This window comes from Dermacentor andersoni, chromosome 2 (genome assembly GCF_023375885.2).
Source record: "Dermacentor andersoni chromosome 2, qqDerAnde1_hic_scaffold, whole genome shotgun sequence".
NCBI classification, from domain to species: domain Eukaryota; kingdom Metazoa; phylum Arthropoda; class Arachnida; order Ixodida; family Ixodidae; genus Dermacentor; species Dermacentor andersoni.
Window position 1 is genome coordinate 245427886 of NC_092815.1, and position 72089 is coordinate 245499974.

A 72089-nucleotide genomic window follows, 5' to 3' on the forward strand; every position below is an offset into this window, starting at 1 on the left:
CTGCCATTACGCAATGTTCGTTCATCTATCTCCTAATTCAGTTGAAACCTTGCTTCAATTTTTAATATAATCTGGGAGACGGGAAAAATGCCGAAAGAGTGGAATAAAGTCATCATTATCCCTTTCTTGAAATATGGAAAACCTGCCACAACAGCAACCAGCTACAGGTCTATAGCACTCACAAGTTGTCGTGCAAAGTCTTATGAAGCCATTATAACCATAAGATTGACATACGTCCTTGAAACCGAGAACCTGCTGTTTAACCACCAGTGTAGGTACAAGAAAGGTTGCTCTACAACAGATCTCGTAATCCGGCTAGAACGCGAGATACGTGCAGCCTTTCTGCGTAAGCAATACTGTCTCACTGTTTTCTTCGATCTAGAAAAGGCGTACGAGAAAACATGGAGGTTTGGTATTCTAAGGGATTTAGCGAATTTACGGATCCCCCGTTGAATGCTCAAATGTGTAGCCGATTTCATGTCCGACCGAACATTTCAAGTGCGCTTAGGAAAGGTGCTTTCACGCGTATTCATACACGAAAATGGTGTGCCACAGGGATGTGTATAAGTACAACACTGTTTGTGGTGAAACCAAACTCAGTCAATAATGTGATTTCATCCTCTACATTGTACTCATTCATGTGGATGATTTGCAAATTGCGTGTCGTGCATCGAACTTGCCAACCTGCGGACGGCAAATTCAAATTACAGTAAACAAACTCACGCAGTGTGCATCTGGAAACGGTATCCGCTTCTCAACTGAAAAAAAAACTAATAGTGTTCCCAAAATAAAGAGGCCTAAAACCAGATCCCGTCGTTAAGCTGCAGGAAGTCACACTACCGGTAAACCAAGAACGCACGTTTCTTAGTGTTAGATAAAAAGTTGAATTTTCTTACCCACATAAATAGCCTTAAAATGAAAGCGAAGAATGCACTTAAAATCCACAAGGGCCTGTCCCAGAAGCGCAGGGGCTCTGACCGTAAATGCCTTTTACGCATCGACCGCACTTTGGTACGTAGCATACTAGACTATGGAAGTCTAATAGATGTTCGAGCCAAACAGTCTTACGTCCGACGACTTGACCCAGTTTATAAACTTGGTCTTCGACTTTCAAGTGCTGCTAACGGAACATCATTTGTCCAGAACTTATACGTTGAATGAAATGAAACTACTTCACAGCATCTTAGAGTGCTACTAACGTTTTCCTACATACTCAGGATCGAGTCCTGACCACAACACATGTGCTACAACATCGTGACAAAGTGCAACTCATGCTTAGACTACACAAATAAACCGAACATGATTAGACCTCTTGTTCTGCGATATGAGGAATACTATCGTGATTATGACATTCCTGATGAGCTCCTTCAGGTTGCTAAAAGGCCACAACGACTACTCCCGTGGTTCGAATTCATACAGTTATGTGACTGGGCATTGATACCTCTAAGGAAAAATGACACCCCGCACGAACACATCATACAAGAGTTCCGCGCTCTTCAGGACAAATATCAAAATTGCGTGAAATTTTAGACTGATGCTTCTAAAATAAAAGAATACGGGGGCGTGGGGGCCGTGACAGAAAGAGAGAAAGAAGTATATAAAACACTGGAACAGAGTAATATACACTGATTCATTTAGTACATTGAAGGCTCTTCACATGAAAATCGAATCAGAACCCTTGTTAGGGGATATATTAAACATCGTAACGTTAAATAAATACGGCAGATGGATTAGGTTTTGCTGGGTACCAATCCGTGTAGGTATATCGGGTAATGAAGCAGCGGATAGATGCGCATCAATGGCAGCGTAAAAAGACATAAGAAGCACAATGCTTCCATATAAAGGTAGTATCACTGCAATTAGGAAAGTCCCGTTGTCAAAATGGCAACAAGAATGGGTCCACTGTATAAGCAACAAGCTACATGTTACTGAAGCTGTAACTGGCGAGTGGAAGTCGTGCAGTCACGAGCAAAGGTTTTATGAGGTGATCCTGTCTCGACTTCGGATTGGGCACACACATCTAACATCAATTTTGTCCTCCGAAAAGAAAACCCGCCGATTTGCGAAAACTGCGCTGAACCTCCTACAGTGATACATATCCTTATGACATGTCCACACTTTGAAACACAGAGGCGGAAGCTTTTACACAACCTATGTAATTTACATATACTTGTACAGCCTGCCCTATTACTGGCAGATGACCCGCTAGTGCCATATACTAACTTGTTCGACTTTCTGCAGACTACTGGTTATTTGCACCAGCTATAGTGTAAGGAAGGTTTAACCGCTTCAAGTGTGCCTTTTTCTACTGTCTTTTGACTGGCACCGCATGGCCTGAGTAGCCTTTACGCAATTGATCCCCAACTTGCAAACTTACTACAGGAATAAATCAACAAAAAGCCATCTGCACCTTACGGCATGTGTTAACAGGCCGCATTTCTGAACGAACCGTTTCAATTTCCTTTCTTTTCAAACTTCGTCATTGTTTCGAACGCGCTTCACAGCTCGGACGATGCCGCGTCACTGTCATTACTGGCATTACAGCCCATTGCTGCACATGATAAAAAGAAGAATGCAAAATCAAATTCTACATTACAAATGGGCAGCAGCTGTTGATTGCTTCAAGGCCACCATGCTCCCTCCGTCACTGGTTCATGCTAGCAGTGACAGAACGAGATACGATGATAATAAATATTTCACAACATGCAACATAACTTCTCGCGGCGTTACCAGGAATTTGTGATGAAGTATCAGTGTCGGCAAAGGTAGAAGAACCGAACAACAGATTCTCGGGTGTACTTCGCAGAGTAACGACATGGCGAGCCCAGCCACGGTGTCTGACTGGGATACGCACGTGCTGAGTCACCCCCCCCCCCCCCCCCCTGTCAAGCTGCTAGCCATGGCCGCAGCCACCTCACCGGGAAACACGTAGGGCCACCTTTCGGAATCGGCGAATCTCCATAGCTCGACGACGAAACAGCTCGACTTACCGCTCTTGTCGTTCACTATGTTACACTATGGTACAACGATGAATCCACTATCAGAGGAGCTCATTGCGACTCACTGAGGACAACAACAGCCTCTGAGTTCTCTGTATGCAACTTCACTACAGATGTGTTACGAGCCTGCCCAAGAGCCAACATCCAACTGGTAAAGGTCGTCTGCTTCCGGAGCTACATACCTTCGACCTGGCCGAAGCTCGTTTCAAGCAAGCGCAAAAACGATGTTTCGTTAGACCCTTCAAAACTCTGTTATTGCCTAAGAGAATACTAGCAAAGGAGATATACTACTCGTCATTCGGTGCTGGAAAGCCGAGCGTGGCAATCTAGTACACTGTGGCACAGCAATGATATGGGGCACCGCAGACTCAACCGTAAATTGAGGGATAGTCTCTGAGATTGGCGCCAGGAAGGCGTCAAAGTCGGAAGCAGTGGTGTTTTCGTGAACATGCAAGGTCAATTTTTAACTGCGCGCCACGATAAAGTTTAACAGGCGCAACCTTCTGGGCACGCCCTGCTCCGCCGTAGCCTTCGCGGTGCAAGGAATTGAAGAATAAGCTGGATTAACTCTAAGGGGATCATAGGCGACCTTTCATTTTCAATAACTACGTTCTTGCGGAAAGCACTGTAGTACTTTTTGTGGCAACGTATTTCTGAAATCGACTATTTTAACCTCAAATGGGTTTTTCGACTTCCATAAAAAGTTGTTCAAGACCCATTTACCTTCAAAGGGATCAGTGAACTAGGCCTAGGAAATGCAGAAGTCAGCAGCCCAACATGCAAAATTGATATCTATGCAAGCATGACAGACATGGGGAAACACCATGCTTCACTTGCAACACGTGTACGCATTTCTTCATGTGGTGTACAATGTGTACTGAACAGCTAGGATACTCTTACGGGGGAAAATAAGTAAGAAATATATTTACGGAATATTTACAACTGTAGCAGCTGTCAAGGGGGTAGACAGCGAGCTATGTTAAGAGCGTCGTCTTCTTCGGATCCATCTAAAAACGTCTTCTTCGTCAGCCTGTCGCATGACCCCCGGCGGCTGAAGCATAGAGCTGGTGCTGGTTAGTAGGCGGCCTAATAATTCGACTGAAGACGCTTGACGTGGACCACGCCAGAACGATGCTGAGGGACGGTTGGGAAAAGAGGGGTGATTTCGCATGTGGCCTGAGTTACTTCACGCAAGACACGGTAAGAGCCAGAGCAGCGTGAAAGTAAATTCTCCGAGAGGCCAACGCATTGCGACGGTGACCAAATGAGAACCAGGACGTGCAGCGTATAATGGACGTCACAATGGCGGGCATCATATAAGCGCCGCTGATTTTCCTGCGACTCCATAAGTCGACGTAGGGTAATACGGCGCGCTCCTTGTGCTTTGAGTACGACTTCACGGGCTTACTCAGATGTGAACTTCAGAACTTCAGATTTCAACGGCGTCGAAAGGTAGTCTAGGGTCGCGGCCGAACAAGACGAACAATGGAGAGAAGCGTGCGGTATCATGGTTAGAAGAATTATAGGCGAAAGCAAGGAACGCCAATGCAATGTGCCAGACGCGATGGTCAGAGGGGACATATATGGACAGCATATCAATAAGGGTTCAGTTAAGACGCTTGGTTAGACCTTTTTTTGTGGATGGTAAGCAGTAGCAAGATCGTGTTTAGTCGCGCGCGATTATAGAATGTCATTAACAACTTGTGGCCTCGGTAGGCGAGGAGCTGTCGAGGGGCATCTTGGCGAAGGATGAGGTTCTCTAGTAGGAGGGATCGGCAACTTCGGTTGCGCAGCTTGTCGGAAGAGCCCGTCTGATGGCGCATCGGAATGTGCAGGCTTTTGCTATAGCAATCCACTCTATTCCCGAAGCAGACGTAGGGAAAGGGCCTAAAAGGTCAACACCTACGCAGAAGAATGGTTTCTATGGTACGTCAAGAGGTTGAACGCGGCCAGCAGGCAGTGTGGTCGGCTTCGTCGATGAAAAAGGTCACACGCAGCGATATAACTGCAGACGTCACGGCAAAGGCCAGGCCAAAAGAAGCGCCGACGAACGCGGTCATAAGTTCGTGACATGCCTTGGTGATTGGCCTTCTGTACATCATGAAGCTGGGCGAGAACAGTCTGACGCAGATGCGTTGGCACAACCAAGAGTCGGTCAGGGCCCTCCGAGTGCATGTTATCACGGTGCAATATGGAAGGTTAATGTTGAAACATGCGAAGGTAAGAAACGGGCGTCGTTGAAGTCAGCCGTTGAATAAGGCCTTGTAAGGAGGCGTCCCGACGTTGTTCCGCTGCAATATCTCGAAAAGCAGCCATAGAGAGAATGGGGACAGGTAATCTGGTCCCAGAAACGCCAGCTGGATTGAGAGGATGGCGCGACAAGCAGTCGACATCTTGATGTAGACTGCCGGTTTTGTATACAACTGAATAGTATTCTTGAAGGCGCAGAGCTCAGCAGTCAAGGTGCCCTTAAGGATCTTTTAGAGACGAAAGCCAACACAGAGCGCCGTGATCAGAGCTGACTGTGGATTTCCAGCCATACAAATAGGGGCGGAAGTTACCCACTGCCTAAACGAGAGTCAAACACTCACGTTCAGTACTAGAATACTTGCGCTCAGCAGGGGAAAGAAGGCGACTGGTGTATGAAATAGCGCATGCTCGCGCTTGTTGTTTCTGGGTCAAGATAGCTACAATGCCGTGATCACTGGCATCGGCACAGACTTCTGTAGGAGCTGGCGCATCAAAGTGAGTGGAGTTAAGCAGCCCTATGAGGTCGGTGAAAGCACCAGCTTGCCAGGACCTCAAATAAAGGCCACGTCTTCCTTGAGGAGCTGAGTAAGAGGGTGCGCAACGACGGCAACATTTCAGACAAACCTACGGAAATAGGAGCACAGACCCAAGAAGCTGCGAATGTCCTGCGCACTTCCATAACAAATGTTACGGCGGTAAAGGAAGTAAGAAATCAATTTACAGGATATTTACAATAACTGTAGCAGCTGACAAGATGGTAAACAGTGCGGGATGCTAAGAGCATCGTCTTCTTCGGACTAATCATAAGACGTCGCCCTCGTCAGCCTATCACAATATGTTCAATGTTAGCGAGTATTATTTCAATTTGTTTAGCACTCGTTGATTTCAACATGCCACAGGGGCATACTAGACAAGCCACATGAAGAACTAATAAAGCTGTAGTGCCGGTATTCAACTACGAATTTCAAATCTCACCAAATAAAGTAATCGTACAGAATGACTGCGCAACAAAAATGCGAAAAGACCAGATATATGCGTAGCATTGCATAATAAATGGTGTCGTTCAAAATGCATGGGCAGCTTGCTTAGTTTGTGCATCGCAGAATACCTCAGAAGGGCCACTGAAGCGATGCAAAACAGCTCAAAATGTGTAAAGATTTTATTCAATAACAGCACAGCGTATTTTAGCGAGAGCATACATAGTGACTTCGGAGGGCACATCACTAGGTGTCACCAAAGAATTATCACAATATTCAGTCTCTTGGGTAGCGTCACGAAATTGAATGCTAAACAGCAAATGTATCTAGACAAGTGTACGTTTGGCTAGATATCTGCAGTATCCCTAAGCGAAATAATCCACTACGAAGGAACACACTAAAGCAATCTTATTGTGTTGCAAAAGAAAGACCTACATGAGTACAGTAATGTGGGCCCCGAGTACGTATGGTCAGGCATATTTCTCTGCCTCCAACAAGTGATACGAAATTTCAAGTATACAAGGTACACAAAATCATCAAAAAACAATAAAAATTGTGTCCTAGCATAAACAAGTAGATGATTGCTTTTTTAAGCAATGTAAATATCAACGCTTTAACCTCACACAGAAATGCTGTCTGCAACAAAATCCTCTCGGACAAGCAATCCAAAGATAATTCCTTCCAAAATTCAAGGAAAATTATTTTGCGTTAGGCATGCCACTTTCCCACCATGCCCTGTGTCAGTGTAAGATAATTTTCTAAGGAAATAAATATATTTCTTCAGTAGCTGTCTAGATGAGTGCATTTAATGTTGTACTGAGTCTCAGGATTCCTGCAATTCAGAACAATCTTAAAGACTCTAGTTCAGTGTGCAGCGGCTCTGAAATTAGGTAAACAACTATCAAACCGACGTCAGCGCTTTATTTTCAATACTTATCACTGAAACAGCAAAGGCGACAAAATAACTAGCCATAAAGGCTGCAGAATGTCACTTTCATAACATGAGAGTTCACATTCTGAATATTAGGAAATTTTATAGCCTTAATATGGTGGCTTTTACATGGCATAACCAACTTGGGACAACGCTCGTCTAATACTCAGTGCCACCACAACGGTATAAATAGCCTGCCCAAGCAGGGGGGTGCTGTCTTTATGTTATGTGACTTTACAGACAAGGCGTCGCCAATAAATCTGCTCCGCGCCTGTCGTCTCCTCTCTAATAATGGTGACGAGGAAAACAGCAACGTGCCGGCCCTGACTCGAGCATCAAACCGCAGCTGCCATCATGAACCACGCCCAAAAATCAGCACCGTCCCCTGGCCACCAACCGTTCATCGGACGCCTGTCGGAATTCTCCACCATGATAGGAAATGTGGCTGTCTATCTTGAGCTGTTAGAGGCCATAGTGAGAGTGAATAAGCGAGACGAACAAAGCAAGACGGACGCGCTTATCGCCATACTGAATGACACCGCATATACTACGCTTCGGTACTTCATATTTCCAGAGGCCTTTGCAAAGAAGACGTATGAAGAGATAAATCAGGCGCTTCTTAATCGTTACGCGCCGAAGCGGTCGGTAGCAACAGTAGATCACGGCCATTTCTGTCAATGCGCGTATTTCCCCCCTATGCCTCTTTCATGAGGTTTTCCATCATTCATCGCTACGGACCGAACTTATCACGCCACCCACCTATCACTCAGCACGGATTGACCATAAACACAAAGCAAAAGGCTTTTTTTTGTAAAGCAAACACATTCTATTTTCCCTTCATATCGCACACATCAAACGATTAGAACCGCCTACCTGAAGATATTGTTTTCATTTATGATCATTCCCTTTTTTCCGATTCTTTAGCTGCACACCTGCTTTGTGATAGTCCTGCTTAATCAACTCGTTAATCTCTCCTCCCAACTCCTTTCCTTTTTTTACATGTGTCGACATGCCTGCAATTTCTTCAGCTTTTTCACGTTTTCTTTTCTTTCTCCTACTGTCTTTTGTCTCCCTTTCCCAAATTTCTCTTACGCTCATATTTGCCACTATCATTGCATAATGCTGTGTCTATGTCTGTTCAGTAGGGTTGTATTTATTTTAGTACCATTCTGTTATATTTTCTTTCACTTCTACAATTTGTCGCTAATACTGTATAACCCTGCACGTTTCATTCTGTTCCTTTCTTTGTTCGTACGTTGTCACTCACTGCCCACTGAAATGTCTCGTCGATTGAGGGCATCGAAAATCATTTAATAAATAAATAACGTCAAGTAAAGCAGGCAGGCGTTTTGAAAGCAACTGGAAGGACTGCTCGAAATGTCTAACTGCATTCACACCACCTTCAACAGCCAAGAACATCCTACATGGCCTGCACGGGTAGTGTAGCATAGCGTTGTAGCTTTGGGAAGAATGTTCAGAGCAAAGAATGATGTGAAATATTTGGTGGAGCCTAGTTGCTCTTTAGATGGAGGCTTATGCTGGCATGTTCGATACAGCGTGGCCCTCTTCCTCCCCCTCCCTACTTATTGCTGCAGGATCTAGGGCGCGCCGGGTGCAGAAAAATGACACGATAAAATAAAGGACGCTAGATTAGGTTCTTCTTACTATCAGCTTCTGTATATGATAAGTCGTGTGAGGGAAACGGGTTGCGTTTATTGGTTCCCGTACGTGGCGGAGGGGCGCATTATTCACTGGAACTCATCACATGTGAAGAGGAGGAGAGCAGGAGAAATTATTTTAATTTTTTAATATCTGGTCATGCAAAGGTTGTCACTTAGGCCGAGGGAACGTCTGTAAATGTCACTCTAATGGCACGACAGTACACATGCTTAAAGATCGCTCAAAATAATCTTTGGCGCTGCTCAGAAAAAAGCTTGAACTTTTCTCAAGAATATATTTGACATATACTCATTGAGGTCGCTCTAATACTTGTAATTCAGTGGACACTACCTTTATGCGGCACCAAAATATCATGTGGTTCTTCTGAATGTCAGATTAACAGGTTTAAAACGAATCCTGCAGTCTTGACGCCAGCTAAAGAAGATACGGCGAATGAACGATGACGATTGCTGTACTACCAGTGGTACTACTGATCCAGGGTAAGTGAACACGGGGATTTTTACAAGTACTTTATTACATCAAGAGTATAGCAAACGATTGGTCACAAAAGCCACCAACATATGTTGTGATATGCGAAGTAGTAGGAATTTACTACTGTGGAATGTTATCATGAACTACATTTCAGCTTCTTGCAGAGGTTTTGGGATATACGATTTATTCTCTACTACAAACAAACCTATTCCTTTGATAACCATCCTGTCACTTTTGTGACAAAAGAGGGTACAGTTTAAATGATGACGTGACTGCATCCACACTTGCCAAACAGTGAATTGATAAAATCCTACTTTTTATTATTACGTACATCATCCTTCTAACAAGGTAATTGTTAGTATTATGTTGGTATTTTATATCCGCATATTTCTGATACTTACTGACAACTTCATGCTACCTTTGCGGAAACATACTCCTTACCAAGTGTATCGTCGCCATTGCTCATCACCGCTCTGTTTGGTTGCCTTCGTTAAGACTGGTACCACACTGTTCATTATTGATAGTATGATCTGTCCAGCATATTGAGCTAGAAATTATGTAAAAGTTAGGAGGATAACCTGGAGTAACTTTAATGTTAACGGTTGATATTTATATGTATTTGCTTCACGAGTTCTATATACAATAGTATTCCTTGTTTGTGTTTGTGTGTAAATTAATGAACATTGTGTTGTTACAAACACTGTATGTCCAAATGTTCAATCTGCCGAGTGGGGCGACATGTCAACTTACGCGTGAATGATCCAAACTTGCATTTTTTTATCAATAATTTGCGTCCTTGTCACTCACTCCAACCTGTCCCCCCGCCTGGTCGCGCTCCGTGATAATACTCTCTACCGTCCTAATACCAACTCCGATACTCCCAAGCCTCTGCTCGTACTACCAAAGCCACTCTGCACCATCCTTCTCCACCAGCTCCAGGAAGCCCCGACAACCAGCCACCTCGAAGTATCTCGCATATATGTTTGCGTGCTCTGCCATTTCTTCCGGCTAGGCCTCTACGGCTATGTGCGCCTATATATTGCTACTTGAGAGTCCTTCCAGAACGTCAAGCGTTCCTTCTTGCTCCCTCCCGGCCCACTTCTGCCAATAGACATTCTAACTACCTCCTTCTATCCCGGCACCCTCGATCCCGTTCAAGCGTTTCCGACGTATTTTTTGAACAAATAGATCGCCGTAACTCCTGCATACGCGAGAAAATATATGCTGCCGACCATATGTCCCTTTGACGTGAAGCACTTCCTGCTTCGCGACGACATACTGCACCATAAAGCTTCATGGCATCAGTTTCTCTTTTAAAATTCGTCGATTATATTCAACAATGGTGTTTATCATGTCACTAGCTAACCAAGCTACAGACAAGTGGATGTACGAAACACCTTAACCGTACGCTCACTGGCTACTATGTACGTGCCTACATCGTATCCCTACATCAGTGGAACGTAGCTTAAACCCACTTCTTTTGTAAGGATATTACTCTAATAGACCCGACGGCCAGTGACTCCACCCGTTTCTTTTGCGAAATTTTGTTTGTTTAATAAATCGCCCCCACTACCAGCCTATTGTATGTCCATTACAGGAAGAACGATCTCTCCAACGGTTACTAGCTGGCCCTCTCCAGTCTACGCCGGCTTCACGTCCGATCCTTCAATGGATTGCATGAGCTGCGCAACGCTACTTTCTCTAACCGCAAAGTGCACTATCAGTTATTACCCACTTTCTCAATAATCCAAACAAACGTTTCTGCTTCTGTTACTAATAGACCTACATTTCGGTGCCAGGATTCAATGAATTGGCCTTAGCTTCTCATGAAACCGATTCTTTTCTTATATATGCCAAGAATTATCGCTACAGCTTAGTAGATGTCCAATTTACTTATTCTATTCTACACAAGAATATTGGTAAGCTACGAGTAAATACTGAAAAGCCACTGCCATATGCTCACCAAAGTATTTTATTCATCAATAATTATCCTATTCTTCTTTGACTACTCCACTAGGCAAATGGACTCTTTATTAGCTTTATTTGATGGCCTACGTGTCGCAAACAATTTTTACCTACTTGGGGATAAGACATTACATTTGTTGTTTGTGTAAATTGTTTAAACGCTCCTTTAGCCATTGCTCATTGTCGTCTTCAGTTATTTATAGTAAGTCACTTTCATGAGCAGTACAATGTCATCTAGATAAACGCTGCTGACCTTCACACCTAACACTTTGTAACTTGGCGTCCTATAACGCGAAACTATTGCAATCTGCCTTTATTCAAATCTCCTGACCTGAAATTTACGTAACCGCCGACGCAAGCATCGGGTGGTTAACCGAGGCGTTGTTTGAACCGCCCAACCAAACGCTTTTCTTCTTGACAGGAGGTGAATATTATTTTTTTACAAAGCAAACACCAATTCCTATTTTGACAGTATTTCTCATCTAAATGGCTGACAAAACTCGAGGATCATAAAAAGTGGCGAGCGTTTCGTTGGGACCAAGTTAACGTCGTGAAAGTAGATAACCGGATGAGCAAGGCGGTGCCGGCGCCTGCGATTGGCCCGCTTCCACTTACTTAACATGCAGCGGCTGGTCGAACATCGCGGCGGCGTGCAACAGGCGCTTAACAATGTCACTGAAACGGACCCTGAGTGAGGAATAGTTGGCACAGCAATGCCGCATGCGTGTCGAAAAATATCGACAATGTTATAGTGCCATCGAAATGGTTTTATTATGCGCATTAAACTTGGTCGCTTCTGCAGCTCCGCGTAGACAGTGCAAGAGCAAACGGCGGGCAGACATCTATTCCTTCCGGAACAAGGTATTCTGGCTAGCCTGAAAAAAAATTTGTGGGCCGTAGGAATGCATGCTTAATGTGTAAAAGTCCCTCTAAAATTGCGAGATTCCGCGCTTTTATAACGTCGCGGGAAAAAAGAAGTGCAGAGAGGCCAAAATCTTTCGGCTAATAGCGTTGCGCTGATGTAGAAAAACGATTGGAATCGAAAATAATTCTTTTCTTATTTTTTTTTTCTAATTATGCATAATCTGTTCGTAGAGGTGATATGATTTTCGCGACGTCCCGAGACAGACAGGCGTAGTGGGGTAGCCCGAAATATTTTTTGACGAATCGTGAAAGGCAGGTTTGAGAAATGGGATAAAAACAGATTAGAATTGATTTATATTACAGCGCCCCTGATAGCTTGTCTATTTCCAAAAATTAAGTCAATAGCATGGTAGATTGGACATGCTCTTAGTGGACATGCTACTTAGTCAGTTTCTGCCGTTTTCTATAAATAGAAGGCGCTAGATCTCTGTCAACCTTTGGTGAAAAAGCAAGCTTCATTGCTCTCTGTTTACTTGATATATGATTAGGCAGGTCCTCTAAAAATTTTGAATACATAATTTTATACGTAACGTAGATTTCCTTGAAAATATAATTTATTCCTGCCACCAAGGTTTCCGACGCGGTATCTCAACTGTATCCAAATGAGTGGAACTGGTCATGATATATGTCGGTCTACCGACACAACCAAATTTACAATATTTTCCTGCATCTTGAAAATGCCATTCGACCATGCGTCACAGCGTATGTCTACTAAAATTTAAAAAAACAATTGTAATGAGAGAGTTCATTACTGGTTCGAATTGTAGCATTTCTATTGTGTTCTTAATGATGCCGCTCCATCTAGCTCTCTTGCGCTGTCCGGTATCATGTAAGGACGTGTGTGTTGCATTATTTTTCTACGTTCTCTGTATCAAGGGCATCGTCCGCGATATATAACCATAAATATACAGCTCTTCGCCTTATGCTGCTTTTGTACTAAACAATTGTTACTGGTAATGACCAGATGCTACTAAGACTTGGCGCGCTATAACATAAAGCTATTCCAAACTTTTCTATTCCAATTCTGCAATCATCCCTCCACGATTGATCAAAAACTTCTTGAACCACACCACTTCGCCTGTCTATCACGCGACTTCACAATAGCCGCGCCAGGTCCCTATCTGATATAACGCGTACACACTGATTATGCATCATTGGACCAAACAAAAAAAATAGTTATTTCTGATTTTATGCCTTTTAGCCATTAGCCCTCGGTTATTGGTCAAAAGTTTTCGGGCTGCACCCACTTCACCTGCCCGTAACGCGACGTCACAAAACCACGAGAACTCACCTCGTCAAAGTGACGTGTAGGCGTTAAAGGCACATTAATGTGCTGAACAAACTTTTTCTGAATAGCCGCAGACTACCCTGTTCCGAAAGGAATTAAAGTTGGCAGCCGCCGATCGCTCAGGCACTGGCTACTCGCACCTGCGGAGAGCGTGGGTCTATTTGCGTACAATAAACCTTTTTGCATGGCCGTGTTACGTTTTCAAGCACTCGGCACGTTTATGACCTCGTTCTGCCAACTATTCTTTGCTTACGGTCCGTTTTAGCGAGATTCTTAAATTGCCGTTGCATGCCGCCGCGATTTTCGACCAGCCATCTCAAGCCAACTAAAGTAAAGCGGACCAATCGCAGCCACCTGGACCACCCTTTTTATCCAGTTATCGATTTTCAGTGCACTGACTCGGCATCATCAAATCCCTCTCCACTTAACCGTGCTCCTCACCTCTTGTCAGCCAATTAGATAAGACAAGCCGCTTAATGTAGGCCATGCTATTCATTTTTAAAGCTAACAAAAGTGACCTCCTCTAAAGTAAGGAGAGCGTTTGATTAGTCTTTTCAGACAACCGTGCGGGTCATTGCCCCATGCTTGCGTCAGCGTTTACGCAAATTTGACGTTAGGAGATTGCAATAAAAACCTCTCGGAATAGTTTTACCTTATAGGGCCCTTGTTGAGCTCAAACTGACGCACCGAACGAGAAGGAGCTCCAAGGAGCCCTGTTTTCGTTAGTCACAAACATATGAAGCCAACAAATAACAAAGCCAATAGAAAGGGAATTGAGAGACAGGATTCCACATGCGAAGTGACCGTTAAATGTAATGAAACTGCTGCCATAACTCGCACCTTAAAAAATTGCTCAGTATTGTTTCCATAATTCGTGAAAGGCAACCTGTATGCGTAATAAGCAGCTGTAATTCCCTCCGACCTTAGGAGTAACTGTAAGATTTATTGCACTGCAAAGTAGGCACTGGTAGAAGTAGGGTATCTAAGCCTAACTGAAATCAACATGCCAAATCAAACTGCTTTCTTATCATAACTGTTCACATCATTTTTGGTATATGCTGCTCTCTTATAGGACCCTTCTTCAGAAAAGGCTGCATTTCTTTGCCTAAAATGTGCAGAAAACGTTAGTTAGGCTTGCACGCAACTGTTGACAAATATTATGCACATCTTTACGAAAAGCAGTGATTCGAGAAGGATAGAAGTCTATAAAACAAAAAACAAGAATGTACCGCGTTGAAGCAAAACGATCGAACTATCCGAAAAAAGACCGTTGAATTTCCGTCTTCCACTAACCGCTTCAGCAGCTCTTTTTCTCACGACCTATATTCGGAATCATTGGGCGCTGACATACTTGAATGTCCAGAACTGTCTTCACTTATGAACCCCCTTGATGTCACAAAATATGAAGTTACTGAGTCTACCTTGTATTTTGAGTTTTCAGTATTGCGTTATTAACTTTATCTTGGATTTCTACCATCTCTTGTAGAGAGATCACTGTATTTGTTACAGAAGATTGTTTATTTTGTTGAGTTCCTTTTTTTTTCAACACGCTTTACTGAAGTGCTTTGATTTGATATGACTTTGATTAGAGTGGCTGTCATGCCGCGCAGTTGTGGCAATATGCAGCGTCGTTTCAGTCGTGATTTGCGTCTTAAGCTGGCGTACGTCTGTTTTAATTTATTTTCTCGAACATAAACTTGACTTCTGGTCACGCGTGAAAGCCTTCTGTTATTAAGCTTACCCATAGTAGATTAGCGAAGCGGAAATCATTTTGCTCCTGGATGATGGTGAGGGTATGGCAATTGAAACGAAATATTCCTCTGTCCGCTCCACCAGGAAGCCAAGAGATGTTCATTCAGAGAAGTGTGCATGTTGCTGAGCGTTATTTTCCCAAGAACGTAGTTGCAAAGCAGAGTGTAATCGTGAGTGTACAGCGCGGAGGTTAAATTTGGACGAGTCAATTGAGAATGATAATTAAAGGAATGTCAATGAAGGCTGTGTTTCCAATCATGGCGTGTTTGTAGTCCCACTTAATTTTTCTTTCATGTGTTGTTTTCTGCCACTCTCTTATTCAATATTTGCTTTGAAATAAATATTGTGGCGTCATATGACCCAAAAATTTAACAAAAGTCTAAATAATTGCTATGGTTTACTTTCTACAAATAGCCTTAAAAGGGTGTGAAGTGAAGAAACTGAGGGATTCTTGTGAATAGTTTCCGTGGATTTAAATATAGCCAGCTTGTGTCTTAAACGCAAATTAATGAGCAACCGTCGGGTGTGGGCACATATTCATGCTAATCGTGGCATGCGAGCCTCAGCGCGTGAGGGTCTGCTACGTGAGCTGAAGCAGCCGGCAAACATTTATGCGCACAGTTATGCGAAAAAGAAAAACACCAGAGGCATTCGTGGCGGGTGCTGGAGCTGATGGTTGGCAGTCGCGGCGACTACTGGCAGCGACACAGGAGCGAAAGAAACGCGCCAAATATAGTGACTTGGACGCGGTAACGCGGTCTGTCGCTGTCTGTACAACAATCTGCGAAGATGCGTCGCGTCACCTCAAGAAGGGAACACTTTTCTCAGATCATTTGGCTTTCCTGTATATATCGCTCCATGCGTGGGACAAAAATATGGCAACCCTGCCTCTTGTTCTCAGGAATAGTCGTCCAGTGTTTCCACGTAAGGCATGATATAAATGAACGAAGGTTTATTTAATAAATTTGTTTAATGCGAACCCAGTGAAGCGATTTCAATGCGTCACCAATAAGAAGAAACATTTTACTCATGCTCACAGTAAGCAAGAACTAATTTTCAATGGAAGCAAGGCGGAAAGATGTTTTGTTCAGATCAAGTAGCTTTATGTAAACAAATATTTTCTGAGAATTTATTTGATTGGAAGACCAGCTAGCTCTGGGCCGTCCGGCAAGCCGAAGATGCCGCCCGAGTCCAAGGACTTCGAGCCGCCACCGCCACCACAACAAAAACTGCCGGAGCATTCTTTATTAAAATTTCTTCTTCTTTGATTGTAGTGCTGCAACTACCAGCGCTAGGAGATGACCGTTGTCCAGGACCAGCACCTGACCCGGTATGAATATGCGATTTCCTATTCTGTCTCATTTCTCACATTGGATTTACTGGTAAATACTCGGAGCGGCATGTCTCACTGCTATACTTTGTGTAGTAAAGCTATCGCATTCTATGGGGCATTTCCGATTCACCGAGACGCATTCAGGTAATATTTGTAGCCAGACATGCGTTTTTCCAGCCGCAGGGGGTCAACTGCAGATTTATTGTGCTTTGAAGTATAAAGGCTGAGAGGAAGGATATAGTGCAGGAGAGTGTGCTTTGATTTAGTTTCCTGCACTCGATTCTATATATTAAAATTGGCACTGCGTTAGTGCACTTAATGTATTAATGGTATGGAAACATCTGAAGCCTATTTTAGTCCAACAGGACTCATGCATGAAGTCATTTTTGCAGCCAATGCTGCAAGTTTTCTTTTGAAATGTTTGGTTGCCTTGCGCTTTCCTTGCTGGTATAGTGCGTGTCTCTCCACCATGTGTCTGCAAAAATTTCTGCAAGCTCTGACAGATGAGAAACAAGATGTTTGGGAAGAGTTTCACTAAAGCCGCAAACACGTTTGTTATTGCTCGACATGTAGTGTAACTTGTGCACAAGAAAGGAGGGAAAAGCAGTGTACATTTTGTTTATGTCTGTGTAAATGTGGGGTATGTATCTTGGCATGGAAGATGAATACTGGTCCAATCAACGTCGCCTAGTGAAATTTCTTATAGATATGACAAAGGCGTTGCCATGTAATCGATCTCCGTTCAAACATCACACATTGACGGAGTACTACGGATATCATTCTAATAATAAATATCTTCTTTTAGGAGAAAAACGAACTCTAAAGTGTTATCGTTGATTAAATATATGCGCAGCATTAATAGAAAATTTACTGATGCCATCTTTCAGGGAGTGATTGTTGACTACTGCAACTATTACTGCGAAGGTGAGAACTTTGGATGGCGGAAGCAGTACTACCAAAATGGAACGAAATGCAAGGTGCGCTGATACGTAGTCTGCACAGAAATCTGCTATGACACGCTCTTCCGAGTTATATTGCTGCCAATGTAATTGAACTGGTCTGTTCTCTGCATTCCACGACTATAAGGAATTTAGTAGTTTCACGAAATTCTCATGTCGGCTGCCTGTTGAGAGAGATTCCGCGTGAGAACATCTTGAGCCCATAGACATTTAGACATACTTGCATTGCAGTACGTCAGTGTAGAGCTGCTGTAAGAGGAGCGGAGCTAAATCGGAGAATTCGAGATCACGCTCGTGCCCTAAAACGCCCTCATCACACCCTTACAAAGGTGCACGCACAATCGTGTACTAGACTCATCTAAATAGTTTTACTTCACTAGCTAGGATCAGATAGGAAGCTCATTAGACAGGAAGATACGAAGTGCATTTTAACTAAAACCATCGAGTGGAGCCCTGCACAGGCTGCAGCTTACCTGAAATCCCGTGCACAGCTCTGGTCAGGTTAGTAAGGTACGACACTTGCCTGGTTTGGACTAGGGTGGAAGACTTTCGGGGTCAGGTCGGGCCCCGACTTCGGGCGGTTTTCATTGGGGTCCGTAATACCGCAATAGACCTGGTTATGGTGCTTAAAACATCGAAAAAGGATAATTTTGGTTAGTAAACTTAGCAGGGCATTGATGCTATGGAGATTATTGTCTAGGGTAATGCAAGCAGCATTTGTTTTCGCGACAGGTGTATGATTAGTGATTATACGTGATGAAATTTTGCGATGAAATTAAGAAGACAGAGGGAGGGTTGCATGACGCATTAGACTGCAGTGCACTTATTTATTAGTTTGTGGTATGGGTGCTTTCGATATAAATTTGAAGATATAAGAATGTACATTCGAATGTATACAGGCGGTATATATGTACAAACGATATGTACATTTTAGAAATGTCCATCGGTTCGGCAGAGATAGTAGAAAACAACGAATTGTCCTGCAATCTGTTGATTATGACGACGAGCAGAGAGCAATGGTTATAGAAGCAGAATATATGTGAAGACTCAAGTGTCTGATTCCGCAAATTACGAGATCATTGAGAGCACCACCGGTCCTTTGTTCGATGTTGAAGTCTCCGCAGATGGCGAGCGGCATGTCCCATTCCCAAGCGTTCACGCAAGAACGTATGAAAGCAATCTTGCAGCAAGCTATTACTTGCATTGCCACGAATCATTGCACTGTCACTTTAATGGCACCGGGATTGACTAAGATGACGTCGACGGTAATGATTTCGTTCTACTCTACGTGATCTATGCAAATGTCTCCGACACTGTTGCGCACTAGCGTATCGTAAACATGGGGCGACAGACGTAGCGTGACGGGTGTGATCGTGGAATGGCGTAAACGTCTTTATACATAGGGCGGCGCCAGCAAACATTGACATGAGCCGCTTGCTCGGCCCGCCGAGTTCATACGCACTTCCAGGAATTACCAACTGGCAGGGGTACCATGACTGGTTTCAAAACCTGTTCCCCCGCCACTGCAGCCCGATGCTCTAACCATTCGACCATAGATTACACAGTGAACCAGGTTGGCGGGATAACGCTTAGGGATATGCATGGGGCGCTGTACCGTAAAGCTATTCCAAACTTTCTATTCCAATTAAGCAATCAGCCCTCCGCGATTGATCAGAAACTTTTTTTGGACTTCGCCTGTCTGTCACCGACGTCACGATGGTAGCTCTCCATCTGATATGACGTGTACACAATGATTATGCATGATTCGACCGATCAGAAGAAAAATTATTATTTCTGACTCAACGCCGTTTCGCCATTAGCCCCATGCTATTGGTAAAAAGGTTTCAGGCTGAACCCACTGCACTAGTCTGTCGCTCGACGTCACAAAAGCGTGAAACTCATTGCGTCAAAGTGACGTGTACGCGTCGAGTATGCATTAATATGCCGAGCAAAACTGCACTCTCTTTTTTTTTGAATAGCCGGAGAATGCCCCGTTCCGAGAGAAATAGAAGATGGCTGCCGTCGACAACTCGGGCACCAGCCACTCGTACCTGCCGGAGTGCATGCCGTTTATTTGCGTTTAACAAAACTTCTTGCGTGGTGGTATAACGCAATCGAGCTGTTTCGGCACGCTTACGACCTCGCTCTGCCAACTCTTCCTTGCGGAGGATACGTTTTAGCGACATTCTTAACTTTAAGTTGAACGCCGCCGCGATTTTCGACCAGCCACCGCAAGCTAAGTAAGGGAAAGTGTACCAATCGCAAACGCCGGCACCAGCCTCTTCATCCGGTCACCTATTTACGGTGCGCTGGCTCGGCCCCATCGAAACCCTCCTCACTTAATTAAGCGTGCTCCTCGCCTCTTGTCAGCCAATTAGACTAAAGAAAGGGCTCAATGTGGGCAATCTTATTCGTTTTTAAAGCAAACAAAAGTCACCTTCTATAAACGAGGTCAGCGTTTCATTCGGCTGTTCAGGCAACGCCGTGGGTCACCGCCCGATGCTTGCGTCGCCGGTTACGCAATTGACGTCAGGAGATTGGAATAAAAACTTATTGGAATAGTTTTCCGTTATAGGGTCCATGGATACGTACATAGACAGTTACCCCTGGAAAGTCTACAAAGTACCCTAAAAATGCCAGTCGCATTTAAAATGTCGACTATATAACTTGTTGCCCTTGTAGAATTTTGATTCAGTATAGAAACTTGTTGGATCCTGTTCTCTGTAAATAACCATGTGTATTCTACTCACCCTGCATGGACTGTCTTCTGCAGTATTTCATCAATGCAAATGAATAAATGAATGAATAAATAAATAAATAAATAAATAAATATAGAACAGCAGGGGCAGGCAGGTACATCCCGTAAGCAGTATTACAACCAATAAGGGCACATTAGCAATGACCTCCCCTCAATCTCGGTTGATACGTCGAGGTTCTATTTCTTCCACGCTTCTTCCGCGGAAACGAATTTGCGCCTAGGGTGCCATTTGGTAATAAGAGATTATTTCGCATGCGAAAAGAAAAATAACTCGTAAACAGATACCGCAGGAGAGCCATCTAGTATTATAAGAATGCGGGAGGCAAGGAACAACTACTAAACGGCGCGATACGCTGTTTGTGCAGAAGAATAATAAAATTGTGCCGGCATCCCAAGAACGGTAAAACCTGCCGCCGCTACAGAAGTTCAGGCAGCAACTGCATTGCTGGTAAGTGGCACATGTGCTTGCACCGCACAGCAATGCAGCATATATAAAACCACTACCGGCCACAATATTTTCAGGACGCACTTGTCAGCGCACAGTCCTCCTAATTGTATACCCCCATGAATTGGTTCATACGACCGAGGCTGCACATGGCTACTGCGTATCGGTGCGCCCAAAACAAAGTGTTCTTGTGTCACTCGTCAAAAATGAAAGATCGAAGAACTAACACACGACAAAAAATGACGTACTTACTTTAGCAGCCTTTAAAATCAAGTGTAACATTACGTAATAAAATAGATACAAATCAATGACGGCGATGACATCACTGCACTTGGTCTGATTGGCAATCGGAGCACGTCTAGTGGGAACTGCTAGCGGGAGCACGAGAACCCGTGGCCGCGCTCTGCAAGGAGCCACCACCGGTATCTTCAAGTCTTTGAAGACGACTCGCCAAGCATTTAGCCAATCGCTTTGCACTTGCGCCGCAAGACCTCACGAGGCGCTGGCAGTGGCGCACTCTGCGGAACGAATTCCTTGGGTAGGGTGGCTAGAATTAGGAGGTTTAAAGACCGCGACGCCGCCGCCATTGCCTAGGGAGGCCCCGCTGGGGGAAAATTTGGCGCTTCCGTCAGGGGCGCTGGTAGGGTGGCTAGCGCGGGGGCGCTGTGAGCTTGTCAGTCTCGTAGGCCACGGTGCAGTGCAAAGTAACTCTCGTGGTCGGTGTAGTGCAGCTGTATTTTTCTCGTGTTTCCTAAATTTCGATCACTTCACAACACAGCGAATCTAAGTGGCACGGAATGGGATGACAGAATGGGAATGGGATGACAGAATGGGATAAAGGTAGGAAATTTGCCTTCAAACTAGCCTTCTAGAACACGCTTCATTATTATATAGCTACATCATCATCATCAGCCTATCTTTATCTCCACTGGAGGACGAAGGCCTCTCCCTGCAATCTCCAATTATCCCTGTCCTGCGCGAACTGATTCAAACTTGCCCTTACAAATTTCCTAATTTTGTCACCTCATGTAGACTTCTGGTCTCCTCGACTGCGCTTTCCTTCTCTTGGAACCCGTGTAACTCTAATGGTCCGCCGATTATCCATCCTACGCATTACGTGGCCTGCCCAGCTCCATTCTTCCCTCTTAATGTCAGTTAGAATAAAGGTTATAATCCGCTTGCTCTCTTATCGAGACCGTCTGGACGTTGCGCCTAAGATATTTAGTTACATCACTCTTTGAGTGGTCATAGCTCGTTCTCAAGCTTCTTTGTCCACCTACAAGTTTCCGCCCAATATGTTAGCACCAGTAGGATGCAGTGATTGTACACTTTTCTTTTCAATGATAGTGGTAAGCTCCCATTCCGGATCTGGCAATGCCTGCCGTATGCAACCCAACCCATCTTTATTCTTCTGTAAATTTCCGTCTCACGATCAGGGTCCTCCCCTGTGAGTATATGACCTATACAGGGTGTCCCATCTAACTTGAACCAGAGTTTAAAATATGAAAATGTCACGTAGCTGGACAGAAGAAAGGCAACGTTGTTTGTGGTCGCTCGGAGGTACTCAAACAATTTTTTTTCAATCCGCCTAATTAGATGATTAATCTGACTTAATAAACTTCTTAAATATCATAATTAGACGAAAAGTGTAACTGAGAAAATGGTGGAGCTACACGCAATAAGATATTTGAGATTAACAAACACATTGAGAAGCATTGTATAACCCTCTCTAAACAGCAGTGGGACGAGGTTTGCAATTCGATAGACGGCCAAATGCGCAATGGTAAAACTTCGAGTTTGCTTAAGCATCTGCTTAACGAGACCAATACTAAGTCTAATCAGAGGCATGTCATTGGTTGAACCATAGATGAGCCCGCACGAATGAACTCTGAGGATGAATTATTCCGCATGCATGCTGACAAATATCTCCCAGTCGGCACAGGGCCGTCTCCTGTACATCACGATTACCAGGGCCAGGCCAGTTCCTACCTGGATGTGGAGTTTGGCGTTGAGGAGATTCGTAGGGTTCTACATGGACTCAATGGTAGATCCGCACCAGGGCCGGATGGCATCTCCAACAATGCGTTGTGAAATCCGGATGAAAAATCAATCGTATACCTCACAGAGGACATTAATGAAATTTGTAGGAATGGAACCGTCCCATTACCTTGGAAGACTGCCTTCGCAGTACTCATCCGCAAACCTGGCAAAACACCTAGCGTTGACAGCTTAAGGCCCATCATGCTTGCATCCTGTGTGGGTGAGGTAGCGGAGCATGCGGTCCTGAATCGACTCACCCGGTTCCTGGAGAATAACGACATTTACCCCCATAGTATGATAGGATTCAGACCAGGCCTATCCACACAGGATACCATGAAACTGATTAAACACCAAATCATAGACAACGACTCTAGCGACACTCGGGCCGTTTTGGGACTCATCTTGAGAAGGCCTTCGACAACGTTCTACATTTGCACATCCTAGCCTCGATATCGTGGCTCAATCTGGGTGAGAGATCTTGCAACTATGTTAGATCGTTCCCCTCGGATAGGAAGGCTAACTTCCGGGTGGCAGATCTTGAATCACAACTGCTGGAACTTGGCGAGAGGGGCACCCCACAGGGGTCAGTCATTTGCCGCTGTTTATTTAGTATAGCCATGGTCGACCTAAGCAGAAAGCTTCTCGACATTGAAGGTATCAAGCACACTATATACGCTGACGATATAACTATATGGTGCACAGGAGGCAATGATGGTCATGTTGAGGGAGCCTTACAGGAGGCCAAGACACTATCGAAACCTATCTCGAACCCACCGGTCTCAGATGCTCCCCCGTGATGTCGGAACTCTTAGCGTATAGTCCCAAGAAACGCGGTCCAAGGCCCAAGGGGTGGACATCGTTAGAAGACAGAAACATTAACATATATACAAAAAACGGTTGCCGCATACCCAGAGTCGGTTCAATCAAGGTCTTGGGCATGATCATTGAGTCAGGCGGTACAAATGGCAAGACTATACGCTAGATAATTGGACTAAAGACAGAGTTCATCTACCTTTAGTCCTTTCATACCAGGAAATGTATGTCTGAATAAACAAACTGAAACTGAAAACTGAAAGTGCTGTTCGTTTAGTTGGGAGGCTATAAAATCGGCATCATGGACTCAAGGAGGACAACGTCATTCGACTAATACATGCCTTCGTTCTGTGCCACTTAAATACGTGGCAGCCATGCTTCGATGGAAACGGGCAGAGCGGGATAAATTGAATGCACAGCTTGGGAAGATTACTGAGTGGGTTCTCTGGTTACCCGTATACACTTGTACAGAGCGCCTAATGCAGCTTGGCATTTATAATACTCTCGAAGAGATTGCAGAGGTGCAGGAGCGTCCACAGCTAACTCGCCTCACTACAACGAAGGCAGGGACATCCATCTTGCTGGAACTCGGGTATCACCCCGATAGAGTAGCGGAGGAGTTCTCTGACGTTCTTCCGTCGATTCGTTAGAACATTACAGTCGCGCCCACATACCTACGAACATGCACCCCGATCATAATCGCGGTAGAAGGAGCGCAAGGGCGACCAACATCCTTAGGGAAATACGCAGTGATCAGCGACAGGTCAGCTTTGTGGATGCCGCTTCTTGTAAGGCACGTCAGCCGTTCACCATCGTCACTGTGGATGGTCTGCAAGGAATCAGCAATGCTGCCTCGGTTCGGACGAGGGACTCCGAAATAGCTAAACAAATGGCTATTGCACTAGCCCTGCTGGATAGCTCACGGGATGTCATCGATAGTGATTCAAGGTATGCAGTCAGAGCATTTGAAAAAGCCACCGTTTCCAAATAGGCCCTCAGACTTCTTGGGGGCAAGGCAATCACGCACCACTTCATTTATTGGTTTCCCGCACATCAGGGTCATATAAAGGGTGCTCCTCCCAACGTCAATGAGTCGGTTCACGGGGCTGTGCGTGAACTTGCCCGCCGCGGTACACTCGACCAATCGGAAGTTGACTCCCCAGAAAACAGGGACACGCCCTCCACCTATAACCAGATTACTAAACACTACAATCTCAGCCATAGAACCTATTTTCTTCCTCATCCGTGGATCAATAGAGCTCAAACAAATACCTATCCCAATCCGTCACTCTTACATAAAATCTATGCAGATACACCAATGCTACCTGCCGCGATTGTGGAGAAATAGCCGCGTTAGACCACATGCTCTGGCGGCGTACCCGGTCACGCTCTATAATCGATAACAGCTGGGCCAGATGGGAGGCGGTTCTCTGCAGCCCTCTTCTGGCTGAACAACTCTGGGCTGTCCAGCAGGCCCACGATGCGGCCGAGGGGCTCAGCCTTCCGGTTCCCACGAGCGAGCGGCCCGCTCTGTGAAGACTCACGTTCTCCAGGGCTTCATTAAAGTTTTACCATACCATACCATACATGAAAAACTCCCGATGCAGCTTTCTCTTGCTCAATACGTACTACGTAAAAGTGTTTTTCCGAGCATGAAATAAACCTGCAAATGCACGTAAAACTGCCGCCCGTGTGGCCGCTGGAGGCACTTTGCGTGCATTTGCGGGCTTTTTCGAGAACGGAAAACACTTTTATGTCGCACGTATTGACGGACAAAAGTTTTTCACGTCACTCTACAATTTCCTAATTAACACTTTTCATTTAATATATTGAGAAGTTGAATAATGAATTAAGACTGAATATCTAATTAGGAGGAATGACGGCAAACAACATTACGTTTGTGCTGTCCAGCTACGTTGTATTTGCATATCTTTAAGCTTTGGCTAACGTTAGGTGGGACACCCTGTATAAACCTACTTTCTTGAGACTAGGCGCTAAATGGCGACCCTGAATTCTTGTTCCCTTGTCGGATTATTGAACATTATCTTTGTCTTCTCCATATTAGTCTTCAACCCAACTCTTACACTTTCTCTGTTAAGGTGCTCAATCACTTGTTGTAATTCGTCCCCAGTGTTGTTGAACAGGACACTGTCGTCTGCAAACCGAAGGCTGCTGAGAGATTCGCCGTTGATCCTTACTCCTAAGCCTTCCCAGTTTAATGACTTGAATACTTCTTGCAAGCATGCAGCGAATAGCATGGGAGAGATGGCGTCTCCTTGCCTGACCCCTTTCTTAATCATTAACTTTCTACTGTTCTTGTGGAGAACCAAGCCAGCTGTGGTATTGTTGTAGATATTTCCCATGGTAATCAAGGATACCTTCGGCGCTCCTTGATTACGTAATGCCTCTAGGACTGCTGGTATCTCGACGGAATCAAATGCCTTTACAGAATCTATGATAGCCATAAAGAAAAGTTTATTGTACTCGGCAGGTTTCTCGATTACCTGATTGATGACTTAAATATGATACATTGCTGAATATCCCTACCTCAAGCCGGCCTGTTCTCTTGGTTGACTTATTTCAAGTGATGCCGTTATATTATTGGAAATTATTTTGGTGGTTATGTTATACAACACTGAAAACAAGCTAACGGACCTATAATTTTCAGTTCTTTAAAGTCTCACTCCTTGTAGTTTCAGTTTCAGTTTATTTCTTTAATAAGGAGGAGGCATACATGCTTACATACATGTATGCAAGTACAGAAGGCATACAGAAGTACAGAAGGCACACATGTATACAAGTATACAGAAGGGGGTCCAAGAGCATGTGCCTGAAAGGGGACCTACTGTCAGAAAATATACACATTAGAGGAAATACACAGCATAAAGCATCAATACAGTAGTCACTAGGTGGAAGATTATACAAAGTAAATGTAGTAAACTGCAAAATCATACATATTCAATAGGTAGCGTAAAATTAAAACAGTAGTTAAAGGCATTCGCAACAGAACAAACCAACATACTTCTAAAGGCTATAAATTAGAAAAAAGAACTAAAGAAAAAGGAAAGACGGAAAGGAAATGAGCAGGAGTGAAGTGAATAGCTTAGATATGTGGATAATTTTGTCTATCTATTAGAAAAGTGAAGTTTAGCATAATGTGGGCATTGTTCCAGTCCTCTCGTACACTTGAAGTCGTGAGGCATTGCATATTAAAGGCCGAAAGTTCTTCAAGCATGCTGTTTCCTCCATATTTGATTGGTTGTTATTCCATCTTCTTCTACCACTTTTCCCCGGATCAAGTCTTGCAAGGCATTTCTACGCGTAGGCCTCCAAACCACGATGAATCAATGGTTTCCTTCACAGGATGCACATTGTGCCAACAAAAAGGAAGCGATGTTTTTTCACGCAACCGATAATATTTGTCCGAATATTTTGGATTTTGAACATTTACTAACTAGGTTTGAAGTATGTTTTTATGGAAATTGTATTGTGAGATTTAGAAAGCAGCACATGAATAATGATATGGATCGACTGTAGAAAGGCGTATACATTAGCTGCTGAACCCGTTCAGGCGGGCGAAAATGCACTTCTTATTTAAACATAGGTTTTGGACAAATCAGTGCTGCCAAGACCGTTCACGTAGGCCAAGAGGCAAATGTGTCGTACTTGACCCGCACAGAGGTTGCTTAATTGTCATCGCCGTGTTAACGTGCGACCTGGTGCGTCTTGCAGAATTTTATTGTCCTTTGAGAAGCCCCCCCCCCCCCCCCCCCGCCCCCTCATTCTGCGGCTGCGACCAACCGGTTAGTCGCGCGTTGCACCAATCGCAACGATCGCTGCGAATTTCCGCGTGAATTACGCCGAGTTCCGCAAGAGGTATTTTGTGGCCTGTTTTGGGAAACAGCATCGGTCGCTCAACACAATGTTTACACACTTTTTATCTATAAACGTTCGCTCAGCAAGCCTCGAACAGTGCGACTAATTGTGTTGAGCCGCTGATTACGCAAGCGGTTCGTACCATCAGCACCGACACGAGAACTAGGCAGATGAAAACTCGGTGAAATCCTGTGGTCTGGTTTCTACGCGTTTATTACACGCGTCACTGCTAATCAAGCGACCGTTATTTTTTCACGTTGGCTTTGGGTGCGGACAGTACGTATATTTGCGCGCTTTTCCATTATTCATAAGCGATGCGAGTTTTCAATAGCACGAGGTGCTCCTCGCGAGAAGATATCATCTTCAGATGCCGTTCCAATGTTCTGGTTTGTTGCGCCTACAAGCTACTCGTGATACGCAAAAACAACACAGTTGTAGCGCGGTATGTTTTTACGGATGGCGCAATTTAAACAGTATGCAACTGTGGTCAAAAGCTGGGCCGAGGGGATGTGACATGATAGCATAGTATCCGATGTTTTCGACATCGCGCTATACGCGTGGCCATTTAGTTGCTACCTGTCGGTTTCGGCTCTCACGCGCATTTTTCCCGGTGAATTATGACATTTCAAAATTACATTACTTCTGCTGCGAGGCGTCCAAGCGAGCGTGCACACTATATACTGTAGTGAATTTTTTATAACAACATATTTAACGGCTTGACTAGGAATAAGCAGCAGTGTAATTTTTTCACAACCGTTAACCGCACGAAAAGCATCATTTAAACAACTTGATCTCTTTTTTTCTGATGTATAATTTATTCCTACACGCAAATCAATAAAACATCAATATGTTGCCGACGTTGTATCCTTACTGCACATGCATTAAGCCTCATTTTAAAAGCTAATTGCATATTGCTCTTACTTCGGTGCATTGATTTTTTTAATTTTTGCTGCCAGTAATATGACAGTCAGTAGTCTAATAAACTACTTCGCCGTATGTATGCTTGCCTTTGTTTACTTCTCTCTCTCTACCTCCTGTAAGGTTCATACAGCAATAGAGAAAGCAGGCAAACAGTTTGGTTTTTTCAACAGTATTTTTATCAGCACCTTGTTTCTTGTTTTTATCATCTGTTCCTGCGAGTGTTTACAACCTTTCATGTGCGAATGGTTCTTGCTGCTCCACTGCTAATAAAGTAAGCAGACGTACTATGACGCATAAGCGATGCCTAACAACATAGCTGCAAAGTTGCCTATGAGTTCCCAACTACATGTATTACTGCATACTCTCATACGACCACATCCTAATATTACTGCCTTTACAATTAAAGTATCATTCAAAATGTCGTGCAACTTGCAGGACACACAAAAGAAGCGTGATATTTTTCTATCGGAATCTCTTTTTTTGTTATAGTGCGAGATGCAGCTGCTTACTAATGTATTCCATGGTGTTATTTAATGCCGTGTGTTGGTAGCCTACTCAGCCTAGCTCACGCGGACTCAGCCACAGCCAAATTTATCTTCAACCGAGCTTGCTCCCAACTAATAATCCCCTAAATTTTACTCGGCAAGGCTCGCTCGAACGCTTCCTCACGGGTCGGTCGAGGCCTTAATAAACTGACTCTTGAGCGATGTCACCGACCGAGGTATGCATTACGACTTTAAGGTTGTAACTTGTGCAATTCATAAGAAAACATTGCAATGGAGTTCGTGCTGCATTGGATGAAAATATTGAAGATTGTGCACATTGCAATTAGTTTCATAAAATTTCATGGATCGTTGCATGAAAATTTCGCGTAATGTCAATTCCCACAAATGCATTGAAGCTGCCTTTATTTTTTTGCTGGTACTGCTGGCTATCTACCCTGTAAAAAATTTTCCCTAAAAAAACAAATTTTCTGGCAAGGCAGCTGCCAGAAAATTTCCGTAAAGCTCTCTTCTCTGTCTTTCCGTTTTCTCTTATTTAACAAGCTCTTTCTGTTTGACATTAAGAGAAATTTTGTGTTTAAAGGCAGTTATCTGTTTTGTATTTCAAGAAGAGTTATGTTTTCTGTAAAAAATTTTTCTGTTATTTCAATAATATTTTGAATTTTATTTTATAGAAAATGTATGTGCTAAACAATTATCCCTTTTGAGGCACAAAAATATCTTTTCTGTTTATATTTTTCTGTTACTTCACACTTTTTTCTGTTCCACTGTACAGAAGTGTGACGTGTAAAGACAATTTTATATCCTGATGAATAACGGGCGAACCAGGAATGTCGCTGAAGCCAACGCTTTGAAAGGGCATTTCTCTTCGTGAGGGCAGTTGCCGCTCTGACGAACATTTTTTTTTTTGTAGAAACGTTGACTGCAGCCGATATTCATTGTTGGACCCCTATCTATCACTTCTAGCCTCCATTTCCATGTGAACCTCTCTCATGTTTGAGTTTTACTATCGCGCGTCACATAATCATTATAAAATAACAAGTGTAACGTAAATGTGCAGCTGGTCTCAAAACGAAAATTAGGCTATGTGCTCAAAGCTGAATATGTTCACCTACAGAGCAGAAAGACAAAGGTCACAGTAGCGCTCGTGTGTATCCGTTTTACTTACTGCGCTGCTGTTAAACATGGTCAACACTTTTTTCTCTGAGTAGCTGTAAGAAATCAATTGTAATTTAGGATAATGTAGAAGAAAATGAATTTTTGTTTTATTTTACATTAAGACATCACTGGGCAGATAAATATGAAAACAGGAATATTAATAGAACTGCTTATGCGCACTAGGTTCAGAAAACAAGCAGCATCGCGTTTCCTCCGGGTGTTATAACAGCTTAAAAGTCAATTTCCCAGGATATCGATGAGCGTCCGCTTGCCATTGATCGCACGCGTACGTAGAGAAGGAAGAACATGAAAAAGTACATGCTCATTTAAAGCAAGGTAAGCGATGTAAATAAGTACGCACATCTTTGCGTATAACAGACGCTGCTGGCCAAGTTACGGAACTCCCCCGACCCTGCCAGTAATTTTTTTTGAATTAGTCACGGCATGTATTCAAGCACAAATTTCCGACACAAGATAGCATCAAGATGGGTGTGCAGTGCATGTGAGGCATCATGGTAGGTATGCATTATGTCACAGTGTCCGGATATTGTGAAGTGCACATTGAAGAGATGTAAGTATTTTCAATATGCCGATAGAATTGAATGCTTTTTGATGTAAAAGGGAACTGTTGTATAAGGCCAGATATTGGTTTACCCATCGTAGCAAAATAGCAAAAGTGTTCTCACCTGAACATTTTTTCACTGTAAAGCTTGCATTTTTCTATGGATAAATAAAACATGCATACACACAACACACAAACGCTCAACGCACACATAACTCTATGATGGTGGCCGCTGTTTGTTTCAAAAATCTAGAAGCCTATGCAGAACATTGCACTGACGAGCTTCATTATTGCCAGTATGCACTGAGCTGGCGGATGTGTGAAACTAAGGTTAATTGAGGCGTCTGTGTTTTGCGTTTTCAAGTACCGTTAAGCATACAAAAGGCGACAGCTTCGGAATCACTATTTCTCCATTTCAAAGGAGCAACAGTCAATAAAGACAAAGAAAGAAAAATATAGGTTGGTGTCGACTGGTTTAGCTACAAGTGTAATTACCACCCTACCACTATCTTGGTCGTTTTGTCGGTTGTTTTTATGCGTGTCACCTATTCATGATAATACTGACATACCGTTTGTGTAACTATGGTTCAAAAATTTTCTAAACCATGCAGCCCGTTAGAACGCGATATCTAAAACGAACGTGCACATTCTGTCATGACTTCCTCTTCTATAACTCTTGTAAACTAATCTTGCTATTCACTTGATGGCACATGTTGAAATTGCGGAAAGGAAGCCGATTAGTCAAGTGATACGACGATTTACTTCGCCTCAATTTCGGAATCTATACATATGCTTCAAATAGAATACTTATTAACTTATTCAGTGAATCGTTTTAACTGGCAACCTGACCACTGCAATCTGTTGCTCAAGTAAAGTCCTCTTCTTCATGCAATTCACATCCATAAGCCGGATTTTGCTATATGGTCCATGCGCTTTTTTTAATTTTTTCCACCAAAAAAAAGTGGCACTTTCGCCAGAAAGACGAAGCACCGATTGTGATATCAAATTAGTAGACAGCTATATGAAGTAATGATACTAGTTATATCGGCAGTTTAAACTTGCAAACATTCGTTTACTAAGTTGGCCTCAGCGCGCACAATCAAACATGAACACTTCGCACTAGGTGAGAGCGGAAACTCGCTGTCAATACGCTGGTATGAGCAAGCGCAGCCACAGCAGCAAGCGAACTTTCGTGCGATCTATCGGTTCAACGCAAGAACGGCGAGAACACAGCGTGCGGAAAGGCATGACTCGTCTGCAGATCAATTTCAAGATACGGCGCACGGGCATGCGCGTAAAGTAAGCACTTGTTGACGGAGTCGCAGTCCCTCCCGCGCGGCCTCCGTCAATTCCTCGCGTTCGGTCGCGAAATGAGCCGTCGCAAACAAATTGTGCGTCAGCAATTTTCGTAGCAATGTCTAGCAGAATGGCACAAGGTAGAAAATAGTCCTGATAATTTAAAGCGGTGGACACATTACGTGAACTGTACAGTATTAGTTACGTCAAACAAGGACGCATGTTGCTTTATTACTTTTTTTTTTACTAAATGTGTTGTTGCAGTTCAATTTACGCAAATTTTCACCATTTGTTTCTCATTTTTGCAGTCTACCATTCATACATGTAGTTATTCTTTGTCAGGGTCAGGAAGTGAGGCAAGCAGACAACATGCGAGCAATTCTTTGTGGCCACGAGCTTCATGATACCATAGCTTCGTGGCTCGGGTACTAGTCCCTTCCGCACTGTGCTTTCAAAATGTGCAGAGACTACGCAACGCCACGCAGTCTAGTGTTGCCACTAACTATAAAGCGACGTAGTCAGTGGCCAGACAAAATGAAGCGACGTAGTCAGTGGCCAGACAAAATCATTTCCCGCGGTAACGCACTAAAGCAGTCTAAGCGCAGCTAACGAAGGAACAAAATCAATACTGGATACATTGTGTTCTCATATGCGGCGGGTTCATATGCCAGCATCAAAAAAAAATAAAATGTTACACAACAGATAAAAAAGTCGCACTCTGCGCTCTCTCCAATAAACTAAACACTTGCTCGTAGCTTAGAGCTAACGTCGCTTAGTTAGCTTCGTTGAGAGCTCATGCATGGTTTTTTTTTTCTCGCAGCCACAGCAAAAACAAGCACATTCTGAAAAGGCAAGAATAGACAATAACACATTTGTCCAGTCCACTGGCTAGCCATTACGTGTGCTACAGAAAAAAAAAACTAAAACTAAGTTGAATACCCAAATCCTACGTTACCTCACAAAGCGCAGCGTTCGCTGAAATACGTAGTTGCTAAGTTTTGTCACTGTCCGCCTGAATTTTCTCTGCGGGCTACATTGTAGTCCTGTTCTATGTCATGAACATGCGGAAACTATTGCGTAAAAGAATACGTTGTGCACTGTTCGAAACTACCTGAAAAGAAAACCAATGACTTCTGATGATTTTGGAAAACAGAAACGGAGCAGCGCCGACATGTGTTCACTCGAAGAGTAGCCATCTTGATTATCAGTTTCGCTGCCGTTTCGCTTGATCTTCCTGAGCTTTAACCGCAGGATTCCATTTCCTTCGCTGTTGTTGAGCCTTGACTGCTTCCTGACGAAGCTCGAGATTTTCCTCTGTTCGGTTTATTTGTGTTTTGCTTGTATGTCTGGAACATGATGATTCATTTGGCTGTTCTGCCGTTTCGCTTCTGCTTGCTGGACTTGAAGTTAGCGATTCGCTCCTCTACATTTGCGTGCAGCTTGCATTTAACCTAATTAGGTTTAGCTTGCTTTTTCTGCCGTTTCGCTTGAGCTGCCTGAGCTTTAACCGCAGGATTCCATTTCCTTCGCTGTTGTTGAGCCTTGACTGCTTCCTGACGAAGCTCGAGATTTTCCTCTGTTCGGTTTATTTGTGTTTTGCTTGTATGTCTGGAACATGATGATTCATTTGCCTGTTCTGCCGTTTCGCTTCTGCTTGCTGGACTAGAAGTTAGCGATTCGCTCCCCTACGTTTGCGTGCAGCTTGCATTTAACCTAATTAGGTTTAGCTTGCTTTTTCTGCCGTTTCGCTTGAGCTGCCTGAGCTTTAACCGCAAGATTCCATTTCCTTCACTATTGTCGAGCCTTGACTGCTTCCTGACGAAGCTGGTGATTTTCCTCTCTTCTTTCACGCTTGGCTTCTGCTTCACGTTGTCGCACAGATGAATCGGGCCTCCGGCGTCGCTGTCTTTCGCGAGCAAGCACCCCCTGTCGCTCGACCCGTGGCAACTGTTGGGCATCCATGGCGAGTAAGATGGGTTCTTTGTTCGCAATGTCTATTCAGAAACGCTGTGGCGCTCTCTATTGGCTAGTTTTGGTATCATCCTGGGTGTGTGACACCCAACGACTCTGAATGGACGAAATCTCGGGCCGCTGAAGAGCGCCCCGGCATCGTTGCGCACGCTGTGATCACATCACAGCGTGCGCAACCATCGGAACATGATCAAACACCTGCGCATAATAAGATATATGTAAATGCTAAACACATCTGCAGACGCAATCGCTCTTCGGCCAAGGTGGCCGCGATATTTCGCAAAAAAGCACAGGCTGACACTGCAATAAGACTACGCAAGGTCATGACGCTTGAAGCGTCCACGAGCCATAGGTGAATCGTACGTTGAGCCTAGGAGATGCCGCGATGTAGGAGCCACGCGTGCTGGCGCAGTTCTCAGGCAGGCACTCAACCACCCTAGACGAGTGTATGCAGTCTCCACTTGTATTTGGGGACATTTTTATCCTGAATATCCTAAAGTTTCAATTTGGTCTCCTCAAAGCTTTTGGAATGTTTGAATTCTGAAAGTTGCAAAGGTAAACAGTTTTATTCCATTCTTGTTCATGAACAAAGCTCATATAAAAGCTTACAGATATTGTCAAGGCATAGCACTTTCCCTCAGAACAATATGTAGTAAGCTATTATTATTTAAGCAACTTCTGTTCAGCAAGAAAAAAATCCCTCTCCCTTGTTTTGTTCATTGAGTGAATGCAGGCAATTCAACCAGGCATAACATTTTGCTAATGCAATCCTTTGGGGAATACAACATTACGTTCTACTTTGAGCATTTCCTAGCACTTTCTTATTACAGCGAAGGCGTATTTACAACGAAGCTGTATATGGCTAGCCGATTAGTCCGCCCGTCTGTCACCTGCACGCCGAAAGCTCATCCGGTGAAACGCCATGCGTATGCGCAAAAAAGAAACAAACAAAAAGAGAGAGGCATGAGATTAGCTGCGCCAGTAGTGACGTCGTTGATCTCCGTCGCAGCCGAGTGCACCCGCAGCAGTTTCTGCCCGACTTCGAAATGGGTAGGCCACGCGTCATTCGTACTCGTGAGGAGCAGGCAGCTTTCCATCAGCAACACGCGAGCAAAGCCGGGAACGAGCTCGTCTAAGCTGTGCCGATGGTGTAGCCAGGGCAATATAGCAGGTTCGTGCAGCTGAGCGCAAGCAGCAACTGCGTACCATGGATCTGGCCGCCTACCAAGCCGTCGTTTAATGAACCGCAGGGATAAACTCAGTGAGATACACCTGGGCCGCACGTTTCAGTTCGCTGCTTAACCATCTGTGCGGAGTACTTGGGCGGTGCTTTCGTTTAGTATCAAACCACAATAAAACAACTGATTCAACCGCCGTCGCCCACTGCTGGGCCTCCATGATGAATTAGTTTTCATTAATTAAAGAGGGTGCGTGCCTACGGAAGAGATTGAGCCAAAGCTTTAAAATGGGCTAAAAAATTTTAAAAAGCGGGTGAAGGGAGCTATACCAATTCAGCAAGAACAATAGCTTTCTCTCAGCAAAGTCGTGCGCCCGGCATTGGTTAGTTAACCTGACCATGCCGCACGTTTTTGTTTAATTAATACTGTTTGACACGGCTCCTATTTGCGTGCTCTAACACTGATATAACAGATGTTCAGTACCTGACCAGAGTAACAGTTTGAGACGCTTTCCTTAATTTACACTGAAAGAACAATACCGTCTGTGCCATTTGCACAGGTTTATGATAATCTGTGGTTTTCAGCCCCAACTTTAAGATAATTTAAACAAATACAAACTTCGAAGCGTTTTTAGATTATAATAGAAGCGTATTATATGCTCTGGTTAAAGACAGGTCGTTATCGTTATTACGCACAGGGTTCTTATTTTAGTGCATGAGAAAAAAAATATGCGTCGCATTCCTGGAAAGCTGGCAACAAGCAAGCCTGGGTGTTGCACCAGCCACCAGCATCGTTGAAATCGTAGTGGCGTGAAATGGCCCCTCCAGAAATTGTATTGCGACGCGTGCAACTGCAGCGATTTTATTGCTCCAGTCGCAGCATGTTAAACCTTCACTTGTTCCTCCTGCATGCGGCCATTCGCTTCCCTTGTTCCGTGCCAGCGTAAGTGAAACATTGTGGTGAATGCCCGCTCAAAAGCGGTGTCTTCGGCGTCGTTTTCTGTGTCCGATGCGACGCACTTATGAAAATTTGATACATCCGAGTCAGCGCTGTCACTATCAAGTAGCAAATGCGTTGCAGTGCGCCGTGATATTGTCCATGGCGTCTGTCATTACCACGAAACGCACGACAACCGCGGTGCCAGCAACCGCAATGAGCAATAAAAGCGTGAAAAAACGCGCTTGCATAGTGTACGCCACGCATGCAGCTGCAGACTTCCTGTTCACACCGCCGAATTTACCGAAGCATGTTCTACTGCTTCATGGAGTGGTAGGATTTTTGTACACGGCATATTGTAGGTTCACCGCAATCACTGGTGCTAAAGTACGCTTTTGAATTTATATCACAATTCGCATCGCGCACGCAGTCGCACTTAGCGAGATGCTTGGTTCGCCTCTTGCTATGCACTTGCTATTTCATGCCGCCAACTGGTTATTCCTGTGATTAAGTTATTTTGTTTTATAGTAGAGAAATATTGCACCGTTCTAATGAGGGTGAAGAACCACAGGGCACAACTAAAGTAACGAAACTCACTGTTTATTGGTGGAACCCTTTTCCAGCAACATGAGTAACATTCAGCACAACGATAGTGTCGACCGCACTCGCTAATCGTCGAAATATAATCTACCATTTCGACACGTTCAATATTAATTCAAGCGTACTTCAATGTTACAGCGTAATTGCTGCTGCTCACGTATCATCCAGGAAGTTCAACCGTATTCGCGTCGCGCATGCAATCCGATTACGCAATGTTCGGCGATAATATAGACAACAGGTGAAATCAAAGGTCACAGTGGAGGAAGTTTCAATGCCTGAAGCCGCGTTTTGCGCTGAGTAGTAATCTTAGGTTCCTACGGGTGAAATGCGGTCCCCGGAAAAAGTATGAACAAGTACACGTGTCCATACGGCATCATGGAGCACGATGCATTCAACTTGCTGGAGAGACTGCAGTTATATAAGCAGAAACGGCCTTCTATTTTGGTACGTAATAGATAGCTCTTGACAGACTTCCCTGCTTACTCAACTGCTTCTATATTAAAGAGATGCTGAATAAAAAGTTTGCCACCGGGTCTTTCACCAAAATGAAAGCTGGGGGCCTAAAATGTCGAGCACAGCGCTGCTAATGTAAATAAATTGATGGAAAATTACAATTTTAACATTTTTATTCTAAGTAGCCGTACCACGCGGTCGCGCCGCGTTACAGACAATACGCAATTTTTACTACCGGATGCTTCTGCTGTGGCCTCCGAGGGCATTGCGTGCGGTCGAAGCAATCCTGAAGGCTATACTGCTGTGCTCACTCGTTTCCGATCGGCATTGCCAGCAATCGTCCGCTCTTGCACATAGCCTGCATTTCAGCTCGTACAAAGCGGTAATCCTTGTGAAGAACGATTCACAATGGGTAGTTTCTTTGAGCCATAATCTTGCAACATACGGTAATTCAGGACACATGGTACAAACGTACGAACGAACGATTGACGCGTACTCCATCTAAACCCGGCGCCTTGCATGTGCGCTTGGAAGGCTTCACTATACTCGTCAGTATGTCTCAAATAATTATTATAAATCTTTCGATGACATTATTTCGTTTGCACGAACACTGTCAATAAAAGCATGCCTGTGCGAGCGACAAACACGGCGTGCCGTCACTGACGGCTCCCCTGGCAGTCACCGACAAGGCTGCTGGGCGAACCCGCTGGGCCAGCTGGGCTCTGTGGCCGACAGTGCTTACGATTTAGCTCCACATTGTCACAGAGCAGTTATTTTGGCTGACGTTATAACATTTGCACAAGTATGTTAGGCGGGAACAAAGACAGTCCAACTTTTCGTCACTGCAGGTACGAAAAACAATCGTGCAGAGCAAGGGATATTCATTCCTCCGACAGCCCATGTGTACTGCGCGCCTGCGAAATGCTCGCGAACCACTGCGCCCGATCTAGCCAGTGGTATTCGGCACATGCGCAATTTCGACATAACCTTATCCTAATGGTTGCTATTCTGTTGCGCATTTTAGAGCAAAGCTGCTGCCTGTAGTTTGACGGGATGTTTCCTCGGCTCATTCTGCGCTCACGGAAGAAAGTGTAGTGCCACCTAACTGACGTGACCACTCAGACAGACCTCAAAAGGCAGCAGAAAAGGGCTTTGTCTGAATTTCCGCGTGACAGAATCATGTTTTTTTCGTACATTCGAATCACGATCCGAAACTATCATGCTTACAGCTGGTGTGTGAATCGGCCTTTACGAATTTTCTATCGCAATTTACTTTCAGAAATTCAAATAGTTCAATAACGCACTTGCGCTTGGCCGAGGCCATTGGAGAATGAGGATGTACGCCGAACTTCCACACACTTGCGTGCGCGCGTGACATAAGTGTGCACACAATGTAGCTGCCCTTGATGCGTGGGCGTTCTGCCCGTTGCATCTGTCGCACAGCGTGTGCGACCACCGTAATTGACATCATGACGCACGCTGTCCAAAAAATTGGCTGTGGCTTAGCTCAGCTAACCCTGGATATGCAAAGGGAAAGCATGGTTTCACTTAGTTAACCTTTGATTAGCTGTAATTGTTATATAATTGATTAGCTATAATTGTTATATAATTCATTAACTATAATTGTTATCATCGTTAAGCCAGGTATGATGGCTGTGCCTAGGTCGACTGTGAGTAGGCTTGGGTAGACAAGCATCGTTCGGCAGTGGCACGCCTGTTCTGCCTCAGGGAAAGCGCAAGTGCTAGACATATAAAGAGACGCCGCGAACATGTGCAGAGTCAAAGCACAAACGGGCAGGGCGGCTACGCGGTCGCTAGATTGATCTCGAAGGTGCGACTCCTGTTACATTCCGGCAGTTGCATTCCAGACCCTCTCCAGTGAAGCAGCTCTCCAAGCGATATCCGCGGGTCGGTCAGACACTGCTTGGCGACGACGGCTCAAAGCTTCCCGCTCCCGCGTAACGCTGAGACAAGGTATCCCAGCCTCGCTCTCATCCCAGGCGAAGCTCGCACTGACTAGGCGAGCGAGGCGGTCCTCTTAGCCGGGTGCTCGGCGAGTCACGTGGTCAGGCGGCGACACAGCTGCGGTGAGCGCATGCAAGCCGGCGGTAGCGCGGCTAGCGCACGTGGCGGCGCCGGAACTCGGCACGGTGAGTCACGTGATGCGTTGCCAAAGCTAGGGTGCAGCTGCAGTCAAATGAAGGTCAAATCCGCGGCGACGGTGCCACTCGGCTCGACGAGGCTAGTAAATATTTCGCATTAAAACAATACCGCCTCCTGGCGGCCGCGACCATTTAGACCGAGCTTAAACGGCAATCTTTCAGTTTACGGGAAACAGGTTTTCTCCTATATTCAAATTTTATTTCGACGCTATCGTGTCGGTAGCTGCTTGCGTGCAAGTCGTACTTTACGAATTGTCTGCCGCAATTTACTTTGAGAAATTCAGTTACTTCTATAACGCACTTGATCTTGGCGGAGGGAGTAGAAAAATCACGATGTATACTGCACTTCCACACACGTGCGTGCGCACGGGACGTGCTTCGATTGTGGAGGTGGTGCTTGTCTCAACGGCAACAGATTCGCTGTGCATCCACAGGGCAGAATGGAGGCAAATTTCTGTACCGTTCTAAGCGACGATAGATGCGAACGCCTCGATACTGGTGATCGGACCGGTGCGGAAAAGGCTAACCAAAGACGCCGTCTATGTGGCAGGGACCGTCACACGAATTGCCGCTGTGCTTGTGTGAGGCAGTCCGATCGCTACCGCCATTATGTGAGGATATCCAGGCATTTTTTCGTTTACTAACATTTATTAGGACAAGGATGCGGGATTGCGCCTTGTGTCCCCTACACTTATGTCGGAGTCACAATCGTCGCTCGTGCCGCTGCTTTTCTTAGTACTTTGCGTATTTACCTGCTGACAAGTGCACGCAATTACACTTGAGTGTCATTTTTATGGCGAGAGCATAAACTGGCCCATCGGTCGAAAAATCCAATGTCCGGCGTTATCGAAAGATTGACCGTCCGGCTTTATGGTACCAGAATTAATCGTGCAAACCACGAGAATTGGTGGGACTCGAACCCACGACATTTGGTGGGAGTCGAACCATCCACCTTTCATTGACCAAAGTTCAATGGCTCAAAAATTGATGGTGCCAGCACTGATAGTCGAACCCGCGATCTTTGGTGTTAATTAGGATGAAGTTAATTAAGGTACTGCTAATTAACATATAGTTCATTAAGGCCCTCGAGCCCACGACATTTGGTGGGAGTCGTGCCCACGACTTTTTGTAATTAAGGCGAATAGAATTAAATAACAGTTAATTAGGATATAGTTAATTATGGCACTCTAAGCCACAACCTTTGGTGGGGGTCGAGGCCTCGAACTTTGGTGGGAGTCGAACCGACTAGGAGATAAGGGCGAACCAGCCATATCTCCAAGTTGGATTCCAATTGACACCGTATAGGACAATAGTCCAAAAACCACGACCTTTGCTCAGAGTTAAGCCATCGACCTTTGATTGGAGTCGAACCCACGACCGTTTGTGTGGAGGAACACGAACCGGCGACTCAACATAGAGATCATGGGAGAACCGGCCATATCTCCAAGATGAATTCGAATTTACATCGTGAAGATCAAGAGTCGAAACCACTACCTTTGGCGTTAAGGCAAAGTTAATTAAGGCACATTTACATAAAATAAAGTTAAGGCGCGCGAACTCACAATTTTTGGTGGGAGTCGAACCAGTCACTTTTTGTCCTATTTAGGGCGAAGTTTATAAGGTAGAATTATTTAGACACTCGAACGCACGACCTTTCGTGGGAGAAAGATATGATCAGAAGCAACAACGATTTCAAAAGAAAATGTCAGGTAATGAATGAATATGCCTCGTGATCGCGCAGGCTTTCGGCTTCACGCTCTTTAGCGTATTCTAAAGTGACTGCCAACTTTTTTTTTGTGCCTGCGGTCACTCCAATGGTGAGCTTTATTCCTCTTTATTCACTCATTTTTACCCAGTTCAGGAAAACAAATCGGATCTTCCTACCGGGTTTGAAGTCCTTTCATTCTTCTCTCTCCTTCTATGGGCTCACCTAGCACTGTCAAAGGCATGTGAGCGTGAGCTGATCTATGCCAAGGGCTGGCAGTCTGGGACTGTACGATGCTCTCATGAGTAGGCAAGGCATCACGTCCGTAGGCGCGCAGCGCAATCGGGTCTATGTTATGGCTCGTGCGCGCTCATAAAACGCACACAACCCAGACGTCTATTAAAATATATGGGATGCGATCATCGGAATAATCGCGTTGCCTGAGTGAAATTCAGACGCGTTCGTCATTTGGGCCAATTTTTTTTTTTTTTTTGCGGTATCTCCTCAAAATAATTGGATATTTATCGTGGTTTAGGTTTCTTTTTCACGTTACATGAGATACCTATGGTTTTTCTATATTTGCAGTACCAAGGGGAGTCACACGGAATTTGTGCCGAGCTGCCATCAGTGGCGGGGTGTTTTCATAAAGACGATGAAGATGTTCAGATATTCTTGCGAGACAAATCCAAGACTACTGCTCGGCCCGGGAAGAGCAAGCGTACCAAACGGACAAAGAAACCAAAGCGCCCGAAGAAACCAAAGACTAAGTCGAAAAGTGAAAAAATTCAGACCAATAAAGCAACCTAATCGGAGGCGGGGTGCATGAGTAATTAGAATATGTGAAGTTTTATATCTGAGCTTTAGGTATTTCGCAGACTGTATCATCTCCAGATCTTTCTTACTAACTGGAATTATTTCTTTGTTTTATGGTATTTTCCAATTTCTGCAAGAAGCTCTACTGCATCTATATAAACCAAATGTCGAATGAAGTAGTTGCTACAACGTTATATATTGTACCACACAAACACGAAACACAAATACGCATGGTGTCCCACGAAGTGAAGTATAAACGATCGCCATCTAACACAAAAGTTATACAACATGCTTAGGGGAAGGCACTGCCAACCCGTAAATCTAGTAGATGCGTGCCCACTTATCACAAATTTTACTTAATTCATGGAATTTGATTCAGTGCAAAATCATCACACGACAATGCTATCCGGTTTATCATAAAATGTACCTTTTCCATCCTCTGTCTCAAAGAGCTTCACTAACTCCAATTTACATTCAACGTTAGTTGAACGAAGGTAAACTACACCCCACCTAAATGAGACAGTTTGTGCTCGTTCAATTGCAGACTGAGGGAATATGGGGTTATTATAAGTGACCACTACATCGACTCATACTATATGCTACTCCAATAAAGCGCACTAAAGCATATTAGCATGCATTTCGTAACCGCTGTAGTTGTTTTCCCATTCAGCACTCTTTTTTTCTATTATTGTCATGTGATTCCAATCTTATCGCGAGCAGTAAATCAAGTTGAATCCGTGAAAACTTCCTTGCTGAAATCAACTGACAAAATATCAATGCATGTTGCAGACATGACACTATTAATCTTGTGCGCCAATGTTTTTTGGTACCATGTACAAAAGGAAAACATCCACCGAATAAAGTTGTGATCTACCTACAAAACTGGTTTCATTATGCTCCCTACATATTGCTTGTGAGAAAGGACTTCAGGTATAACATGGCTATTTCATTTATTACAACTTCAGAATAAATTCAGCTATTTTGAGTAATTCTAACCTGTATTGCGGACACACAAGATTAGGAAAAACCTGACAGTAATATCAGCGTCCTTCAATAATTTTCCCATTGTGAGACAAACCTCTCCGAAAGATATACATATGAATTATATAACGCCGGTGCCACTAGAAGCACTGCCTTTAGTAGATCACCAATCTGCGGCGCTTGCATAGCCGAAGCTACGTGATCCCGCCAATCTTTCAGCAGGAACGGCGCCTCACTCACATTAATTCACCATGTTTTCAGATTCAAGTTGCAACGAAAACTTTAGGGTAATTTTTTTAGCGTCCAGTGCGTTTGTTTATAAATTATATAACAGCGTTATGTGACAGACCTGGTGAGCCAAATAGTATTGTTCATGCAAGTTCCGATCAGCCCTGCCACCCGTTACCAATCCGCCGCGTAATTCCTCTAAAGGTGCAGTGATTCACCTACCGTTGCACAAGTTCGCGTGGCACTTAAAGTGGCCGTGCTGGTTCGTGGCAATGTAAGCACAGTTACGAGTGGAAATTATTCGCTTCAATCGGAAGGAGGAGAAATAAACTTTATTAGTTGAAATGAGCCGACGGTAATATCGTCCGAGGTGGGCGGCGTCCCTAGTCCAGGATGCCGTGGGCCTGAGCTGATAGCTTGGCCCTGCTCACCAGGCGATGCTGGTCTTCAGGGGTCGAGCTTGTCAGCTGTGCCTCCCACTGCTCAACGGTTGGTGCGGTGATGGGCGGTGTCGATGGGTTTTTTTGACATTCCCATACCATGTGGTAGAGGGTATTGGGCGTGGAGCAGAAGGCGCATTTGTGAGTATAGCTCGTAGGATACATGGCGTGTAGCAGGGTGCCGTGCGGGAATGTACCGGTCTGTATTCTTCGGAAGAAGACCGCCTCTTCTCTTGTCAGCTGGGGATGCGGGGGTGGATAGATCCTTCTACCCAGTCTGTAGTGGCTCAGGATATCGGCTTATCCTTTCGGGACGCTATCTTGTTGGTCTACCGGTGCTCGTGAACCTGGTGGCATAGCCCGGTGGATGTGATCTCGGGCAGCGGCATTAGCCGCTACTTTACCCGCCAGGGACTCGTGTCCCGGGGCCCAGACAATGTACACTTCTGGAAAATTGTCTCGTTTTTCGAGGATGCTGAGGGCTTGTTTGGAAATGCGGCCCTTTTGATAATTTCTACATGCTGTTTGTGAGTCGGTGATAATTGTGATTAGATCTTCCTCTCGTTGTCCCGTAGTGGCCGCCAGGGCTATCGCCGTTTCCTCCGCGCAGTCGATGTCTGGAGTGCTTACCGAGGCCGCTGCTACCTCTTGTCCTTGGCCGTTGATCACGCTGATAGCGTGGGCCGCTCTGTTCTTGTACTTTGCCGCGTCGGTGTATCGGACTTCTCCTTGTTTTGGTCCTTCGTAGGCCTTACGTAGAGCTTTCACTCTCGCTCACCTCCTTTCTCTGTGGTATTCAGGGTGCATGTTTCTCGGCATGTTGGCCACCGTGATCTTCTCCCTCAGGGGTAGAGGAACCCGCTGTTTTGTGGACTCGTATTCGACTGGGTAGCCCAGTCTTATTAACGTTTCCCTACCCGTGCTGGTGAGCTTGAGTCGCTCTATCTGGCTCGTCTTGTGGGCCTCTCCTAGTTCTTCCCAAGTATTGTGGATGCCCAGGCTGAGTAGCTTCTCCGTCGACGTCGTCGGTGGAAGCCCCAGTGCCAGCTTGTAGGTCTTTCGTATTAGGGTGTTCAATTTGTCTCTATCGCTGTTCTTGAGACCCAGGTACGGGGTGCCGTTAGTGAATCTGCTGATTATCAGGGCTTGTATTAATCTGATTGTGTCCTGCTCTTTCAGGCCGTGCTTTTTATTTGTCACTCTTCGCACCAAGTGCGCGACTTGGGTAACTGTCGCTTGCAGTTTTTTAATGGCGGCGAGACCGGCACCGTCCTTCTGGAGAGTGAGGCCCAGAATACGCCGCATTGTACCTACCGGCGGAATGGTGTATAGCCGCTGAGGAAGCACGGTACATGCGGAACATGGTATTAGCAAACCAGATCAAGTTGGTGGATAGAAAAAGAAAATATTACGCATGCGAATAACTTTATTGGCAATTTAGGGGTGGTAAAAATGAATTTTAAGAGTTTTCTTGGTGTAAATTCCGATATTTGGTGGCTACGCGAGACTTCTACGCCATTCTGTTTGGAATTGGGCAGAAAAGGGGCCATATAACATAAAACTATTGCAACCAGGCTTTTCTTGTCTACTTGGCTTGCAAGAAGAGAGGGGAACGCAGGATTTGTGAGATATTTGGTGGGCCTGAGCTGGCGCAGTGAATGTACATAATCGGATGAGAAGGGCGCTGCTGGTGTCTGAGACTGGTGCCCTTTCCTTAGCTAGCGATGACTGGTCGAAAATCGCAGCGGCGCGAAACGGAAGGTTAAAAATGCCGCTAAAACGGATCCAAAGGGAAGAAATGTTCGGAGAGTGATGTCATAAATGTGCTGAAAGGGCTCGGCAATATTATACTACACGTAAAAATATTTATTATCGAAAAATAGATCCATGCTCCCGGTAGTCCAGAATATACGATGTCCTAGTGATTGTTGGGCAGACACCTTCGATTCTTTTCGAAACGGGGCAGTCCGCGGCCGTTCTGAAAAAAAAAATTCTTTTTGGGTGTAATAATGCACCTAAAACGCGTACACTTCACTGTGACGTGATGGGCCTTCGTAGGTTATGTGATGTCGAGTGACAGAGAGTCGAAGTGGGCGCAGCCCGGTAACCAACAGCGGCGGGCTAATGGAAAAGAAGGTGTAGGCTCGTAATTATTTGTATTTATTTTGTTTTGTCTAATGATGCATTTCTCTGAATATGAGTTTTCGTGGTTTTCGCGACGTCTCCTGAACGAGAGGCGAAATAGAGGTTGACCGCATAAATTTCGACGATAAATGGAGGGATGATTGCAGAAATTGAATAGAAAAAGTATGGAATAAATTTAGGTTTTAGGGCCCCAGTTTCTATCATACAGCGCTCATTACTCGGTATCTAAGAACAGGTATCATTCCATTGGAGGATACCTTGTCAGTGGGTGAGGCCGTATTTTCCCTTATAGAAGAAACTAAGCCGAGAGGCCATGATGGTCTTGATAAAAAAATTCACCGGCGATTAGGATACTCCCAAATGCGAAGTTTTAGTGCAGCTCTATACGTGCTTTTATTTCACAATGTACTGAGGTAGCGAATTTCAGAAAGACATGCAGCAGCGTCGGCGATTGTGGAAAACCTGATCTGCGGGTCAAGCGCGTCGGCTTTTATACATGACTCGTCGAAGGTTTCAGCGTAATAGATCACGCAGCGTGGCTTCCAGAAAGTAGAACACCATTGGCGTCGCGCATACAATCAGATTATAAAACAATCGCAAATAGTGATTATAGAAACAAGCGTGCACGGCATCAAACGAAGCAAACCAAACAAGCGCGAGCGAGAGATGACGCGAGCAGATGGTGGTACGAAACGAGCGGTCCGGCTACGAGTACGCACCGGTGGCCAGGTGGGTCCGCATGACACCAGTTTCCCGCGCGCACGCCAAAAAAAGAGCCACTATCATTGGTCTCCGCCGTCCACTGCTCGCTTCTTTGATCTCCCACACCACGTTCACTCTTTCATATTTTGCTGTGCTCGTTGGCTAGCTTATGCTGACGCTCGCCGCAGCAACGGGCGCCTATGAGCGCTCTAAGATCGTGTTCCTAACGGATGGGTCGAAGTCGGGAGCCTCTTATGTGGAATAAGAAGAGTACGGGAAGCTGAGCGTACATCGACCTGTCTAAGGAGCTGTGCGTCTTCGCGAAACGCAGGAGCGAGTCTAGAGTGAGTCTGCGGGAATCCTTATCCGGTCACTGGTCTTATCCGTTTTCGGTAGGAAGGAACTTACAGCGCCCTCAGGTGGCAGGCCCAGGGCAGACATTAAAAGTTCCCGGAGTGGCGTCTGCTTTGATCTGAGATTTCTCTTGTTGCATCTACTCTTGTGTGTTCTGTATTCGTAGTGCAACCGTCTGCACAAATAGCGCCTTCGGCTCAAAGTGTTTTTCACACATGAAAATGTGTTCCTCCTCATACGCTGTTTTTTTTTTTTTTTTGTAGTTAGACCTACCTTAAGTGCGTAACTTGATTCTTTAGGAAGCGAAGGTAAAACGCAACTGCGGACGGGGATCACCCACCGCGAATGAGATTTGGACACAATATGTCGCAGCGAAACAGAAACGTTATTATAGCACGTTTGAACTCAATATATGCTAATAAAAAATGAAGAGCAAAAAGAACTGCAAGCACGCATACATAACTCAAAACCTGCATGCAATATATACGCAGAAAGCATGTTACATAGGCCTCAATATATAAGAAACACTAGACTTCACTCAAGTATGGATGATATTTCAGGAAATATGTGATTCAGAGATTAAGCGATAAGAACTCGACAACATATCCGCTTTATTGTTTGTCGAGATGGAATATGTATGAGTATCTCTCATACATTTATTGTTTAAGGCAATCGCAATATGGTGATGCAGAATTTGCGAACCATGGCTTTGTTTGGCTTTGTTACACCTTGAAGCAAAATAGCATAGGGCGCACTATCATTGCTGAAAAGCTTACAGAAAGACAGCATGGATATTATGTACATGATTTGTCTCATCATCGAAACAATGTATTGTTACGTTATGCGGGTTTGGATGGCACAGTATATAGCAATACTGTAACCTTCTACTGACGCTGAAGAACACAGTAGCGAAACTGTGGAGAAGAAGACTATTTTTTTTATTAGGCGAACCTGTGAACAAAAAAGCTGGTTACACTAAAACACAATAACGGCGAATGCAGTCGGCGATCGTCGAAATGTGATCTGCGGGTCAAGCGCGCCTGCCTTCATACATGTGTCTTCGGAGCTTCCAGAGTAATCACTGGTGTCCGTGCGTCTCCTAGAAATTACTACAGAATTCGCGTCGTGCATACAGTGACAATACACAAGGGGCAGTGACAACATACAACGCAGCGAACCATCGACAATATTCGAGAAATTCCGATGCAGGCAGGAGTGTTGCGCGGTGCGCGACAACGCTTACCATTTGATAGCCGGTGAATAGCGGTCTCCCGAGAAAGATAAACGAGTGCATGTGACAATGCTCCCCTCTTAAAGAAGCACCGCATCGATGCTACAAATATAAGAGGTGAGCGAAAGAGAAACGCCCACGTAGTAAAGAACAAGAAAGAAACCAACTACAAACTTCGTTAGCGCTGGTAGAACGGCTTGAGGCGCACAACATGAAGAATTTCAGGTCACAAGTGGCGCGGCTGTGATTGCGAAATCCTGTCTACCACGACCTCATAGTCCAGTACGCCAATGTGTCAGATAACTTTGTAGGGTCAGAAATAGCAGCGTAAAAGATTCTCACTAAGTCCTCGTCAGCCTATAGGAGTCCAAACCCCAAAGCTAAACACGGTAGCCACACTGGTATTCCAGATAGCGTGGTCAAAAATTGTAGTGCCGGCTTTCGGTCCTCTGCTGGTTCTTGATGCGCAGGTGGGTGAGCTCTCGCGCTTCTTCGGTGCTGGAGATACGCCGCGACATTGAGGTTGTCTTCCTCAGTGACGTGTAGTAGCATGGCGTGGAGAGCTGTCGTCGGGTTTCTTCCATAAACCAGCTTGAACATCATCTATGTAGATTCTTTCACTGCCATGACGCAAGCAAATGGTACATACGGCAGGACGGCATCCACGTCTTGTGCTCGACGTCCTGTTTAGACGTTCCGTCAAGGAATTTTTTCTGGGGGTGATAAGTAGTGGTCCTCCGGTGACTTGTCTGGCTATACTGCAGGATGGCTTGATTAAGCTCAACTGTAAAAGTCGTTCATTTGTAAGTAATGTGGACTTTTGGCACAGCATGTCGAAGCAGGATGTTCTCGACAAAAAATGTTTGTTACTTCGGGTGCTCTATTTTGAACAGGTATTTTGTATTGGCGTAGACGGTAAGGTAGTCAGTGACCATGACCATCCACTTATTCCCAAATACTGACGTCGGGGAGAGTCCCAACGAACGCATCCCGATGTGCTTAAATGGTCGGCAAGGATGCTTGATCGGCAGCACTAGTAACGCAGACCTTGTCGCTGGCGTTTTGCGTCGCTGGCAGTCTCAGCACATCATGTTGCAACGGGCGACATCAGTGGTGAGGCGCGGGCAATATTATTTCTCTTGTTTTCTTGCGAGCGTATGGGAAAACTCGACGTGCCTGGCTGTCTTATCCATGTGCAGGTCATGCAGGACTTCTGCCCAGAGTGCGTCGGGAATAGCGAGAATGTAGTTTGCGCAAGCTGGCCAAAAGTTCTTTACCAGGACCTCGTTTCGCAAACAAAACGAAGGTAATCCGCGCCTAAGTGCCCTCAGAACAAAGTAGGTCTTGCCTTACAAGTACTCAGCAATACATCTTAGCCCCGGGTTCCCTCGTTGCTGCTCGACAAAGCCGTCCGCGCTTAGTGTTCCGGGGAACGTAGTAGATGGAAATTGAAGACGACGAGCAAAACGAGAACAAGGTAAAATATGGGGCCAATATTCTGACGAATGGAATTGTATTATTCAGGGCCTCATATGCTTTCTTCGGCAAAATATATATGTATAGGTAGGGTTTTCTAGAGGGGACAGGAAGTAAGGCGGGTGGGTGCGGCAACGACTGAGGCAGTGTTAGCGGTGAGGGTGTAGAATTGAGAATAAGGGGGTGCTATCCACAAGGCTGGTGGCACTGCCGTGTGCCAGCCGGCGTGTCACAGGCCGTGTGCACACACCCCTCTATTATATGCTTGGCTGGAGGTAGTGCACTATCGTCTCTCTGAAAGAGATAATAAAAGGAGCGGCAGAAAACGTTTCTCGCGAAAAAAAAAACTATTACCGAAATGGAATAAATATATAAATTAAAAAAAAAGAAATGGAGGAAGAAAACACTAAGCAACCTAAGTGCAAATAACTAAGTGTTGATGCGTATTGATTGAAATTTAGCAAATCGAATTGATTCTAAAGCTCCGTTTGAAACGTTTATGCCTATTGGTTGCAATATCTCAAGCTTATGGTTAAGGTATGACTTTCTGTATTTTGTTTCTCGCTCAGAACGGAAGTTTGACTGTAAGATGTAGTGTTTATGTTCATCAAAGTTGTGACTTGGTTGGCTAATAATGTTCGGCGACGGCTTTGGGAAGCATTTTATCCGGGTCCCTGCAATGTCCATTTATCCTGACGTTCATTGGTTGTCCCGTTTCACCGATCTATTGTGTACACAAGGAACATACAAGGTATATATCCCATCCGAGCTTGTGTTGAAGCCAACAACAGTTATTCGGGTAGTGCACATGCCAAAGACAATGGGCGTTGCTCCATCAGCGACCACGATAGCATGAGATGCGGTAAATCTAAGGTATTTTTTCAAACGGCAATGAAGACCGTCGCTCATCACCTAGATCTGGGCTCCAGTATCAGCAAGCGCTGCGACAAATACACCAACTTCTACATCGACTATACCGCGTCTGGCCGGCAAGGTGAGATGCTTTGGCGGAAACGTCGACAATGCAGCGTCACCCCCGGGAGCTGCACCTTTTAGCTTTATGAAGGTATGCGCTCAGATCGCAATGACGGCGGCGGGCGACGGGACTAGGGTGACTTGGACGACGAGCGACGAATTTGCGGCGAACGGGACTGGTGACTGCTTGGCGATGGTGATCGACGGCGTCATGCGGCCGTACCGTAAGTGGCGCGCAGCTTGTGGGGATTTCGGGAATTCGACGTGCCATTGCGCGGGCGCATTTCAGCTAAGTTCTGCAATCCTTAAGCCACGCTGTGTCCTCGCTCCGAGCCAGTTGTCAGCGGTGGCGCTCCACTCGCGATGGCTCGCGAGAAAGAAAGACGAATATCAGACACTTGGCGACAACGTAGAATGAATTCAACTTATAAAGTTAAGGGGGAGAGAGGTAGAATTCACTCGTATAGACCGTTGACCATCACATAGGTAATATACAGGCTAGCAATGCAGGCAATCAAACTAAAGCTTCAAGCATGGGCAGAGAATAATGGCATTTTTGGGAGAACTTCACAATGGCTTCAGAATAGGTAGGCGTTTAGATCATAACACATCTCATAACTATAGCTCATCAAAAGTAGAAAGCGCACCGTTATATTTGGCCTTTTTAGACATTACAGGAGCCTATGACAACGTAGACTGCAACATTTTTGTGGGATATTCTGGAAGGGGAAGGCTTAGGTGACGATTGTTTACAGCTTTAGAGAGAGATTTACCTAGAAAATACCGTTTGCGTCGAATGCGAAGGGATGAGGAGCGAGGAGAAAGTTCATATCAGCAAGGGACTGAGGCGGGGGTGCCCTTTTTCCCCGCTGCTGTTCCTGATGTACATGGTGAGGATTTAGAGGGCGCTAGAAGGAAGTAATATAGGGTTTAATGTCTCATACAAACAGGCGGGTACAGAAATAGAGCAGCAGCTCCCAGGTTTATATTATGCGAACGACATTGCGTTGCTAGCTAACAAGCAAAGTGATTTGCAACGTCTGGCTAATATCTGTGGGCAGGAAGGCAACAATTTAGGTTTGAAATTTTGTGTTGGAAAAATCAGGTGTTATGGTATTCAATAAAAAACAGTACACAGTGGAGATACAGGGCCAGGAAATACCTCGGGTAACAGAATATAAATCGTTGATATACGTATAAACGAAGGCAACAGATGTATGGAAACACAGGAAAAATACAATAACAGTGAAGGGGAAGAGAAATGCAGCCATAATGGAGCACAGAGTGCTATGGGGATAGAATAGGTACGAGGTCCTCCGAGGTATGTGGAAAGGTGTAATGGTTTCAGGACTTACTTTAGGAAATGCGGTTGTTTGCTTTAAATCCGGGGTACAATCAGGACTCGATGGGAACCAAAGGTCAGTGGGTCGTCTCGCATTGGGCGCTCACGGGAAGACTACGAATGAAGCTATGCAGGGTGATATGGTCTGGACTAGTTTTGAAGCGAGGGAAACTCGCAGTAAAATTGAGTATGAAGAACGGCTGATGAATATGGAAGAAAGCAAATGGGCTTGGAGAGTGTTCCGGTATCTGTACAGGAAAAAACCTTGATTCGCAGTGGAGGAAAATAATTAGGAAGCTTACCAGCAAGTATGCGGTTTGTAGGGTGGGCAACACAGAAAAAAGACGGTCAAGCGGTAAGTCCGAGAGGCTGAAATAATCTCATGCGTGGCGGCAATGGAAAAGAAACCTGCCATGAGTAACTACTTAAGAGGAAAAAACGAAATCAGAAAAGAAACAATTTGTGATAACTCAAAGGGAAGCTCATTACTTTTCGAAGCGAGATGGGGATGCCTTATAAAACGCACCTATAAAGCGAGATATAAGAAGGAAGAAGAAGGATGTGCTTTCAGCGGTAAAGCTAGGGAAACTATGGAGCATGCTTAATTAGAATGTGAAGACGTCTACCCAGCGGTAGATTTAGGCACCAGTGGCCTCCTTGAAGCCGTTGGGTTCATCGGGAGCAGTGGAAAAATAATGTCCGCAATGGGCATTAGTAAGAGCCGATTGGAGGATTGGTGGAAGAAAAGTAGGGAAACGACAAAAAAACGGAGACGTACAAAAACACAGTTCGCAATAGGGGATCAGAAAATTTGGGTGTGGTAGTTCATAGTGTTTTTTTTTTGTTGTTTAACCTAGGTAGGACATTAGGCAGTATAATAGCAAGAGCTTGGTGGCGCAACCCACCACCCCGTTCCAAAAGGGACGCTCATAACATCCATCCATCCATCCCTCCTCGCGGTGAGGGCGGAGCTAGTGACGTCACGAAGCGGCCCCTGGTGGATGCTGTCGTGAGGGTAGCGAGCGGCTCTCTTCCTCCTTGCGACAGCGCCCGGTACCTACATGCTTCCTCTCGTCCGCCGACACCTTTGTGACTAGGACTGAGCTCACGCACGGCGCCTTTGCACGAGCGGGGAGCGCGTACCTCGTGATGATTCTGTCCGGACGCTAAGCCGAAGAACATGTGCCTAGTGCTCGCGCGAAGTCGTACCACGCCGAGCCGCACTCATCGGAGGCCCAAGCCGAAGGAAATTGCCAGAGCTCTCGCGAGTTGGCCTATCGGTTATCGCGAGAGCAAGTAGCATAGCCGCCGGGACTTTTCCTAACGGCGTGTCCCAGTTTGAGCCTGTGCTCTCGCAGCGACATCCTATAGGCGCCCTTGACTCTGTTTTCCGCCTTTGGTGCGGGACCCCTTTTGTTCCCCGCCGCCCCGGGACCGGGCGTTTGCACAGTGTCGGCTGCCGCCGAATACAATAAACAGTTTCCGTCAACTTAGGGCAATACTGTGTTCTTGCTTGCGTCTCTCAGTAGCCCCTTGTGGCCTGAGCTTGCGCGCAGCGGCGCTGGAGGCGGACGGCTGAAGCGGCCCTGTGGCTCGCTAAGCTCGAACCCGCGGTGGTCGGTACTCCTGTGAGACCTTAAGATCCCACGCTGGCGCCCAACGTGGATTCAAAGGCTCATTAAGCCTTTGTCTGTGCTTAGCCGAGTTAGTGCGCCTTTGCAAATTATACTCGCCGCGTTCTCTCTGCTAGGCCTAGTGACCGTTGTGATTTGTTAGGTGACTTTTGCCTTTGTTTACGCGAGCAGAGGCCGCGTTGCTCAATGACGTGGCCAGTGCTTCGCTTGAGCAGCGAACTTGTGCACCCTCACCTGTCACAGCCCCCTGTGGGGACGACAACACGAGGTGCTACGTACCAGTTCCCATTGGAGCAGTAGCGTTGTTTGGGAACGGGGCCAGAGCCCTCCCCGAAGAGTGCACAGCGGCAAATTCGTCTGCCACGCTCCCTTTGGAGTGCATACGGTAGTGCCCACTGGCGCAACCTTCGAGTACGCACCTGTTTTGTCGACGCTGGCTGCAAGCGGCCTAAGCAATTCACGTATAGCTGCCTCAAGTGGCGGCTGTGAACGACAGCAGGAGCACCCCGCTAGGAGCCTGTTTTGCTCTGGGGCTGGCTGCGCGTCGGCCGGTATACCTGTGGAAAGCGCGCCGCTGATCGAGCTGGACGACTGCTCACCTTTGCTCGAAAACGCCGTTAACGCGCCAACGATTCGCTTTGGAACAGGCGCGCAGACGCTGTTGCAAAACTCCGCCGGAATGATTCAGTCACTCTCGGGGCCAGTTAAGGTGCTTTCGGCTGTTCCGAAATGCACACATCCCGCTGTACGGTTGGCATTTCCGACTTACAGCGGATACGGTGATCTGCTCAGTGCCAGAGTGCTCAGTGACTCCGTAGTACGCTACCAGATGGCTCATTGTTTGGAGGATCAGGAGGTGCTCGAAATCGTCGTTCCCGCAGCCCTTAGTGACACGGCGGCTAGGTGGTACCGGCTTACCGGACACCGTGCAGCAACCCTCGAGGAGTTCCGCGCGGAATTTCTGCGCGAATTCGTTCTCGCTGACTAGGAGAGTAGGATGCGGCGAGAGCTTGAGCTGCGTTCACAAGCTCCTGATGAGTCGCTTCAGGAGTACGTACGCGCGATGGAAGACCTTTTCTTTGTCGCTGAGCCCAAAGCTTCGAACGAGGAAGGCGTCGAAAGGGTGATCAGGCAGGCACATCCGACCTTCTCGGCGTACCTGCGCGGCGGCCGCTTCTGATATTTAGAATAATTGGCCGCCGTGGCAAAGCGCATTCGAGGCGACATTCTCGCCGCGCGAGCCTATCGCTCACCGCCGCTCGCCAGCGAGGCCCTTGAGCCACGCTGCGCGTGGAGAGGGCCTGTGGCCTTTCCCCAACGGCAACAACCCGACCGCTTTTGCGGCTACAAGCGGGTGTACTTGGGAGCTGAGTGCGCGCGCTCTAGATACCTACACATACGGGAGACGGGCAGCCTGTGCTGCACCACAGGCCGAAACGCAGGCGCCGGGACGCGTTTCGATCCAACGCATCGCAGAGGCTGATGCTCGTGATAACAGGCCCTTTGTTCAAGCAGCGAGTCGACCCTGGCAGGGAGCTGAGGCCGCTTCGCCTCGGGAAAGGTACCGCGGTGGAGTGCGCTGTTTTCGCTGCCAACAACCAGGGCACATAGCAAAGGACTGCATCGCGCCCAGGTCAGGAAACGGGAGGGTGGGTCGCTCGTGAAGGCACGAGTGACCGAATCTTTGCTTGTTTCCTCGGCGTACCGAGCAGGTTGTGTTGCTGGTGTGCACGCGCCCTTTATTCAGATGACCATTGTCGGCCGTGAGTGAATTTTCGGCGCTGCTGGACACGGGCGCAAGCGCATCGTTGTTCGGCGAGCAGGTGCTGTCCTACTTGCAGAAGCACTCAGTGCGCTTGCGGGATTGTTGAACGACATTCAGACTCCGAAAGGCGTGGCCCATTCTGCGGGCGCCGCAAGGCTCGTGGTGCGAATCTGTGAAAACATGTTGCCCGAAATCAGAACCAACAGGAAACGGCAAAAAACACAGGAAAAAGAAAAATTGAGAGAATCACGTGGTGTTGCCTTACATCCATGGCTTGTCACATAGGATAGAAAAGACAGGCCAACGCCATGATGTTCAAGTACTGTTCTCTGCTCCGCAAAAACTAAAAAGCAGGTGCAAGAGGGTGCACACAGGATACAAAGAGGGCAATCCAAACGCTGCGGTATGTCAGACTAAGCACGTTAAAAAGTACGTGGAATGTGCCACTTCAGTGGTTTACCAAATCCCACTAGATTGCGGGAAAGTGTACAGTGGGCAAACTGGACGTTGTCTAAGTTATAGGTTACGATAGCACAAATACACGTGCCAGCTTCTGACAGCACCTAGCAACTTGGCTGCACACTGCAAACAATGCATATGCTCTGCGCTACTAGAAAGCACCCCCAGTCATTGGCACATCGAAAACAAAAACGGAGCGAGAAATCTGGGAGGCACTTGCGATAGCTAAAGAAAAAGAGATGTGGGTAAGCACTCCGTCCATAGCGCTTATCGAAGCTGAGGTCGAGTTTGCCAGGGTGAACGAGTGCAAGTGAACGATGTATGCCTGGCCCAAAGTATGATCACATGTCGTCACCTTGTCATAACTTTTTGTCATCACATTGTCATATCGCTGTCCAGACCGACGCGAGCAATCTGGGTTTAGGAGCAGTCCTCCTACAGGCACACGATGGTGTGTTGCAGCCGTTGGCCTTTGCGAGCCGCTCCTTGATTCTGGCAGAGAGGAACTTTTCCGTGACCGAGAAGGAGTGCCTCGCTATCGTGTTTGCACTATGTAATTCGATGTCTTCCTTGCTCGGACGAAATTCGCAGGGCAGACGGACCACAGTGCGCTCAGTTGGCTGATGCGGCTCCGGGAGCCTGCGGGCCCGCTGGCGCGCTGGGCTCTCCTGATAGAGCATTATGACTTTTCAGTGCAGTATCGAAAGGGGAGCACCAACCTGGCAGCTGACGCGCTATCTTGTGCCCCATTGTTCACCAACAGCATTCCTCCAGGTATGACAGCCGGTGCCTTTGCGGTGCAGTGCAATGCCAGCTCGGGGACGAGGAGGTGCCGGCAGACTGTTCTGCTTACGCTTCAGCACTTCGGGAGACAGGCTTTGTTGGCCTCTCTGTAGAGCAAGGCAGAGTTTGACTTCAGCCATGGCCTAGCAGAAGGCTCAGTACGACCGGAAACATCGCCATCTTTCATTTAACGTAGATGATTTAGTCCTGAAGCGCAACCACGCTCTTAGAGACGCGAGCAAGGGGTTCTCAGCCTCGCTTATTCCTAAGGGGCTTGGTTCGTACCGAGTACACTCTTAAAAAAGGAGAGTCAAAAGAGGGTCACGACTAACACGACTCTGTTTTTTCAGTCGTTGACTACCTTTTTTTCCAAGGGTAGTCACAAAACGAAGTCAGGAATGACGCATGAAATGGAGGACTCCCATGCTGCTTGAAGGGAGTCAGTGAAAGGAACATATGATGTTATAGGTTGCAACGAATGTTGATTCGGTGGTTCACTCAATCAAATAACTGATTGACTGTACCAAAGAAAACAGCATAATATGTAACTACTCGAGTTCAACTCTATAGCCGCAAAAAGTAAAAATGCGTTTCATGCAGTGCTGCATTACTGCCTAATCAGCATAGCAAGAAATGCAAATAGCTTTTTAATTATTCAGTAAGAAATAATAGAAGTAGGATGGTACAATGCCAAACTCCAAAAGTCATAACACTGGTTGGTACATATATGCAACACACTGTACATTAGTATATATTTTGTATATAAAGATACCTTAAAGGGACACTAAAGGGAAATATTAAGTTTGGTTATATTGATATATTATCTGTGTAGGAATCTATCACCGCTTTCTGCACGCCACTAAACCAATTTGTTGCTTCTAAAACTGCCACCGAAAGTCCCTGGTGCCGCTGCTCAATTTGAATCGTCCGCGGCAAAAATCGAGGACCTGACGTCACCGTCTCTGCTGCCGCTTTCTGTGAATCAGCGGGCGTCCGAGGGGGAGCGCTACAGTCTGCCGATTTCACCAGCTCGTTTTGTGGATTTCATAGCTGGCGAGTCATGTCAAGCCGCAACCGCGCAAGAGCTGAAAAGGCGTTCCTGTGTGCGTGGAGCCTGTGATAGTATGTGCGCCTGTGTCACATATTCCTCCGAATGGCTTTCTTCTAGAACGTGTTTAGACGTAGTGCGCGTAATGCAATTCTAGCTGAGTACGTCTTGTTACACTTCAGCGACCGAATCGAAGAAAAACGCCAAGTGCGCTTGCGAGCTCGCGCTTCGAGCGTTGCAGCACACCGCAGAGCTCCGCAGGATTATCAGGACAAGTAAAGGCCTTCCATAAAAGCGCCATCGCTGCATTTTTAACCTGGTCGGCAGAAACGAGTGTAGGAGAACTTTAAGGACAGGGAGGGTCAATAGCGCCGCACGACGACACCGCCTCAACTTCTTCATCAGGCAAGGAAGCTGAAAGTGGCGCACGCCTTGCCGTGCACCGTGCACATTGGTGTGGGAGCTTTCAGTATCCTTGTTCAGACAACGCGGATTGTTTGGGCACCCCGTGACATCACATCGACCCCGCATTTCGCCGCTGGAAACTGGGAACTACATCTGTCAAGAGCTGTCGTGACACAGCACCGACAGAAGAGCACGCCACGAAATGGAAACTTTGCCATTTACCAAGCGAAAGGGCAAGCGCGATCAGCGCGGCCGAACGAATCCAGAACTTGTCGGCACTACTGTGGAGTGAGCGCAACGGCCGTAATATGCAGCAGTACAATAACTATGGCCTACCGCATGTTTTACTTATTGCTGAAATTTATCTAATTTACTTTTCAAGTGTACCATGTAGCATTAATTGAATAGATAAAATAGAGGCTCTGGCGTCACTTTATGAGAGGTACCACAACGCACGACAAGTGGCGTCCCTCCAATTTCTCAATTTCTTCGTTTTCTTGCTTTGAAATAACCTGTTCTCGCTAAGAATGGCGAACTTGTCATTACACAAGCCTAATCTTTAACTCTAGCTCAAATTAATATTTCGCTTTTGTGTCCCATTAGGGGGGGGGGGGAGGGGGAGTGCATGATTATTGATTCCACATTCACAGAATGAAAAAAACAATAAGAAAAAGATAACACGCATATACACACAATGTCAACAGAACACAAACTGTGAAGTACGCCACGTAGAGTTCATGACATAAAGCTAAGCAAATATTACTATTTTTAATGAAACAACACTTATTCACATCTGGGTACCACTTCCCCTGCCAGATAAAGATCGAGGAACTCTGGCGATACCTCATCTCCTGGTTGCGCCGCACAGGCTACATTGCGTTTAGATACCTTAAATGCTTATCGATGTCTCCTGAATTCAAGACGTCCCATCTTGTCTAACAAGAACAGAACCTCATCCTGATCCGCAAAAATACCTGCAATCTGTGCAAATTGTGGGTCGTCTTCCTTACCCGCCGTGGTTGCTCAGTGGTTATGGTGTTGGGCTGCTGAGCTCGATGTCGTGTGATCGAATCCCGGCCACGGCGGCCGCATTTCGATGGCGGCGAAATGCGAAAACACCCGTGTACTTAGATTTGGGTGCACATTAAAGAACCCCAGCTGTCGAAATTTCCGGAGCCCTCCACTACAAGTGCCTCATAATCGGAAAGTGGTTTTGGCACGTAAAAGCCCATCTCCCACATGGTATGCCATTTGCGGCATAGTGACTGACTTTGCCTGCCATACGTTACCTGCAGGCAGGCGCTCCTCAATGCACGTATGTAAAACAGATCTTCGCACAGGTTTCAGGCCGGAGATGGTGTGGCGTTGGTTGAAGACAATCTCACGGAATTCATAGCTTTGCGAAAGTTGGTGAAGCTCTGCAAGTCTTTTACATATGTTTTTGAATTTTTTCATCTTTTATGCCTCGAACCTCATACGCCAGGTTTGTTTGTGGGGTCCGAAAAGAGAGATCATGCGTGGGTAGTGCACAAGGTAATGTAATTTAGGGATTATGCGGGCTTCTGGGTAGCGGGTAACGAATGAACGGAGAAATTCTTGAATTTTCACCTTCATATAAACAAGAGACTCTGAGGGAAGCTCATCAGACAAAAGCATGCCTAGAACTTCTCTGAATAGGAGGTAAACCTCCCAGCCTTCGTTTCCCTCTAGAATTTTAAAAGCGAAAATCTGAGGCAAAAGTCCGAAAAGGCACCACTTCTGTGAAGCAGTGCTTTTTAGAGGGGTATTGCCTCGTAAAAAGGCTTCTGCGGGTTGTGGTGGTCTGTCAACGTTTTAGATTTAGAATCTAAAAAGGTTGTGGTCTGTTTGTACAATCATTGCGGCCACAATGGAAAGTGCAAACTTCGTGCACTGTTCTGCAAACCCCTGTGCAAGAAAACGTGCAAACCGTTGCTCTGTTCTTGCTCAAATTTTATAGAGCAATCGAATTTTGGCGTTACACTTTGCAATTGGCACAGTTAAGTTCCTTGCTTGTAAGAAAAAAAACGCAAATTTGCCTGCCCCCATGAGAATGCAAACAGATGCCGCGACGGCGCAAGCATAAACTTGTGTCGCCGCCTACCATCAGCTTTAAAAAGCAGCGTCTTACGGGGGACAGTCGCCTGTTCCAGGAGCAGACAACACGTGGCAGCGCTCCTTGAAAAACTGCTTTCTGCAGCTCACGGCAGGCGGCGATACAAATTTATGATTGTACCGACGCGGCAGCAGCTCGCATTCTTATAAGCGCCGGTAAGTTTGCATCTAAAAAAAAATCAGGCAATTAGCTGTGCTAAGTGTTATACTAAACGAAGTAGACGCCAAAATCTGGTCGTTCTGCCAAATTCGAGCAAGGATAGTGCAGCGGTGAACGAAAAATCTTTTGCGAACGCGCGCAGCGAAATTTTTAGGAGCCAGGTGTGGCTTTCGTATTTACTTCGACTTTGGATTCGCAACTATGAGAAGGGCGGCAATGGCTCTGACGGCACCTTGCCAGCTACGGCGGTAAACGAGTATCTAAACGCAAGTGGCATTCTTCTCTTGCTTGCGTTGCGCCTGTGAAACCTGACAGCGGTGGCAGTATGTCGTCCGATCCGGCTTCAACTGAACGCTCGCCGACTGATGCGGAAGACGCTGCTTGCCTCGTTTCGCAGGGGCCATCAAAGAAAATGGTGAAGCTCACAGGCGCCCGGAAACTCGCCGACCTCCACGAAAGCCTGCGGACGGGAGGGTTCGCGTACCTGATTACAGGCAACGATCTTCCAATACAGGTGAGCGTAAATGTCTTGCAGGTTATGGAGCGCAAAGACGATTTGGTCATTGTTTGCTTCATATGGGCAAAGTAGCAACAGTATGCGTAGCAGAAATGTCGAGCACGATTAATAACTGTTCGGTTGCCGCGCGTTGAACTGACAGATCGAGTGTTACGAAATTGCTCTGTGAAAAAGACGGGGAATGCGGGAGATGGAAATTCAAGACGATGAGCAAAACCTCCACAAGGTGAATGCAGGAGCCAACGTTTCCACAAATGGACTTGTCTTCTTCAAGGCGACGTACGCTTTCCTCGCCACAGTATATATAGGTGGGGTTTTTCTAAAGGGGAGAGGGTGTGACGCGGGAGGGTTCGCTCTGTGTCACTTCACTGTGCTGCCAACTACTAATATTTTTGTTTCGTCGCGGCCAATGCACTTGACCTTAAATGAGAGGTGTAGCGCATATTTGCCCGTACGAACACAACGTTGCTTAACTATAATTATTGCCGTATCGAGAAGCCGCAAGGAAACTAGCCTTTTCACGACTTCCATCTTCTGAAAACTTATGCAGTTGGTTTACTAGTAATATTGAGGTCAGGTGTGCAATCGCTACGCTATGTGGTAGGAGAAGAAGTAGTAACAGCTTCAGTCAATGTAATGATCCTTTAGTTAGCATACCTGGTCACAGTACGCCATATTCTGCAAATTTCTGCAGCGTTTAACTAATAAAACAGGCAAGACGAGGAAAATGGACTTGTTATTTGCCTGTTCAATCTTTGTCGTCAATTGTGCGCTGCAACAATCACGCAGCAATGAAGTTAAATTGAACCAACTGAGGAAAAAAAAATTGCTGGCATTTTCAGCAATAGGACTATGAAAACGTTGTGCAATCAGCAATATGTTTCTATCTTTGTGAAATCATCAGTTCTTATACAGTGATGGTTGCTGACATTGCATAAATAAGCTTAGCCTTGTTAACTTAATGCGTCCTGTACTTAGCTCACATATGGGCAGCAGGATTAGTGCCATGCTGTGCTGTGATGGCTCTAAATAACAAACCTTTTTGGGTCAGTACGGCAACCATAAAAAAGGCTGTTTAATTAATCAATGCCTATTCAGTGTCCACTGCTTCACTCCTAATGCGCAAAACTATTGATAACCCATCTGGGTGTGCTTTCACATCATCCAATGACCGGTTCCAGTGCTACGTCGACATGGGTGAAAGCACGACAGTGTGTGATGGAGCGTTGATTAACTTGGTTGTCTCCCCAAGCCACTCCGAAGCATCAGAGGCACCAAAAAAGCCGTATGTACCCGATATTATTCAATCTGTACTCATGCAATAACTCTAACATTAAAAGCTGTCGTATGCTGGAAAGCTATAATACCGGTATTTGAGCAGTACTTTAAAGAGCCCCTCACAGGCCACATAGCTAATTCAATCATATGCTGGAAGTTGTTAGGTGCCCTCTTGGGAGCATTCTATTGCAAAACTTTTCAAATTAGCTCATTAATAGCTGAGATAGAAATATTGCAGTGCCGCCAACCCATGATTTAAGGAGGCGAGCGTCACCGCCAAAAAGAACGCTTGGATGTCCCTTGCTAAGCCACTAGTGGAGAAAAGGCTGCATGTTGTTCCATACATGCATGAAGTGGCCCACGATTTAAGGAAAGTGAGCAGCAGGTACAAAGTACCTATTATTTTCTTGGCTGCACGGAAGCTTACTGGCCTGTCCCCACGCATCTCAGACCCACAGAAGCTGACCCTTTGTGGTAAAAATGATACAAGGCCCTATGTGACTTGCGCGGTCGGTATGGTGTACGAACTTCCACTTAATTGCAGCAGGGTGCATGTCAGCCAGACAGGCTGTTGCATCAACGAATTGGCAAGGGAACATGAGCTGTCTTCCAGGAATAGGATTAATGCACATTGGCCTATGCACTGCAATTGCCGCACGTCTGAGCCATATCTTTTCCATATCCGCATTCTTGGTAAAAGCAAAGATTCTCTGACATGGGAATTAGTGGAGGCCTGTTTCATCAACATGAAATGAGACGTCTATGCCAGTGATACATCTGTGGCTTAAACTGAAGTCAACGACAGTTTCTGCACTGTATGACTCAATAATAATGCAAACTTGTTTGAGTATTGCATGCAAACATATGTGCGCACATGGCAACCTTCACCTATAAATATGATCCTGTTTGCTTTCAATAAAGTAGTAGCAAGTGACACTCATTCCTGTCCTAAAGCTTTTTTCTGCCCTTGGTTGTATGTTAACTTTGGGGAATAAGCTCATGGGAATTTAGCAAACAAATAAATGCATGCCAAGGGGCAATTCCACTGTGTAAAAATAAAAAGCTTTTCCCCCTAATATTTTTATCTATCTATATAGTCCTAGTTCCACTTTTATAGCATACCACTGTCCTTGTTAAATATTGCAATGTTCTGCTACTAATAGATATGAAAAATGAGGTGTATTTATGAAAACATAAAAACAAAAATCTGCAATACATATTTTTAAAATTTTGTGCAGTCTAGACAGCCCAAATATAACTGATGATATACGAAGAGCTTAAGAAGCACAATCATGTTCGTGACTCCTCAATCCTTCCATATCACCTTTCAAAGTCTTATCCGACCTTGACATTTGTATCTATCTCAGTAGCTCAGATTTATGTAATGCTGAGGGAAAAGTTGACTTCCTGTTTAAAATAATGGCCATGTTTCACAAAGAAAAGCTTATAAGCAAAGGCACCAAGAAATGAGAAAATATACATTCATTGAAATATTCATTCGTTAGCCACCAGAAACGTGATAGGGAGTTATTAATATTTGGATAAACACAAGCAGTCTAGTTTATGTATTTGAGAACCAGAGTGTTTTAGTATATTTTTGTTCTATGAAACGATCCTTGGCCTTTATCTGATCTGCTTTTGTTCTCTGTTTCTGGTTCCAAGACAATGCTAGTCTGGACTTGGCACTTTCTGGCCCAATGTTTGTCCTTCACAAAGCAATACCTCTGTAGACGATCTAGCTAGCAACAAGTTTCCTAAGAAGGAATGTTTGCAGGTGCGTCACTATGGGGAGCTTTTTGCTCATGGTACCAATGCCTGTGAAGGGACCAGTAATGCGCCTTCGTTGTGCATGGTACCAATTCGAAATGGGGGAGAGGGATCATGGTGTGTGGGTAAGGAGGTATTTGTATAGGGGGTGGCAAAATTCCTCTTTAAATTTGGTTTTAACAGCCCATTCATGCTGTAACGAGTCGGTTGTCTCAGTCAGTGATTTTTGCTGTTCGTACATCATTATCCTTGAACACCAATGGGCTCCATTTGCCATGGCAAATGTGCCCATATTTATCAAGAGCCCTTCTTGTATTCTTAGCTCGTCACTAACTATAGTAGGTAAATTTGAGCATGTGGAGTGGTAGTCTGTGATACCATATCATTTGTTTTTCTAGCACTGGATTTTGTTGTTGATTTCAATGAATACTTCTCTTTTTAAGGCTGTCTGGCAGTGCAGTTGAACATGTGGAGAATTCAGTGAAAGGACAGTACAAGGAATTGTCAACGTACACACTGCCTCCGATGCCCATTGACATTGCTGCATACCTCTGAAATATCACAGCAGGAGACGTGCCTGAGAATCTTCAAAATGAAATTGAATGGATTGCCTACAGTTCGTCATCTTAGACAATGTAAGTCACAAATATTACCTGGATGCATAGGTCAGCAAAATAATTAGGACTCATTCACACTCACCAAAATTTTATTCAGCCGGGTTCATTCGGGCTAAGACCTACAGAAATTCAACTCAGTCGGACTGACTAAGACTCGCTTTCGAGATCAGTCTGAGTGAGGCGACTCATGCATCAGTTTGCCGACCTATGCCAGATGTAAATAAAGTTGGGATAGAATGTACTTAATGCGCATTCATTCCACAGTAAATGTCTCCATTATGTTCGGTCACGCATTTTTCCCAACCTTGTATTGAAATATGAATGGTAAGCACAATGTTACTTAGAAAGGGTATTGTCCTCCATTCTCTTGCGGTTATGTCACTAAGGCAAGTGGGAGGTGTCTATAATCAAAACAAGTTCTTGTTGTCTAATTCATGATTATAACTAGTTGCTGCGTAGTTCCCCTTGAAAACTCGATAACCGAGGGGAAAAATTGTTTTCCAAAAGCTTTGCATTGGGGCAGTGAACAATGTCCAAATTGTCTAGTGCCTTGTGAGTATTTAGCAGTGTATATGGCATTGTTGGTTTGAAATCTTTTTGTCACTGATACATCGTTGACTAGTTCTGAATTACAGTTCACTTATGACCTCTAAATTTAAATATTGAATGGCAATGTCGACATTGCAGCCCTGAGGCCATTTTCTTTATTCTGGCTAACAACACGAACTTTAACACTCCTAGCGCTACATTTTATGCGGGTATACAAATACGAAGTGAATTAGATGGTAAGACAGTTATGGCTAGATGAATTCGTACAGTGCTGCGTGTTTCATGTGAAATATGGGGGTTCGGCTACCAGGAGGGAAGGACAGTCATGGCTAGAAGAATTGGTGCAGCAATGCATGCGTCATGTCAAATTTGTGGGTTCGGTTACCACCAGCAGCATTTCTTCTACTTCCATTCCTCTTTCTTCACAAAAGACAGTCACGAAAGCTACAGAAAGTTTTACACTCAGTCATAATTTGTCATGCTTCAGTGGAGCAATATCCTCTGTGGTTTCCTTGCCATGAGTCGTGGGTTAATGAGTGGGCAAGGGCGCTAGAATGACGCGTTGAATAAAGCTTATTTAGCTGCTGGTTACAGTTCTTATAGGTAGAGTGCATCACAAAGGTAAACGAGTACAGACAGAAGTACCGACTGTCAACTGAGATGTTATTATTCAATGTGCCGAATTTACACAAGCAAGTGAAAGAGCTATCTGAAAAACATTAACTTCTGAAGATAGAAACAAGAAAAGCAGACGAGTGGGCAAAAAATGAACTACGCTGGAAATCGAGATACAAAAAAATGTAAGATTGCATCACAAATACAGGCCGTTCACGTGACTTCCAGAAAAACTTTAGCTCTTCTTCTGATAGGGCTGTCAGAAAGGCATCTGCAAGGTCAAGCGCACGATTTGGCATGTTGACTCCAAATAACAGGTTGCGTACGAAATTTCTCTTTCATGCGGCGCTAGTCATATGGGGCAGAATGGTAGATGCCTTCATGAGAGGTTGTGCGAACATGCATATAATGTGTGCAATGGCAAAGAAAGTTTTTTTGGCATATCATACTAGCATGCGTGGCTGCACTCTTTGCAAAGGGATAGACAGTTGGGCGAGTTGGTACGGTAACATGATTTTGGCTTCTAGCGCGAAGTGAAACACGGACACAGAAAGGAGCAGACAAGACGAGCGCTAACTCTCAACTAAATTTTTATTAAAACGAAGAACATATATATAGGTGATCGCAAAAACCGCAGCAAAAGAACATTTGTACGCACAGAAAGCTAATACCGCTATTGACAAAAATTTTGTTCCAAAAATTACCAATTTAAAGAAAGTGAAAAAAACTGCAATTGATTTGCTTGAGAAATTTGGTCTGGAGCGCCTCGCGTCGGGAGTTAAGCATAGCAAGGGTCTGCACGTCGACATATTTTTTAGTGCTAAGACACATAAGCCGGAAGTTCCTTTTCGAGCCATTATTTCTGAAAAAGGAACGTGGCAGTACACAGTCTCAACTTTCTTGCATAATGTTTTGCCTTCAGTTCGTCTTAATGACCCCTTCCTGATAAGACATTCGGAAGAAATTGTAGCCTTCCTAACAGAAAATAATCCAGGTAAATGCTAAGCGATCAGTGTTGATGTTAAAGACCTTTTTTATTCGCTTCCGCAAACGGAACTACTGTGTAGTGTTAAAGAAGCACTGACGCTCAACAATGATGAGTTCCGGTTTACTCAGGACTGTGGGATGCCCGTGGAATCTTTTTTAGAACTTTTGTTGTTTTACTTAGGGAATACCGTTGTAAAATGGGGTAGTTCTATGTATGTTTTTCTTTCTTTCTTTCTTTATTGATACTGTCAGCCCTTACATAGGGCCATTACAGGAGTGGAGAAAAAAAAATAAAACAAGCAATGTCAACACATTTGATTCATACAACGTACAAAAATGAAATTACATTACATATACATTGCAATAGGGCAAGCAGCAAAAAAACAGTCAATGTACCTTGAGGCATGTACAATAAGAACATACACAGATAATAACAAAATCAAAAAATAAGATGATTCAGAAAGTCAGATCATTAACGGACCGCGCCATCAGAATAAATGATGGCATGCAAATTACTCAGAAAACTATTTAAAGAGGTAGACTGAACTACGAAATCGGGAAGCATGTTCCACTCTTTTATCGTTCTGGGAAAAAACCTATATTTAAATGTGTCATTATGGTTTACCGGAGGGGGAATATACATGCTGTGGCGATGTCTAGAAGATTCGTAATTAGAAATTTCAAAATAGTTCGTCCTATTTATTTTTATTTCATCATGAATAATAAGGAACAGGAACTTCAGCCTATCATACTTAGTTCTTAATTCTAAATTGGGAAGATTTGCAAGCTGACATAGTTTTGAAGGGGAGTGAAGTCGACCATATTTGTTGAAGATGAATCGAGAAGCTAACCTCTGAATCCTTTCAAGTTTCTTACGGTTTTTCTCTGTGTAAGGATCCCAGACAATTTTCGCGTACTCAATGATTGGTCTGACCAGTGTTCTATAGGCCAAGTTTTTAACTTCAGAGGTTGCTGTGTGTAAATTTCGTCTTAGGCTCCAAAGCGCATTATTCGCCTTCTTACTTACTTCATCTACATGCCTATTCCAGCTTAAGTCACTTCTAAATAATAAACCCAAATATTTGTGTTCCTCTACTTTTTTAAGCTTGTTGCCATGTATACTATAAGGAAATAGCAGGATCTTCTTTTTTCTTGTAATAGACATGCTTACTGATTTAGTTGGATTTATAACCATTTGCCAGTCAGAACACCATTTCATAATGTTATCAAGGTTGCATTGCAATTTAATTTGGTCACTGGAAGATTCTATATTATTATAGACAACACAGTCGTCAGCGAATAGTCTTATTGGAACAGAAATGTGATGTGTTAAGTCATTAATGAAAATAAGAAATAGAAGAGGACCTAGGACACTTCCCTGAGGTACTCCGGATAACACCGGCTGAAGACTGGACCTATGCGCGTTTATTTGAACGTACTGCTGACGGCATTGTAAGTACGATGTAAACCACTTTGTGAGGTTAGGATTCTTAAACACAGTATTAATTTTGAACAAAAGCTTGGAGTGGGAAACTTTATCGAATGCTTTGGCAAAATCCAAATAAATGAGGTCCATCTGTCCACGGGAATTTATCGTTTGTGAAGTGTCATGAACCAATTCAACTAATTGAGTGATCGCAGATAGTCCTTTACGGAATCCATGCTGCGCAGAGGATAACAAGTTATGCATTTCAAGGTATTGTGACAAGTGTTTGGCTATGATATGTTCCAGAAGTTTAGAGCATGTACTTGTGAGGGAAATCGGTCGGTAATTGCTAATGTCTGAAGTGTTCCCTGTTTTATGAACTGGTATTATTCTTGCTAGTTTCCATGCGGTAGGGAAAGACCCATTCAAGACTGAGGAATTAAATATTTTTGTAAGGAACTTAGACACCCATTCAGCATACCTCACTAAGAATTCGTTAGGAATATCGTCTGGTCCAGGGCTCTTTTTAGTCTTTATATTGAGTAAAAGGTTTAGAACACCTTTCTCAGTTATCTTAATATTTGAAATGGGAGGGCGGGCAGAGAATTCACATACACTAGGCACTGCTTCATCATCCTTTGTATAAACCGACGAGAAGAAAAGATTAAATTGATCAGCCCTTTCAGCATCATTAATTCCGGGATTAGAACAGCACTGCTTATTAGGCGGATTGACATATCGCCAGAACTTAGCCGGTGCTTCCGAGAGGAACTTCGTCAATGTTACATTGTAAAATTGGTCTTTCGCCTCCTTAATTAGCCGCTTCAATTCTTGCCTCATTTCCGTAATTGAAGTTTCGTCATCTGTATACTTACTTTGAGAACATGCTTTCCGTTTTCTTTTAATTTTCCGCTTTGCCTGAATGATTTTTCGGTTCATCCAAGGATTTGTCTTTCCGCATTTTTTATTCTTCTTAGGAACAAATTTATCCATGCAATGAGTTACTACACTGTAGAAGAAATTCCACAAATCATCAATGCTCACATCCGATTGATACAAGCAGGTAAATGCATCAAAAGAGCTTTCGAGATAGTCTAAGACACTCACATCATCTGCGGATTGAAAATTCCAAACTCTTTTCTTTTGGTTACCCAGTGAGGGGGATGGAGGCATACTGAAAGTAGCTATTGGAATCTTGTGGTCTGATATTCCGTCCTCTACGTGGCAATCCGTCAAAAGCCCTACCAACCCATGCGACACTAAAATAAGATCCAAAATAGATGAGGTTGTACCACACACTCTGGTGGGTTCTCCTACAATTTGCTCTAAATCATAAGAGAATGCCAAGTACAAGAGCTGTTCGCAACTAGCCACGTCTACCTCCCCGGGTGAGTATGAGCTCCAATTAATTCCCGGTAAATTAAAGTCGCCCAGAAGAAGGATATTGTCTCCTTCTCGAAAATTTCTTTCCATAAATTCCCTTAGGCTGTTCATTTCATCAGGTGAAGTATTTGGGGCCCTATATACACGTCCAATGTAAACTGTTCGATCAGCAAGTTTAGTTTTAATCCATACAGCTTCGATACTATCCGATTGTTCAAGGGTAGTACACAATATGCTTTGCTTAACCAATATGGCTACTCCTCCACCTCTTGCTCCTCGATCCCTTCTAAATGCTTTGTAACCAATTGGCACGACTTCGGCATCTTTGATATTGCTATGTAACCATGTCTCCGTTATGACTATAACGTCAGGTTCATGTTCCAAAACCACAGCTTCCAATGCATCGGTTTTGTTTATTATGCTCCGCGCATTTATGTTTATAACCTTAAAGCCATCCTGTTTACCTTGTTGGAGTCAGTTGCCAGTTTCAATTACCCTCAAAGTTTGGTACCTCAAGTTTTTATCCTCATCCCATCCATACAATATATTATTAATTTTCAGTTTATCAAAGACAAGTTTGGCCCTACGACTTTCTTTTCTTTCCTCGGCACACGAGTCCCACAGTTTCTTTCTAAATTCTACTACACGTTTGGAGTAATCTTCGCTAATGCTTATCTCTGTATCCTTAAGCTTGGTACAATTGCTCAAAATCTTTACTTTCTCCCTGAAGTCCGCTAGCCGAAAGATAATTGGGCGGTTTCTACCAGGTGTTTTCTTTCCAAGCCTGTGAATTCTTTCAATGGAGCTTACTTGCACCTTCAGAATGTCTCTGAAAACTTCTTCAGTGACTTTTTTCATCAGTGCAACTTCATTCTCCTGCACGCCTTCTTGCATGCCTCTAATTATTAAATTATTTCTTCTAGAACGGTTGTCCAAATCATCAACCTGTCTAACAAGGCTCGTCGCGCTTTCATCCCACCTGTCAACAAGCGCTTCAACGTTTGTGAGCCGGAGCTGAGTATCGTCAAAGCTTTGTAGTTTCTGTTCTATTGCAAGAAGTCGTTTTTGCATTTCAAGCATTCTTGTTTCAGAGCTAGCCTGATTTGACTGAACCTCAGTAAGTTTCGACAGGATCTCTTTCTGGTTCTGGATTACATTTGCAAACATCGCTTCCGTTACCGGTCCAGGATTTTCTTCTACGTCGCCCGACAGCTTAAGAAGCAAACCCACAAGCGATAGACACTCCGAAAAGTTGCATAACATGGTGTGTGGGCACGGCAACACTATAAGACAAAGGTCGTCACTACGGAAACAGTATTTCGCATTACTAACCTGCACAAAGAGCGGTATGTTGGGTGACATAGTCACGGCTGTGTTGCCGTGCCCACTGAAGCTGTCCCTCGGTGCGCTCCAATTTATAGGCAGCAGCAGGTCCTTGTTGGGGGCGGATACCGTGGTCATTGTGCTCGACGAAGATGCGCAGAAGGTGGCTTCCACGTGTGGCGTTGGCAGCAGTACCGTGCAGCTTTCCGTGAACGCTGTAGCGTAATCGCTGTCCGGGTTCATGCGCGTCGATGCGATAATGCCGCAGCGAAGCTCCGAGCATCCACCGTCCGAGAGAGGTGTTATCCCGTTGACGACGAAGGCATTGCACGCATACAAGACCTGCACAAAGAGCGGTATGTTGGGTGACATAGTCACGGCTGTGTTGCCGTGCCCACTGAAGCTGTCCCTCGGTGCGCTCCAATTTATAGGCAGCAGCAGGTCCTTGTTGGGGGCGGATACCGTGGTCATTGTGCTCGACGAAGATGCGCAGAAGGTGGCTTCCACGTGTGGCGTTGGCAGCAGTACCGTGCAGCTTTCCGTGAACGCTGTAGCGTAATCGCTGTCCGGGTTCATGCGCGTCGATGCGATAATGCCGCAGCGAAGCTCCGAGCATCCACCGTCCGAGAGAGGTGTTATCCCGTTGACGACGAAGGCATTGCACGCATACAAGACCTGCACAAAGAGCGGTATGTTGGGTGACATAGTCACGGCTGTGTTGCCGTGCCCATGTACCAAAATCGGGAGTTTGTATTGGTTCTAAAGTTGCGCAAGTCTTGAGTGACATTAATCTAAGTCGCGTTAATAGAAAACTACAAAACAATCTTAAGGAATTGGCGGTGCATGCGTTTAGATACGTAGACGACTATCTGGTATTTTGTTCTCGCGATAACTACACCAAGAAAGCTACGGATATTTTAAAAGTTTTTAGGGAATGTGGTGGGGGCTAGGTTTCACGCTAGAGATTATCCAGGGCAACAAATTACAGTTTCTAGATCTGTGCTTAACGTTCCAGGATGAGCATGTCTGTTGGCATTATTCGCCTAGGGCCAAGAAGCCACTGCTAGAATATTCTTCTTGCCATTCTAAACTTGTTAAACAGGGGATAGCTTATTCAACTCTTAGGTCTGCCATTACTAAGTCATGTCCGCACAATATGCAACAAAGTTTTTCACAACAGATAGAAAGGCTTGGAAAGGCTAGCTATCCAGTCCATCTATTATCACTAACCTGCGAAAAACTTGTAAAATGGGTAAAACGCCCCGGTAAGAAACAAGAAAAACAGAAAAAAGAAACAAAGTCTGCTGTAGTACCCTACATACATAGATTATCCCGTGGTTTAAGGAATGTGGCCAATAGGTATGACGTCAGTACCGTTTTCTCGGCCCCACGCAAGTTGTCTAACATGTGCCCTTTGATAAATAGGAGACTTGAACAGGAAGGCAAAAAAAGAAAAGATGATTGCGGAGTTAAACATGTCTCCCCTTTAGTGCCCTGCAACACGGGTATAGTTTATCAGATTCCACTCGAGTGTGGGAAAGCTTACATTGGACAGAGTGGCAGGTGCATTAACATTAGACTAAAAGAACACAAACATTCACTAAACAACCCCAATGCATCACATTTAGCGGCACATTGTTTCGATTG

The 72089-nt window shown here is 45.1% G+C and overlaps 2 protein-coding genes across 2 annotated transcripts in view; one reads left to right on the forward strand and one right to left on the reverse strand.

Moving 5' to 3' along the window:
• Nucleotides 1-9222: 9222 nt before the first annotated feature.
• Nucleotides 9223-41718, forward strand: LOC126539783 (uncharacterized). Its single transcript, XM_072286311.1, has 4 exons — nucleotides 9223-9316; nucleotides 16512-16567; nucleotides 17458-17547; nucleotides 41492-41718. The coding sequence occupies exons 1-4, from the start codon at nucleotides 9277-9279 to the stop codon at nucleotides 41711-41713; spliced, it is 408 nt and encodes a 135-aa protein (XP_072142412.1). The 5' UTR covers nucleotides 9223-9276; the 3' UTR covers nucleotides 41714-41718.
• A 27875-nt stretch (nucleotides 41719-69593) lies between these two features.
• Nucleotides 69594-72089, reverse strand: part of LOC126539681 (uncharacterized) — a 22820-nt gene continuing 20324 nt past the window's right edge. The window contains exon 3 of the mRNA XM_050186538.2: nucleotides 69594-71117. Within this exon, the coding sequence (XP_050042495.2) occupies nucleotides 69594-71117 (1524 nt within the window). The remainder of the gene's footprint in view (nucleotides 71118-72089) is intronic.

Coding starts and splice junctions, on each gene's coding strand:
- LOC126539783 (XM_072286311.1), top strand. CDS start 9,277: ATGACGATTGCTGTACTACCAGTGGTACTACTGATCCAGG. Junction 9,317..16,511: donor AGTGGTACTACTGATCCAGG/GTAAGTGAACAC, acceptor CTTTGATTGTAG/TGCTGCAACTACCAGCGCTA. Junction 17,548..41,491: donor AAAATGGAACGAAATGCAAG/GTGCGCTGATAC, acceptor CTATATTTGCAG/TACCAAGGGGAGTCACACGG.